At 42.7% G+C, this 61906-nt stretch overlaps 2 protein-coding genes across 4 annotated transcripts in view; both read right to left on the reverse strand.

Annotated features, from left to right (window-relative positions):
- Positions 1 to 8896: 8896 nt before the first annotated feature.
- Positions 8897 to 44782, reverse strand: Tmem87b (transmembrane protein 87B). Of its 2 annotated transcripts, none has more exons than XM_085834261.1 (19): positions 44405 to 44782; positions 39581 to 39641; positions 38417 to 38511; positions 36572 to 36703; positions 34048 to 34098; positions 31958 to 32048; positions 31302 to 31363; positions 30914 to 31097; positions 28281 to 28380; positions 24996 to 25089; positions 21648 to 21721; positions 21110 to 21216; positions 20970 to 21028; positions 19750 to 19853; positions 16744 to 16817; positions 14804 to 14874; positions 12533 to 12585; positions 11197 to 11227; positions 8897 to 10241 (listed from the first exon to the last, which is right to left on the reverse strand). In XM_085834261.1, the coding sequence occupies exons 1-19, from the start codon at positions 44567 to 44569 to the stop codon at positions 10182 to 10184; spliced, it is 1668 nt and encodes a 555-aa protein (XP_085690387.1). In that variant the 5' UTR covers positions 44570 to 44782; the 3' UTR covers positions 8897 to 10181. The 2 variants fall into 2 exon arrangements, with proteins under 2 accessions (XP_085690387.1, XP_085690385.1); XM_085834259.1 differs by lacking the exon at positions 21648 to 21721 and adding an exon at positions 23213 to 23286.
- Positions 44783 to 58467: 13685 nt separating this feature from the next.
- The window catches only part of Mertk (MER proto-oncogene, tyrosine kinase), a 105088-nt gene continuing 101649 nt past the window's right edge, over positions 58468 to 61906 (reverse strand). For both annotated transcript variants that reach the window (XM_021155563.3, XM_021155562.3), the window contains exon 19: positions 58468 to 60297. In XM_021155563.3, coding sequence (XP_021011222.1) covers positions 59784 to 60297 — 514 coding nt within the window. In that variant the 3' untranslated portion in view covers positions 58468 to 59783. The remainder of the gene's footprint in view (positions 60298 to 61906) is intronic.

Genomic DNA, 61906 nt, shown 5'->3' on the forward strand with positions numbered 1-61906 from the left:
GAAGAGGTGGGAAAGCAGAAGCCAGATGAGCTCCAAGTCTTCTCCACCATGCTGGACTCAATCCATGAACCCAAAGAAGCCCTTCTTCCACCCCTGCTCCTCTAGGGGCAAGGACAAATCCAGGTTTTAATGAAAGCAACTGTTCTAGGAACCGAGGATGTAGCACAGTTGGTAGAATCCTTGACTGATGTTAGTGAAACTTGAATTGGATCGTCAGCACTGGAAGCGCTCACCGATAGTAACATTACTTGGGAGGTGAAAGCAAGACTGCAAAGGAAGAAGAAGAAAGTTGAATCTTAATTTTTACTAATAGTCTGTCCGTGTAGATCAGAGACATACTCCTGCGTCATTATTAAAGTACTGGACACCTTTCTCTTTGGACACAGGAGCTCTCATTGGTCTGGGACTTGCCAAATAGGCTAGGCTGGTTGGCCCCAGGATCCTCCTGTCTCTGCCTTACCAACACTGGGATTAGAAGTATACCCCACCAGGGCTTGGCTTTTTACACATGGGTTCTGGGGCTCAATCTCAGGTCCTGATGCTTATAAGGTAAGCATTTTACTCAATGAACCAACTCCTTGACATTTATTTATTTATTCACTTATTTAATCATTTATTTATTTATCTGATAGGCTCTTACTATGATTACAGAAACCCCATCACTCCTGGCTAAGAGAGAAAGATTTGTTTTAGAAGTCTGTGTTGACCACCTGGCTACTGGCAGCAAACAATGATTCCAGGGCTGTTCTGTGGAGCCTTCATGGTCCCTTAGGGTGCCCATATCATGGTTCTCTCCTGATCCATGCATGAGCCAGTCTTGCTGTGGGCACATTCACAGGTCTGCATCTGCCCATGACTCTAAATGTCATCAACCTCTAAGAAGCTATTCCGAAGGTCTCAGGGACAAAGCCTAGCATGCTAGTCTGACCAGGGATAATATGGCGAGAGGAGGGAGGGGATCACTCAGCAGGAGAGCCATGACTTCATCCAATTCCTTCATTATACAAATATTTATCAAGTGCCAACTCCAGGCCTGGCCCTGAGCCAGGTGCTACATTATGCTCACACATTATATCGGTCAGCAAGCCATGCAGTTGTGTATAACATTGAGGACATTGTCTGGCTGTGTACAACATCAGGACAAACCAAAGAAACCACTGACCATACCCTGAGGACCACTTCCAATCTTACAAAACAAATGCCTGTTTAAAAAAGACAAACAAGAACTAGACCTCATTGTGTCATAATTACAGAACAAACATCATTCAGTGTCTGCCAAGGGAAGAGAGGCTTTGAAAACCCACAAATGCCTTTCTACAGTGACGTCTAAATGCACGTGGGGGGGGGGGCGGTAGAGTAGTGGGCTCAGTTGGTGGATGATGTAATTCTTGGAGTCAGACATGGCTGAGCTAAACCTCGCCTGAGTAGGTACCAATAGGGGCTTGTGGCTCTCCACCTCTTTTCATTTCTCATTTATATGAAAATAAAAACGTTTATCAGAGCCAATAAGACATCCTAAATAATAAAGAGCCAGACATGAAGGAGTCAGGATAAATAAGACTAAGGCTGTTTCAAGAAGCTCTAGGAAGCCGGGCGGTGGTGGCACACGCCTTTAATCCCAGCACTTGGGAGGCAGAGGCAGGCGGATTTCTGAGTTTGAGGCCAGCCTGGTCTACAGCGTGAGTTCCAGGACAGCCAGGGCTATACAGAGAAACCCTGTCTCGAAAAACCAAAAAAAAAAAAAAAAAAAAAAAAAAAAGAAGCTCTAGGAAATCATTTTATGTTTACTTAAAGTTATATATAACATATATACGTAGAGTTTACTTGAGGCGATAATATTCCCTTCCTACAAATTAAAAAAAAAATCATAGAGTATGTAACAAAACCCCCAGTGCCTGGTATGGGACACTTACTCCTTTTTGAGCTGTTGGTCAGGAGAATCCACGAGACTCACAAAACAATATAGTTTCTTGCCATTGTCCTTGGTGCCTTCCCCCAAAAGACCCTACTGCTGAAAACACCACACGCCGTGGACAAAGACTTTAAAGAAATGGTGTCGAAACCAACCTGGAACCCTTCCCTCAGGACTAGTCCTCATAGCATTGGCTAGAGCCATGCGTGCTGTCAAGCGGGGAAAGCATCCAATAGTTCTATCCAGCTACAACACACAAACCACAACCACAACCATAAGCCTGACAAGATCAAGGCTTCGCCAGAGCTGAGGGCAGAGCAAGGGGGCCTGGGCAAGCCCAATCACCATCTGCTTCCTCTTCTTACTGACAGTTATTTTTCTGGAGTAAATATCTTTGGGTAGTTTGGCTGTTATAACCCTGGTTAATAGCCTAAGTTTTAAAAAACTTAAAGGCTTTTATTTTAACTTTTTTTTTTTTGTCTTAGTTACGTTTGTATTGTGGGGATAAAACACCATGACCAAGGCAACTTGTCAACCGCAGGCAGAGAGAGGGTGTTGGGAATGACCTGAGGCTTTTGAAACCTCAAAGCTCACTCCAAGAAGATCACAGCTCCTAGTCCTTCCCACACAGTTCCACCAACTGGTTCAAACATATGAGCTGATGAGAGCCATTCTCGTTTAAACACCACAATAAACTTCCAGCCATTTTTATCCTTCCTTTTCTTTCCTGAGCTCACCCCACATTTATCCTAGTATGCAGATCATTTAATATTATTTTGAGAATTCCATATGATACTGTACTTACATCATTTCTATTCTACCTTCCCCCCACTTCCAACTCCTCCTGTGCCCCAACCCTTTTCAAATTTATGATCTCTTCTCTATTACTTTTATGTATATTTATATATACACACAAACACAACCTGCTTGGTCCATTTAGTGTTGCTCATATGTCCATGTGTTTAAGGCTGTTAGGGACTGGATAACCTCTCCAGAGTCCCATCCTTGGAGGAGGCTGATCTCCCTTCTCTCAGTAGCCATTCCTTGCCTGTAGTCCTTTATCTAATGGGAGAATCTTGGGAGAATTTCCCCATCTACATCATCATGTCAACTGGTGGTGTGATTGTGCAGGGCTTGTTTAGGTGATCATATTGTTGAGATGTCATGGGTCATATATAGGAGACACTATAGCAGATGCCCTGGACCTCTGGCTCTTGCAGTCTTTCTGCACCTTCTTTGGCAATGTTCTCTGAGTTTTAGATGTAGGGTTCTGTTGTAGCTGTACAAGTTAAGGCTGGGCACCTTTTTGTTGGGTGTTCTCTGAACTCAGACCGGCTGTGGGTTTCCGAATTGTCTCTATCTACTGCAAAAGGAGCTTCTTCCATGGGAGGTAAGGATCACATTTACCTGTTGGTATTAGGGCGAATACTTAAATGAACCTACAAATTATACCGGGAGTTAAGGAGATGGCTCAGTGGTCAGGAACACTGATTATTCTCCCAGGCAACTCTTATAAGGACAACATTTAATTAGAGCTGGCTTACAGGTTCAGTCCGTTATCATCAAGGCAAGAGCATCCAGGCAGGCATGGTGCCGAAGGAGCTGAGAGTTCTACATCTTCATCTGAAGGCTGCTAGTGAAAGACTGACTTCCAGCTAGGATGAAGGTCTTAAAGCTCACACTTCCAGTGACACACCTACTCCATCAAGGCCATACCTTCTAATAGTGCCACTCCCTGGGCCAAGCATATACAAACCATCACAGGTGTGTTCGGCAATAGGGTCTCATCTTTAAGTTCTGTAAGAGAACAAAGGGCAGTAGCAATGGCCTATATTGTTTTGGGAGTCTTCTAGATTTCCACTAACCAGCAATTTGAAGGGAGAATTCCTAGGCTGGATAGTAAGGGGTTTGCTAGTCTATGGTTTTGGGGGAAGAGAACTGACACTCTAAGTGCCATAACTTCATTCAAACTCTATCATCTACCTGTCTATCTTCTATTATCTATCATCTAATATGTGTAGACACAATGTATTTTTAAGTTAATATAAAACAATGCTTCACTAAGGCTTTCCAAACACCCTTAATGCTATTTATCCTTCCTCCCTGTTCTCCCTTCATATTGGCCTCTCCCACCACTTTCCCTGTCAATTCTCCCTGTACCTCCTTTTCCCATTTCTCTCCCCACACCTATATCCAGCTACCCTGCTCGGTAGAGCTCCTTCCTCCATTACTTTGTGGTACTGGGGATTGTATGTAGGGATTCATGCCTATTCTTAAGCAGATTTTAAAAGTTCAACGTTTAAGTCCATAGCATAGGCCAGGTGTGGTGGTACACACCTTTGATCCTAGCACTCTGGAAGCAGAGGCTGGAGGACACTCTGTGAGTTCAAGGCCGGCCTGGTCTACAGAGTGAGTTCCATTGCAGTCAGGGCTATGTAAAGAGAACCTGTCTACAAAAGTAAATAAACACTTTTTAAATGTAGCATGCTTAATTTCTTTAAGGTCTTTTCCTTCATCTTCAAATTGGCAGAAGGACATTTAGTAAGTAAAAAATGCATTTATTAGTTGGTTAAAGGCAAGGAAAGAATTCTTCAGAGCTGGTGTTTGGCACCATCTGCTGAGTAATTTGGGTATGTTTGCCTGTGTATAAGCTGATTTTGGGGAACTACTGTCAAGATTTTCACCTGAATTCATGCTCAGGACAGCCTTTGGTAGAACTTTGACAGTGAATCCATGGCCATTTGCCTGGGGTAACTTCCTTTCTATATGAGTACATCAGCCTTCAGATGTTTCAGGTGGAACTGGTCTCAGCCAAATCTGTGGCTTCCCCATGGCCCAGTCTCAGATGTGCCCGGCACATCAGCTTCAGCTGTTTTATACAGGCTGCACACCAGGTCCCTTTTGTATTATCTCTACATCTGACTAGCAAGTAAACACAGCTCCCCCTCTTCCCAGGACTCTGAGGACAACCTTCACAGGCAATGCCTGCTCCTATGATACTAGCCTCTTCACTCTGCCAGGAGGGTGACTCTCAGCAAGCTGGTTAATCTCTATGACTCTCATCTTTATTCCAGGGGGAAGTTATAATAATGTGCTTCCTTGAAACTTGGGTGGTACAGCAGTGAACAAAGTCTGGAACCCTGAAAATACTCTCAACCCTCCTAAGTTGTTACCAAAACAGCCCAGGCTTGCCCTCTGTGTTTCCATGTCCCCCCACGACAGCTCCAGGCTGGCTACGAAGCAGTCACATTACACCTGTTTACAGACGATGCACTTTGCGACTGGTGCCCAAGGCCACACTGGCTCTTCATGTTTCTGGTATCATGGGTTTTCTTGGCTGCACTTTTGTTTTGTTTTTGAGATGGGGTCTCAACTATGTCATTCTGGCTAGTTACAACTCTCTATTTAGAACAAGTCGTCTAATAAATAATAAATCTTTAAAATAAAATAAAAAGGGCTGGTGAGATGGCTCAGTGGTTAAGAGCACTGACTGCTCTTCTGAAGGTCCTGAGTTCAAATTCAAGCAACCACATGGTGGCTCATAACCATCTGTAATAGAATCTGATGCCCTCTTCTGGTGTGTCTGAAGACGGCTACAGTATATTTACATATAATAATAAATAAATCTTTAGAACAAGTTGTCCTTAAACTCACTGAGATCCACGTGCCTCTGCCTTAGGAGTGCTGAGATTAAAGACATGCTCCACCACACACCCAGATTTTATTTACACACACACACACACACACTTAAGGTGCTGTCATGTTTTATGTATTTATTTTTAATGTGCTTCCCTTTTAAAGAAAACTGTAGGAAAACAGAGAAGCAGGGACAGAGCTTCAAGTTGCCCATCGTCTACTACCCTAACCAACCTAGTATTAGTTGTGTTCTACAGAGCTAGAACAGTGGTAGGCCCATGACATGTCACTTTCTAGACTAACTGGCAGACAGACTGGTGTGGCCATATGACTATAAGACACTATACTCAGAAGCCAGGTTCCCCATTTCTGGAAGCTGCCAGCCCTTTGGGTGGCTGCAGACGATGTGTCTTGCTTTCACAGATGGAAATAAACCGTGGGGTCCTCAGAGCCATACAGAGGAGGCAGGGCTGCAGAGCAGGCAGGGCTGCTCTTCCTACCTCACCCACCTACAACTGTTGGCAGTTTTGTTTTTCAAGACAGGGTTTCTCTGTGTAGCACTGGCTGTCCTTGAACTCACTCAGCAGACCAGGCTAGACTCAAACTCACAGATATCCCCCTTCCTCTGTATCCAGAATGCTGGAATTAAAGGTATGTGCCACTATGCCTAGCTCAGATAACTTTTTAAAATCTGATTTTTTTTTTTTTTTTGGTTTGGAAATCCGCCTGCCTCTGCCTCCCGAGTGCTGGGATTAAAGGCATGCCTGACTAAAATCTGATTTCTAAAAAGACCTATATACTATATGAATGTTTTGCTTGCACATAGGTGCGTTGCATGCACAGGGTATATAGTGCTCTAAGGGCAGAGGAAAGCATTTGATCCCTTGGGATTAGAGTTAAAGACAGTTGTGAGCTGCCACGTGGGTGCTGGAAAAAACCCAGATCCTCTGCAAGAGTAAGTGCTCTCAACTGCTGGGCATCTTTCCAGACCATGGATATTTTTCTGAAGGGCTGGGCCCTGGCTGTGATCACATGGTAGCTGAACCTCAATGGTAGCCCAGGCTGTGGGCCATTCAACAACTTGCTGTTCAGTCCTGCTTTGCTTCCCATAGGTGCACAGAGTCTCACACGTGCCCCTCTTCAGGCTTCATATATGTTCTTTCCTGGTGTCACAAATTCTTCACTTTAACTCAAAAGCGGCAACCATTGCATAAGAGGTGGACAAGCCACAACTCACTCACTCTTCTTGTCTGGTGTGGCCATTCACTCGCTGTCTCTAGTTTTAGTGTGTGTGTGCAGAAACCTTGCTCTGTATTTTGAAAGATCTTTAAAAACATTGAGAGAGCTGGCATGATCAACAGTCCTAAACATAGTCGGACTTTTCACAAAGACTGAGTCAATGGTGTCACCATGAATGATGCTCTCATTTCATCACTGAGAGCTGACAGACAGACAGACAGACAGACAGACAGACAGACAGACAGACAGACAGAGACACACACAGACACACACTAATACATACAAATACAGTCAGGAAGCCACCATGTTTAGGGTAGCCTCGGTTGTAAATGACATGTTCTGCTGTACCACACTTGAGGCAGGACTTCTTTCTGACTTTGAGCTACATCTCTCCTTTAAAGAACTCCATCTCATGCCACCTCCTGAGTCCACATCCCCTATGGATTTTCATGAGGCAGCACTAACAGATAATCCCAGGAAACAATCTCCAAATGTCAGAAAGCAATTTATTAAAAAACCAAATATTAAGGCACAAAAATACAAATTTTCAAACAAAATTCCTTTAAATTGCTGTGTTCTATAGTCAAAGAAATTTCTTCCAAATTATAATTTAACTTTTTAAAATAGAGAATCTATTTTTAATCTCTAAACTTTCTCCCCAAGGAAATGAATGTTTCCCTAATTCTGAAGAAGCTGCTGAGTACAGTATTGAGTCCCCGCTCTGGAGTACACACTTCCTTAAAACTCTAGTCTTGTCACTTAAATATATTTATATGTTCAGAATTTTATATATTAAACTTCTTTCTGATAGACGTAAGGCTTGGTGTTTTATATTGCTTACTGCATGCTGTCAATCATACAAAGACACAAATATCAGAACGAGAGACAAAACGTAGCATGATCTCTCTCAGCTTCAGTCATATACAGCCAGGGCAATAGCTCCAAACCTTCAAGAGGGTATAAAAATCAACTCTGTATGTATACTTTAAGGTTAATCTTGACGTAGTAGTATAAACATGATGTACCATGATACAGGTGGCACTCTCCACAGGACAGATTAAAAACAAACCCCCAAAAAACAAACAAACAAACAAAAAACAGGAAATGCATGGGAGTATCCTACCAACTCCCAAGCTTACAATTTCCACCTCCTGTTTCTTACTGAAATGTAATAAATACCCCCAAAGGCAGATTTTTAAATATTAACCTAATTCAAAGCACGAAAAAAAGTCTCAAGCAAACTTCATATGCCTCCAAATCTAACATGAACTATATCACAAGAAGTCTTGAATACAACTGGAGCCTGATCCTTAGTGCTCTCAATTAACAGAACCATCCTACAGCATCCTGAACAGAGGCTGAGCTGAGCACCTTGAGGTCCCAATGTGGTCTGCAGACTTGGGGCAGACGGGGAAGGAGGCTGAGGAGCTGCATGGAGGTCCTGGGTGCACCTCCCGTCCTTGTCAGCTACAGTGGCAGCACAGGGACACATGCTGGGGCTAAGAAGGGCCCCAAGAAATACTCACTTTAGGGCACTGAACATTAGCACCTGGCAGTTATCAGTAAATGCAACAGACACCACACACATGCTTGCAAAAACACTTCTAAGGAGGTTAAGATGGAAGTCCACTTTCTCTGGATAGAGAGTCATTTCAGTCTGGAGCTACACTAGAGGCAGCATTATTTGTCTTGCCTGTTTTTTAGAAATCCCACTGAGGTGGTGTCAGAAGCATTTCCCCAGCCATCAACTGCAGACTCACCCTGCTCAATGTGTAGCTCCTGCTGGCTATAAGCAGAAATACTCAAGTGCAGACCTGTGGGTTGAGGGTCAGCTGCTTCATGCTGTGAGGACAGGGTATTAAAAATGTGAAGCAGGCCATGGTAGTGCATGCCTAGAGTCTTAGCAAGGGGTTCGCAAGTCCATCCTCAGCCAGAGCTACACGGTGACACTCTGCAATGCTCCTCCCCCTGCAAGACATCTCCAGTTTTCACAGAACTGGGTTACAAGGTGGACTATGACAAACCTAAAACGGACACGCAACTATAGAAATATGTCACTGCCAACCCTTTTGAAACGAGTACGCAGGAAATAAACTCAGAAAGTAGGCATTTGAAAGAAAACCGTTTGTTTTGTGGTGCCACAGTGAAAAATCATCATAGGCTATGGATAGTGCTCTTCCTTGTCATTTTCATGTTTTCTCAATTATCCCAAGTTATTCTAACTCACAGGGCAGAAGTCCTCCAGAGAGAAGGCATATAAGACCCTGCCTGTCATTACCACATTACATGTCCAACAGCCTGGTATCTTTGGTCACGAACGTGGCAAAACGTTCACATTTTCACTCTACATTCAAGTGCCTTTCAAGTCTAGAACATTCTATATTCAAAAACTATTAGAATAGAAACTTTCAATCATACATTATAAACATAATTGAACAACACGGTGTAAGGTATGGCTGAGAGCTGGTTAAGTACATGTTGATGCATGGTAAGGTTAGATGTCTGTGTATCTCACAAGTCTCCACAAGGCTCACAAGAAACAGTGCATCCGGGCTGGGATAAAGTGCTGTAGGGGAGTCACATGGCCAGGTTCACAGCAGAAGTAGCAGCAGCACGTGTACCTGTGGCCTGCAAGTCTTTGGACGTACCCTCAAGACGTCTCTCTTTGCCCACACGTGTTCCCAAGCTCAGACTCCGTGATGTGTAGTGCATGGTGGTATTTACAAACAAGAGATTTGTGTACACCAATGAAAGGGACAAGATTAAATATATGAGCATGCTCAAGTTCCAATATTGTCACTTCAGTATAAAAAATCAAATAAAATTATCACTACAAAAGATGAACAGCACTGTGTTAGCATTCAGGAGAATCATGTTATCTTGAAGGCGAGGGGAAGGAATGCTCACAGATATTCTTCTCTTTTCTTTTTCTTTTTGGTTTTTGTTTTTTTGAGGCAGGGTCTCACTATGTAGCTCTCTCTGGTTGTCCCAGAACTACGTAGACCAGGCGTGGCTTTGAATTTACAGAGATCCGATTATCAGTGGTGTGCCACCAGCCCAGCTACAGATTCGTTTGTCCAGAGAAAACTGAGACACACAACCTGCCTGCCTGTGCTGCCGCCTAAGAGGCGTCTGAGCACATGTTGTTAACTTCTTAAATTGTTTCCAAATCAGGCAACTTAACGGCAATGAAGCTGACTGTATAAGTTAGTTTTAAAGATGGCTTTCTGAGGGCGGCAGACCCTCCCACTCCTGAATTCTTCATCTGCATACACAGATCCAAGACAACAAAGGGAAACACGTATCATAGTGAAGCTGTCAGTTTTGATGAGAGCCAGGCTTTTCCCATCACCTGACTGTGCTCCTGCACACACTGGACCCACTGGGGCCCTGATCACATTATCTTTTCTGAAGAGAACATTTTTTCAGCTATTTCAGATCTGGTCATAATTTCCTGGAAAAAAAAAATAAGACAGGTGTCAAATGCTGGTGCTAGATCTAGAACCTACAAAAATGTTCTAATCTAACAAGTCACTATTTAATCTTTTTAATAGACCTAAATTTAGGGAAGTATTAGATAAAAACCATGCTACCACTCCCCAGCCCCTGCACCCCACTAATACAGTAGGTCAATTATTAGCAGAGACTGGAAAGGTCAGCTTCCTTCTTCCTAGCAAATGAGTTTAGGTTCTCTGTGAGAGGCAGAACTGTAGCTAACAGGGACCTCATGTGACAAACTTGTCTCATGCTACTGAATCCGTAGTTATTATCAAACCAATGTAAGTGCAGCACTAAGTGGCCTCGCACACATCCCTGCAGGTTACAGATCGTCCACCCACCCTGCTGCCCACAGAGAACATGGCACTACTCCAGAACCACTTCCCTCTCAGCTGTCACTCTACAGCCAACGTGTCTCAGCTGTCACTCTACAGCCAACGTGCTGCGCACCACCTCTGCACGAGCAATGCTTTGTCATCTATCTCTTAGTCCATATACTGCAGGTGTGCCCTACCCTGGGCTACTCTGCAATGTCCAGATGACCCATAATTAACTTTTCCTCCCAAAACCTTTATTTAAATTTCATGCTTAGAAAGTAAAGCTGGAAACCATTCCAATAAGTTATCTACACAGTTTCAAAATCTAAACAACGGACACATAAAGCCTTAAAGAAGACTTTCAAACAAAATCTCATGAAATGCTTCTTCCCGTCATTACACCCAGCAGCTTTGAGCCTGCTTCTTTGCCTGCAGTGAGGCTTTGCCCACAACCCTTCCGACCTCAGCCGGCTCTCTATCTCCTGCCACTTGCTCAACCAGTCATTTCTTCAAAAAGTTATTTTTAGAATTAGCTTCTAAAATACACTGTGAAAATGGAAACAGCTCTAGGAAAATAAGCAACATAAAGTTTACCTCATCTGAGTCCACTAACACTGGGAGAGCTCTGAAACAAGAGACAAGGACAGTGTCACTCATACAGGCCTGAGAGTCAACGAAAACCTACTGGGACAATGGCCAAGAATGGAGCACCCAGGCTCACTAGTGTGAGTTCTCTAGAAGCATCAGATGAGCCACTTAAAATCCTTTAGACTCTACAGTCAGAGCCGTGGGGCAGCAGGGCATCTGGGAGGGCCCAGGGTTTGGGATACCGGCAGTGTTCTACTTTTTGATTACATAAAGGGACTTATTTAAAAACCTCACTGGCATCTACCTAGGATTTGTGTTTTCCAGAATGTGTATTCCTTTAAAAATGTTCAGTCTAAAGTTAACAGAAATATTTTAAAAATCTGAACTTTAAATAGAAACAAGCTAGTACAGGTGCAGTTCTACTGCATATGGGGCAGCTGCCTACAAACTCACAAGTATTCCACACACTCCCACCCCACCCCATTTATTTCTTAACCCTTTGCTACTGGTATCTGAGTGATGATCTGTTATTTAACTAGAAAACTCACATTTTGTGCTCTTATGAAAATGAGGAGAGTACCACGTTATTCAAAGGTAGTATTTCTTTTTTATGGAGAGTATCTGTTTAGAGATGTGTTGGTTTACTGTTTGTGTGAGTAGGTGTGTGTGCCTGGACCACGGGTGTGGAAGTCAGAGGGCTACACAGAAGCTGGTTCCTGCCTTTCACCCCTGTGAGTCCCTGCAATTGAACTCAGGCTGGCAGGCTTGGCAGCGGGCGCCTTTACCTGCTATGGCAGACATAAACACATCTAAATTTCCCAACATTTAGGGATGAATTATAAAGAACCTTGAAGCTAGGGGAAAGATAAAGCAAATACATAAACAAATAAAACTGCCACATAAAACACAGCCCACATAACACACAGGGATGGATATTACAACTGCAGCTTCCTTCTGAAGCCTTCAAAGCCCAGGCTGGTGAGACAGCTCAGTGGTTAAGTATGCCACCAACATGGTGACTTGAAATGGCTGTACAATGGAAAGGCAGAGAAAGGGGTCAAGGCCATGTTCCGCTCTCTAAGAAGTAGTGATTGGATCCTATATCCATCCATTCATATACACATATACATACATATATACACACACACATGAATACTTGTTCATATATACTCACACATGTGCACACACACACATTCAGACATGCACACATGCATGCTCATGCTCACACACACACACACACACACACACACACACACACACACTCACGCACCCGCCCTGAGATACACTGAGTGAAATCCCCTTAAGCCAGAGCCTGAAGTCTAGATTTGAACAGGATATTTACACATCTGTGAACGAAGAGGGGATGTTTTCTTCCACCCACTTCAAATCTTCATCCTGTAGAAATAAATATTTATATTTAGTTTTTGCTACATCTTAGCTGAGAACGTAGTTTCTGGCACCATGTCTGTAAGTTTAAGTACTTACATCAGATGCATAGAGTCTGTTGTTTTATGTGCTCTAGAACCCGGAGTAGGCACCATATACCAAGTGCAATGTTTCATAAATAGACAGAAAATTGCTGATTTTTCTGTTTCTTGGTTTTAGCTAAGAACATAATTGTTCTTTTTCTTTTTGTCCCAAGAAGTCAAAATAAAAATGCAGAATTGATTTGTAAGACCGAAAATAGCAAAGGTTTATTTTGATTTTCTTGCTTCTACCCCTCATTATGCCGACTTTGTAAAAATGATTTGAGTTTATCCTATACTGGGCAATGCTCTAACCTTGCAAAGCACTGAGCAGAGCACCTCCGCTTGTGTTCATATTCCCACAGGAGACAAGAGAGGCAATCAGGCCAGGCAGTGGCAGTGCATGCCTTTCATCACAGCACTCAAGAGGCAGAAGCAGGTGGATCTCTGTGAGTTTGAGGCCAGAAACCCTGGTCTTAAGAAACAAACAAACAAACAAACAAACAAGTAAACCCCCTCCCCCCAAAAAAGCCAATCAGCTGGGGTAGTCAGATGTTTTTCTTTTCTAATAAGAATTGACTTATAGTTATACTTAGAAAAGAGAAATAAGAGAGTAAAATAAATGCAATTTTTCTTCCCTGCATACCTGACTACCTGGTTTGGTCTAATTGCAGCACTAAGCACTCTGCTGACTGAGACAAGACAATTGAGCCCATTTCTGTGAGTGGTTTCCAGGTAGAAATTAGTAATGAAAATTAAGACCTCTAATTTCTGATCAAAAGGCAACCCTTAGTTTAGGAAAGTGGGTAAAAAGTCTCCGATGTGTTTGTGAGTGGTGAACTTTAAATAAACTGATAGATGTCAGCAGAAGGCAAATGCCTAGCAAGCCCGACAGTAAGTATCCCGCAGTGAGAACTCTCCGGGCAAGAAGGAGTTCAGGCCTCACGTCTGCTATCTCCGAGTACTTGCACATGCATGATGAGACAGCACAGGGATGGGAGCCAAGGTGAAACATAAACTTCATTTATAATCCAGACACTTTATGTGAGAGGCCGAGGACAGTTGTACACAGTCTTTGTAAGAGTCAGGTAGATGAAACCAAGCGTCAAAATAGTTTTCCCACTTGTAGTCTCAAGCTGGTGCTCACAAATTGGGGAACTCTGAATTTTCAGATTAGGGTGCTCTCTACCTGCACACTAATACCAGGTGAAAAAAACTAGAGCTTTTAAATTACCATGAAACCACTCAAAGAATACATTTCACAGGCAGCCAAAAATAAAAATAAGGGCAGTGTTGTCATTCAGTACCTGCCCTGGGGACTCCCACACAACATGTCCTTTTTATATAGTGTCATTCCAAGGCAGCAGAGTGTAAGAGTGTGTAAGGCTTCACCCTGCTTAACTACCATCACCATCACTTCTGGCACGGCCTGCACCCATAAGGTGTTCTAAGGCTCATCTCTGAGCCAGGTGTGGCAGTGCAGACCTTTAATCCCAGCACTCAGGAGGCAAAGCAGACAGACTGAAGCAAGTCTGATCTGTATAGTGAGCTCTGGGTTCACCCAACTGGTGGCTCACAACCAGGCATAACTGGTTCCAGAGGTTCCAGGCTCTGACCAGAGGGCACCAGGCACACATGTGGTACACATACATACATATACATAAAAATAAATAAAATAACTTATAAACTCATCCCTGCCCTATACTCTATAGTTTACTCATGCTCTCAAGGGTTTAAGAAGTCTGTTGCTTTGAAAAGTGAATGGGACATACGAAGTCCTTTTCCCAACATGTAACCATCTGTACTGTACCCAAGGAGGCTTCAAAAGAGATGGCTTGGATATGCTTAAAAGCCACCACTGCCTTTCTTTTACCAAGACAAAGCCTCAGTCTGGGATGGACCTGGTAGAGCCCTGGCTAGCCATGCACTCAGATATAGCAGCACTGGGCTGGGGCTGTTGGCCAAGCCCAGTCCGACAGATGAGGACAGACAACAGCAGCACTGCATCATGGCCTCAACTTGCACCTCGGGTGGAAACAGCTGATTTAAAAACACACCTCAGCAAAACCTCCCTTGACAATCAGTGACTCTGGCATGGAAACAGACTCTAAAGTGTTAGACAAAGACTACTAAATACAGATACTCACGAAATTATCAGAAGTAGGTTTAGCTGTTCCATTTGAAACCGTTTTTGAGGCTCTTAGTTTTATTCCCTCAGCTACAATGAGAAACATCAGAGACATATAAAAGATTAGAAAATTATAACTTCACGCTTAATACCCCAATAAGAAAAATGATTATTTTTTAAAAGCAAGTTAGGAGTAGACACTTTGGCCAGAGGAGGAGCTTCATATGCCATTTCAGAAATTAAAAAGAAGCAAAGGAAAAGCTAGTAGGCTTCTGAATTGATATTCAACAATTAACAATTTACGGGTACAGTAGTATTTTGACCCACATAATACACAGTGTGTCAGTGCACAGTAGGGTGATTATGTCACTTCAAAATGATAATTTCTTTGTACTGGAGTTGAAGCTATTTTGAAGACAATGAGCTACTATAGTCACCCTATTGTATAACCACGAGGCCTTGTCCTCTTGTCTAGCTAGAATTCTGTCTCTTTTAAGCAACTGTTGTCTACTATTGTTCCTGCTTTTCTCCTTGCCTCAACCTTTTTTATCTCTGCACCTGAGATCAACAGTTTTGGCTTCTCTCTCTCTATAATATCATGTGGTATCTGCCTTTCTGCCCCTGACCTGAGCAGTGTCCTCCAGGTTTTCAACTTGCTGCTCTAAAATGTACCTGTGGAGGAGCTCAAGCATACATGTGTCCCCCAATTCGATTTACTTCAAAGTTTAAGGATTAAAAAATGTGTGCAACTTACTGTATTTTGAAAATAAAACATCTCTGGGGGCTTGCGATATATCTCAGAGGTAACATTTGCCTAGAATGTGTGAAGCCCTAGATTTCATCACTAGCACTCCAACACACACACATACATACACATCTTGGAAATTTTTTACTTGCTTGACATATAAGCAGCAATGTATGGTTATTATATATGATATGAAATTATTTTCTTCATATATGATGAGAGCTTTTTATTTTTTAGGTATTTAAAAATATGCATATGTGTCTATGTGGTATGAATATGCAGGTCAAACTCCTCTAAAAGAGACTGCACTGTCCATGATTTGAAGTCCATAGAATGTGATATATTCTCTTTAACTGGCTCTCAGTCATGCTGGCTGTACCGTGTATAGTGGTGTGGGGTTGGAGCAGCTCACTGCTATCTTGTATGTCCCGGATTACTGACAACAGTGAGCATTTTCAATGTGCACCCTGTCTGTTCCAGTCCACTGATTACCATGTGCATAACCTTTTGATGGAATTTTTCTTTATCATTCTCTACCTTATTTCTTTTTTTCAGGGGTGTGTCTCACTTAGCCTAGAGTTCACTGTTTCAGGAAGACTGGCTGGCTAGCAAGCGCTACAGACCTGCCTGTTTACACTGCCCTTCTCCCTCCCCACTCTAGCAATGGTGTAACACCTGACTCTTATACAGGTGCTGGGAACCAAACTCAAGTTATGTGCACAGCAAACACTCCTGAGCCACCTCACCAGTGTATGGGTGTGTGTGGTGTGTGTGTGTGTGTGTGTGTGTGTGTGTGTGTGTGTGTGTTAGAGACCAGAGGACAAAAACCTCTGGTGTTGTTCCCTAGGTGGCACCTACCTACAGTAGCCTGGAATCAGCCAAGAAGGCCAGTCTGGCTGGCAAGTGAGCTCCAGTGATCTGTCTTCCCCAGCACGGGGGCTACATAGACATGCTACCATGCCCAGCTTTTTTGTTTGCTTGTTTTTTAAAATACCAATGTTAAAATTGTTCTGGGGACTGAACTCATGTCCTCATGTTTGCAAGGCAAATAAATACTTTAGAGGCTGAGACATCTCTCTAGTTCTCATAGGAAAAAATTTGAAATGTATGTGACCTTGCATCTCAAGTAAAAATTTCTTTCTGTTAAAATATGTACAATAGTCATTAAAAAAAAAAAAAAAACCACCAAAAACCAAAAACCACATATCACGCACTTAAATTTTCAGATGTTACCATGAATTCCTCAACTTCATCATCAGAGTCATCTATCAAGGGCATGAAGGCATACCTAAATAAAACAAAGGAGCCTTTAAACCTGATCACTGTCAGCCACTGCATATAAAAAACAGTATTGTCCAAGTTTCTTATGCACTAAGATAACGAACCCCCTGCCCACCACATTTTAGCATTTTCCCTCATGAGAAGAGGGTGCTAATTTGATTAGTGATATTAAAGGTGATAAGATCAAATACCTTCTCAAAAATACTGTTGATGACAAAATTTATTTCTACACAGTATCCAGTATAGCAAGGAAGAAATTGAAAGGTTTATTTATGAGTGTCACCTGCATATATTTAAGTACACTTCATGCCTGGTGTCTGCAGAGGCCAGAAAAAGGCATCAGATGCCCTAGAACTGAACTTACAGGTGGTTGTGAGCCACTGCATGGGTAGTGAGAGCTAAACTCGCATCGTCTGCAAGAGGGTAAACAGCCAGTGCCCTGAACCACTGAGCTATCTCTCCAGCCCTCAAGGAGAAGAGGTTTATAAGTGAACAAAGAGCATTGTGTTTAGAGGGCTGGTGTTTCATTTCATCATTACCAAATGAGTCTATATTTAAATAAACACATCTTAGAATCCTCTAGACATTTTTGTATTTTAATTATTAAATACAACATATATTAAATAAATCACATGTGAGGCATGTTGAAGAGACAATCTTTCCTAAGGTCTTTTGGGCCATATCTTTCAAAGTAAAGGTCCTTTTTGCACACTAGAAAAGTACCTCCAAAAGAATTCAGAAATCACTATTGATAATAGCAAAAATCTAATAACAAAATGTCTACTATTTTTGAATATACATATATAGGTATACACACACACATATATATGTAGATATATATCCACTCACATTACAAAATACTGAACAGCCTTCGGTTACTGTGATGCATCTATCCACAGTATGAGATAGAAGTAATTTTTCAAAGAAAGGTACAGAACAGTACATGATTATATGACTATTTTATCTTTAGTATTTATTCATTTATTTATTTATTTATTTATTTTTATTTATTTATTTATTTTTTTTTTTGGTTTTTCGAGACAGGGTTTCTCTGTATAGTCCTGGCTGTCCTGGAACTCACTCTGTAGACCAGGCTGGCCTCGAACTCAGAAATCCGCCTGCCTCTGCCTCCCAAGTGCTGAGATTAAAGGCGTGCGCCACCACGCCCGGCTTTAGTATTTATTTTTTTAAAAAGTTCTTTTAAAGACAAGGTCTTGCCATGTATCCCAGGCTGGCCTTTAACTTACACAGACCCACCTGCTTCTGCCTCGTCTGATTAAAGGTATGCCCCAACATGTCCAGTCATTTAAAACATTTTTATCCTATTTCGTAGTGTGTGTACATGTACATGAATGTGCTCGCACAACTGGAGGTCAAAGGGCAACTTTCAGGAGTTGTTTCTCTACTTCCAGCACGTAGGTCCCGGCAGTGAGCTCAGGTCTACAAGTCTGAGGTCGAGACCTTCCCCAGCTGAACTGCTCCTGGCCTACTAGACTACTCATTGAAAACCGAAGGAAACACACGTCCTAGAATGCCCATTTCATTTTCCCTAGAGGGGTACATAAGGAACTCAGTAGTTGACTCCTTGGAGAAGGTGGGCTGGCTACTACAGTCTACAGTACAGCTTTCTGAACTCACATTCAGCCCTGTGATATAAAGCCCTGCTCTCCCTGCCCAGATTTCCTGAAATAAAAAATAGACTGAGCCGGGCAGTGGTGGCACATGCCTTTAATCCCAGCACTTGGGAGGCAAAGGTAGGTGGATTTCCAAGTTCAAGGCCAGCCTGGTCTAGAGTGAGTTCCAGGACAGCCAGGGCTATACAGACAAACCCTGTCTCGGAAAAAAAAAGACTGATTATCTAGAATCTCAAACTGCATACCTGTCTGAGCATCAGGTCAGGCACTCTAGAACTTTCTGACTGAGCATTCTGGATTTCAGATTAAGATACTTAGCTAGTAAAGTCTATGCAAATATTCTAAACTCTGAAGAAAAACTACTAAGCCCAAAGCACTTTTAAGTGTGTGGTAAGAGCACTGCCCCTGCTGCACCAACAGAATAGCACACCGTCCTTGGCTGCTATGCACCATGACTTTTCCACACGTCCTCCCAAGTGCACACTCTTTCCTAGCCTAGTCTGTCAGGTGCTAACTCTATCTTAGAGCTATACTGTAAAGTCCAGCTCTTCAGAGTCCTCATCTACCTCCAGGACTGCTTACTTAATGCTTCTATCTCACAGTCTTCTATCCGTTATGCCGGTTGTCTCACTTGACTACACAACTGCTTAAAAACAAAGTACTTTCTGACAGTCTCTCTCTGTGTGCTCTGTCAGGGTCCCTGCAACTATCAAGGCCAGTAGTTCCCTCACGGCTGTGAGGTGTGAGGTGGAGAATGACTTGGGTCAGGACTACTTTAGCAGGTGCTGGGTCAACACTTTCAGAGTCTGACCTTAAGGTTTATTTTTCTCACATATTTAAGCACAGTAAAACTTTGGGGGAAAAAGTCTCCACATGACAATTATCATAACAAAGCTTTAGGGATGGCTACATCAAAACTCCCCTGCAAAGTAGTAAAGCACCTAGAACTTTTACAATAAGCAGCGTTCAGGATAACTGGCAAAAGACAGATTCAATCGATGGAAGATGCAAAGTACATGGGACCTCTTTCATAAGGGCCTAAGCAATGCTCAGGATTTGGGGGGATTCAAGTGAAGGCTGGCTCCACTAGAATAACAAAAACATCACCAGGCTGTTAGCATCTAGTGCAGCTTCCTGGGTAAATGGGTGTCAGTCATTTTCTTCCTTTGAAGAATAAAAAAAAGTATCGTGTTTACCAATTCTGGATTTCCTAATGTTTTCTGTGAGCTGTGCCTCCTACTGTTTTCAACACCACAGAAAACAACCAGCAAGTGCTTCCAAGGCATATTCCCCCATGTTGGTTACCTCTGATTATTTGCTGATGGCCTCCATAAGAACATTATCACAATAAGGATGAGTGAAAAGAGGAAGCTCCAAAATGCATCGTCAACCCACAGCTCCATCCAGTCCTAGAGTGAGGAGAATCCAAACACAAAACATCAACCTTCTGATAAAGGTGCAAGTGTCCCATCCAAACCGTACTCAGGCAGGCCTGAGACCTCTCCAGCTGGCAAACTTTCCTTGTAAATAAACATGCAATAATTTTCTTCTAAGGAAACCTACATTGTAAGCATTGTTTCTAAAAAGCATGCATATTTCCCTTCACAAAATTTTAGGACCAACAGAAAAGATTTAGGGAAAAAAAATCAAAACTGGGACTTAGAACTTTAAGCAGAAAATATTAAAGAGGGGGAAAAACCAGAAGTTCAGCTTCTTTCCGTCAATTGTCTCTTACACTGCAGCAGCTTTAGGCTTCCAGGCACTTGGTAAGCACGCCTATGGTCTCAAGAACCAGGCTAAGTGAAAACTGTGTTCTTCCAGCTAGAGTAAGCACCAGACATCTCCCCAAAGCCAGTGCTGAGTGCAATATCAAAGCAACACACCAGACTTCGGTATTTAGTCCCACCTAGGGACAAAGCCAGGCTGGGGATATAGCTCCAGTGAGGCAAAGCATACACAAAGAGCTGGGTACTATCTCTAGCACCAACAGGTAAGAAGAAAGAAAAAAAGGCACAAAATTCTCTTTCAAAATATATAAAAAGAAGTTCAGAAAAAAGGATAAAAATTTTGAGAGAAACATGCTCAAATAGTTATTTACTTTTGGTGTTGTGAGACAGGGTCAAACATAGCCCAAGTTTGCCCTGAACTTTAGATCCTCCTGCCTCCTCTACCTCTGAGGTCAGCAATTAAAGGTTTGTACTACTGACAGTTTATGTGACAATGGGGTCAAACCTATGGTTTGTGCATTGAGGCAAGCATTCTACGGAGATCTACCTCCAGCTTCAGAGTTATTTAAAATAGAAAACAAGTTTTGAAAACTCTACAGAAAATAAATTTTTAAAATGCCCAATAAAATTATTTTACAAACTAAACTCATTGAAATTCCATAAAACAGTATAATTAAAAACAACTGCTTAAATAATTAATTTAATTAAATGCTTTAGTTCTGTAATAATTTAATTAACCAATTTAATTATCTAATCAATCATTTAATTAAACCTTAAGACATTTAAGATTTTACTTACTGATTGGCATTTTGCGATCCTGAAGGTCTTTGTTGTCCACACCATAAACACTATAGAAGCTGAAAGACAGAGAAAGTCACCCATGAGAGAAGATACAATACTGAAATGGGCGATTTCTGAAAAAGGTATAGATGGCTTACCCAGCACTGCAAAGATGAGTGTATTTGTAAAATGCCTATACAATGAAAATTTCACTGTGTTCTTTCTTAGCCTTAGAGTCTTCATAGTCTGTGCCAAACTTATAAAAATGTGAAAAACCAGTTAAGGAAAAACATGGGAAACGGCAAAGTATAGTTAAAAGAAAACATAGGATGTTGGGATTAAGGTGTGCATCACCAGGCCTGGCAAGACTAGCTTCTAAAGTAACACAATCCAGCTAATTAGGACCTACTGTGAGATCCTACAAAAATGCAAACACACTGTACCCCTTACACGTATCAAATAAACAAACAAATCTGTTCTTGCTAAATCATCCGAAAGTGTTCTTTAAAAGCTAAGGGATTAAAAACTCAGAAGCAAATTTGAAACTGCCTAAACCTTCACTTACCAGGACACTGTTTAGGTCAAGTTTAAGTCACCTACGGCCACCCCCTGCAGAAGAGAAAGCAGTGACAAAGCGCACAGGCTCCACAAGGTGGAGAGAGCCAGCCCAGCATGCTGCTGCAGTAGGAAAAGGATATCCACCAGCACAAGCCCGAGTCAAGGAGAGAGAGAGGCAGGCTGGCCAGAAGAACAAGATCAGAGTCATTCGCCTGCAGCAAAACAGCAAAAACAATAACCAAGCAGGAGAGGGGGCGGGGTGGGGGCATGGGGAGACATAGAAAGGCCACCAACTCTGAACCTGTAAGTTAGATTCTTACAGGATTAACTGCTTTTGTGTTAGGTTCACTGAAACCAAAGTCAACAATGCCATTATCCAAACCCATCAATTTTATATCTACCCTTGCTTGTATCTATCTGCTTATCATCTGTAACCATTCAGAAAACCCATTTCTCACTGTATAGTTATACTAAAAATGACCAAACAGCAGCTGAGAGCGAACTTTACACACTCAAGTTCAAAGGAAAGGAGTATTGGTCACCCTCAATACCATCCAGAACTATTTTAATTTCTGGGTTTCTTTATGACCACTGAGTAAATTAAACCTTTCGTCTTGCTTTCCTCACATTCCCACCCCAATGTACTGGAAAGTAACAAAGTCCATGCTGTCCAAAGGAGACAGGTCTTCTACAGTTACCACCTGAGTGTTCCCACTAAGTCACTCTGTGGATAGTTAGGAAGAAATCTTTGAAATGTTATCTTTAAGTTCCCATGAGAAAACAGCACATTTTGTTTGTTTATTTATTTTGAGATAGAGTCTCTTTATATAGTCCTGTCTCTGAATTCTCTTTATAGTTCATGTTGGCCTCCAACTCAGAGATCTACATACCTCTGCCTCCCAAGTACTAGGATTAAAGGTGTGCACCACCACAACTGGCTATAAAATTCTTTAGGATGAAGCCTAAAGCTCAATTGCTTAATGCAAGATCTATTCCCTGACTTCTCAAAAGTTCCAAGCACAAATCACTTTGGAAAAGAGGCAGCTTGGGCTCCTTTGTAAATGCACCAAGGCAGAGGTCAGGCCGTCAGGACAGAGAGGCACTGCTAAGGGAGGGGTTGCCTCCATCTCTACTGCAGCTCTGCTGTTCCAGCTCCAGGGGTGTCTATTTCCTGTCCATTCGCCACAGGAAGGCAAGTATCTCTGAGAAGTCACTGCAGAGGCTACACAGGACTCATCCATGCCATTATATCTTCCCTATGGCCTCATCTGCCATGACTCCTCACCACGTTTACACACAATAAACCTAAGCTAGGACATGTGAAGTCTTTACTTTTTCTGCCAGAGTTTTCCTCCTGCCTCTAGTCTCACACCAGCACTCTAAAATGGCGATTTCATCTATGCTGCTTAAATGAAGTTACACACTTGTCTCTTTATCAGGTGTGAACTCTGTAAACATAGAGACAGTACTCTTTTTGTGCCTCACTGTGTGAGGTGCGTACTGAAGTGTACATACTTAATGAATTAACAAAAAAAATAGAGACATTCCTGTCTGGGGAGTTAGCTCTCTCTTGCCTTTAACTAAACTCCTACATTGAGAAAACCATAATGTACAATTATATTTTATTCCACTATTATTATGAATTAAAAGTAATCTGATTTTAATGATACCACCAACTATTTTGGAAGGACATGGTAAAGGATATGAACCACACAAAAATGGAGTCAATAACTGCTAAAACAATGTCAGTCAAAACAACAGCTAAATGTTTAGAACCCTGAAAGATAAAAGTATGGAGAGCCTAAGTTTACACAAGTTTCACTGCAGTATGAAAGTATCATCTGATGAAGAAAAACAGCTTTGCTTTTCATCACCTCCAACTCTGCACTGTTTATACCTTATGGAATGTGTTCAGCACATAGAAATCATCTGTTTTGGGAACAATAAATGTAATTTCTTACCAATTTTATTTTATGTTAGAAATCTAGCAGTGAATCGCTAATCCGCTCTCAGCTCCCGGCAGGTGGTCACAAGGCTCTACACCTGCTCAAGAGCTCTTAATTTTGATGTGCCCTGACTAGCTCAATGGCTGAGCGCTTCCAAACTTCCCTGGGGCTAGCACACACTCCCCTCTGGTATTCTTGGTTTAAAATGCAGAGCTCTTGAGTGGGACGCTCACAAGGATCTTAGAGTGGATTAATGATTCACTGTTACAGAGAAATAAATGCAATGCTCTTCATGCCCCAGTCTCACCCAGACCTATTATCTCAGTCTCCTTTTTTACACCAAACCTAGAACTGGGACTATCAGAAAAACTAGCTCCTGACCTCCCCTAATGGTAAAGGGACATACTCGTGCAAAAAAGGCAGAGTGGAGGTGGGAGACCGTGGGAAGGGAGAAACAAACTATAATTTAGGCACTTGTTTCAAAACAGCCAATATCTAACTGCTGAATATGTAAATTTTAAAATGTGTAATACTGTGTTTATATGTGCAGTAGTATTTTTCCTAGTCTTTTTAGAAAAGATTAATTTCCTATGAATTATATACACACACATATTTGAGATTATAGGAAGGATTCATAATTATGCAAAGGAATAAATATGCTCAGAGAATTAAAGAACAGATTGGAAACACACAGTGCAAATGTATCAAGACAATAGAATAAGGCTTTTTTAATACTATTGGAAAATGTCCTCTTCTAAGAGCCAAACAAAATTATGTGAGGTGAACTTACGTGACAACACACAGATTAACTGCTCTATGCACAATGATCTGACCTTCCCACTGAATTCAAGTACGTTTTGGATAAAATGCAAGATTCTCTGGATCAGACAAATATACTAGCTCCTTAAGCACTCGGCCCTTGATGGAATTGCTAAGAAGAACCCACACTCCTTTCATGGAGTTTTTGGCTTGCTTTGCTTTTTTTTTTCCTTAGAGGTTTTCAGAGATGAAAATACCAACACTTCCTCAGATGACCAAGTGCTGATGCCCACATGATCAGAGTCTTCCCTGAATGCAACCTTCTCCTGGTTCTTCCAGCAGTGGGACTTGCTGACTCCCCAGACAGCAAGTCCAGTCAGAGTGAAGTTAGAGGTGATGAGAGGAGGCCGGCCGCTCATTCCAGTGAAGAGTATATATCTTCCTGCCTACGTAATCCTTTTCTATCCTGCTCATCTGATCTGCTTCCAAGCCCAGGATTAAGGAAGATATGTCTGCATAAACTATGTAAGGGCAGAGACATATGTCCCTGATGAGCAAACACTTGTGCATAGAGCTGCCTCCAAGAGCAACATCAATGGCGCTTTCACCATCAGTCCTTTTAGGAAGCACTCTGCTGGGCTCACCCTTTACCAAGTATGAAAAAAAAGCAGCCTATTCCATCTAAAAAGCTCAGATTTTAAAAACAAAGAAAAATGAAGAGACAAAGTATGACAGTATTCCACAGCAACAAAAGGGGTGAGTGAGTTAATGTGGTTTTTACCCCGATGACTCTCATGACGCCTTCAATGGCTGCAAAGATCAAGTAAAGCAGTCCCAGTCCAATCACCCGGTGCATCACTGTTCCTAAGCGAGGCCTGGAGTAAGCAAGAAGGGGAGGCGGGGAGAGAGCATTCGTAAGCAGAGAGCATCTGAACACAGAATCCAAGGGGTCAATACACCGAGGGCACTATCTGTCACATGGCAGTGCTTGAGTTCTATTTCACAGGACACAATCAGAAGCCAGTCTGCCCTCTAGGACCTGAACCTGTACAGGTGCCAGTGAAGAAACTGTGTGGCTGGCCACAAAGGTGCCAGAGGACTTGAAATTAGTATGGAGGAATGCGGTAGTGAACCTAGGAAGAGTTCTGCCAGAGGTTACAACTTCTATTAACTGTAAAGCACACAAAGCGCCACCTGAGAGACGCCCACTCGCCTTGTGACCGGCACAGAGCAGGATGAACATGAGGGACACCAGCACCCTCTCTATTTTCCTGCCTCTCAGAGCAGGGGTGGTAACATAATTTGGTTTTTAACCTTTAAACTTAAGAGTAATAGTTTTGGCCAGGCATGGTGGCGCACGCCTTTAATCCCAGCACTTGGGAGGCAGAGGCAGGCAGATTTCTGAGTTTGAGGGACAGCCAGGACTACACAGAGAAACCCGGTTTCAAAAAACCAAAAAAAAGAAAAAAAAAGTTTTGAGTCTTATAAATGGTAAGTAGGGGAAAATATATTTTCCTTTACAATTAACAATCTGAATATAGATGAGACCTACAAATCAGAATTGATCGCGCATACATTTTAAAATACTTTAAAAACCCACCTCTCAGAGTAATTAGAAGGAAAAAAAATGGTTTTGAAAACCTATCTAAGAAAATCATGTTAAAACAAAATCTAAGGCAAGGAGCTAAGTATTGGGTGTGGAAAAGGAGATCAGGATGGTGGCCCCCTTCAGGTTCAGGCAAGGAAGGGCTGGGAATGCAGCCCAGGCTGGCCTTGAACTAGAGATCCTTTGAACTCCATGCCCTAAGTGCTAGGATTACAGGTGTCGACAGCCCTAGCTAGGACCTAACAATTCTACTCCACAACATTTTTAAGAAAAACAGAACATGTCTACCAAAAAGCTTGTTTGACAGCAGTGATGGCAGCTTTACCATTATTGTCAAAAACTAGGGGGGGCAGCCAGGCGTGGTGGCGCACGCCTTTAATCCCAGCACTCGGGAGGCAGAGGCAGGTGGATTTCTAAGTTCGAGGCCAGCCTGGTCTACAAAGTGAGTTCCAGGACAGCCAGGGCTACACAGAGAAACCCTGTCTCGAAAAAACAAAAAAAACCAAAAACCTAGGGGGGAAAGCATTTATAGCTAGCAACAACACATTTAGGGAGAGGAGCCACTCTCATTACCTTCAGAACGCTCTATGTAACAGAACCCTCCAGGAAACCCAAGCTGCTGAGAAGCACAGATCCTGCCTACCTTCCTGCCTTTAGAATGGAAAGAACTGGGCAGAGCAAACTGTGAATAAAGAGCCCCTACTAGAAAGCCAACAAAATCACAGGCTGGCTTTCAGCACCATTCAAAGGGAAGTGACTTGGCTAATCTTTACTCTGTAGCATTGTTTGTATGCACCTGTCACATTCAATTAGAAATGACGTTGAATAAAAAACATTTACAAAAGTGACCAGAACTCCAAGACATGTATGAGTTAAATTAGCCAATAATATGTGAGAAATTGGAGTTTAAATAGAAATAAAACTTAGTCCTCATGGGGGCCAGAATCTTCCTTACACCACAGGGAGTGGCAGATCACAATTATGACAGTCATAAAGGAAGATCTGTAATTCAAAGACATAGCTTGGTTTCCATGTTTGCATCTGGGCTTAGATGGCAATTTCCAAATAGTCTCTGCTGCCCTTGTGAATGAAACACCAGATACGGCAAAGTCATCTGGATTCCAGAGTTGACCTAACGCCATCATTCATTTTCACTTCTCCCCTTCATGAAGAGCCTGGAAGCCTGACATCTCGGCCTAGCTGTGCTCTCAAACACAGTGAGACGCAAAAAGAAGGCCTAAGGAATGCAGATCCTTGCAGCCACACTCAGTACCACTCTTCTACCTCTGCTCTTGCCATGGACACTTTAGAGCTCCGAAATTTCTCCTAGTGTTTTACTATTAGCTAACATCAATGTTGCTTCCCCAGTGATCCTAGGTTAACTTGAAAATATCCTGAGACATGCACTACTGTGCAAAGAGACCAGCTGACTTCAAAATGTCCTTCCTCTCACCTCTCCAAAGCTGCCCGTGCCTTGCTGCAGTGGTATGGTTAGAGTCTCAGGTGGGAGGACTACTCTGGGAGTGCATGGCCCCTCCTGGTTCCCCGAGCAGGTCAATTCTACAGCCCACTAATGAATCCTGTAGATGAGAGTGACCCAGATGGTGACTACCTTCACCTACCAGAGGTCACCCACAAAAGAAGGGTAGGTGTTCCTGTGGGATACAGCCCTCCCAAGCACTGAGTTCATCTCTAGGTACATCCCTCCACCCTCAGATTGCTTTATGACAGTAACAGTATCATCACCTGGATGGCTAGGAGCACTGGTCTCCTGCTATTACCATCACTATTACCAGTGGAACCCCTGCAAGTTGGGCCCATCCCATGTTTCTTGCATACCTAGGTACACCTTATTCAATGTGTGGTTCTTATATCAGCCCCTAGCCTCTTGGGCAAGCTTGTTGAAACAGAGAAATCAAGACAGAGGTAAATGGGGTCCTGAGAAGGGAAGATGCAGTGTGGTGTGACCAATCCCCCTGCCTTCACTCTCTCAGTTTCTGGACCTTTTATGGAGCTCTCTTGGTGGATCTCATGTTAGAACAGGGTGTCCAGAACTTCATGGCCTTGTGGTCTGTAGGGCAAAGGAGGATGGAATGTCCATTAGAAAATAAATGGTGGTCTCTAGTTATTACGGTTCCAAACTCTGGGTCTGGATTTGCTGCACCTTTACAGTAAGACATAGACCACTTAAGTTAAGGTGTGGTGGCAATGCTTATAATCTCTGCACTTAGGATGCTCAGGACACCTTGGCTACAGGGATTCAATTCCGAATCTTCATTTGGAGATAATATAAAATGGCTAGTCCATGCAAGCTTTTTTTTAAACCCATGTTCCTGCAGAGTTTTCCCTTGGGGATTCAGGTAGCAACTGACAAGCCCCCAGTTCCACAGAGGTCCTGGTACACATGAGCTGAAGCACTAGACTGGAGAGTCGAGAGCTGTTCATCACAGCAATACTTACTTCACAATGCCATAACCCAAGCTCACAATGATCACAAGCAGGCGAGCCAATGTCCTCTTAACTGCAGATATCAACTCTGCAAATATCAGTAAACCTTGAGCTGAGGAACAAGAAAAGAAAACAACTGATTGTGTGTACTCTTGAAGGCCTTCTAAGACTCTAAAAAAAAAAAATTACTGTACAATGACATCGACACACGCTAAAAAATTACTGTGCATCAACATTGACATCAACTGATATTCCAGGCCTCAGTGAAAGGCAACACTACCTCCTGAAGACTCACCACAGGTGTGATCAGCTAGCTCTACTGGGCAGTTTTCTGATGTCAACCTGAAACCTATCAGAGCTCCCCTCCAGCTACATCCCTCTTCATGTACAGCAAATATCCGAAAGCCCTCTGCAGTTCTCTTTTTTCTAGTACCTTTGTCATTTATTCACTTAAGATGTATACTTACAGTAGTAAAGTACTGGTCTAGAATGCACAAGGCCCTGGGTTCAAACTCTAACCCATAAAAAGAAATGCAAGTATTCATTGTGCTCCTGCTATATATATATGAGACTGTGAGAGGCACCTTGATCTCTAGCTGCGTAGACTTTGGACTCTGACTAGGACATGTAAGCAGACACAACTCAGCGCGGGGAGGGCTGCATGTGACACAGTAACCCTGGGGCTAGGAGAAAGAGCACCTAATACACATCTGGGGGCACGTAATTGTCTGGAAATGAGGATTTACAGACTAAGTGGATATATGTAGAGGAAGAAAAGGGCAAATATAGCCCTTGGAAAGCACAAAAAGAGGGGAAAGTACAGTGTATATGCAGTAGAGTGCAATGTCAGAGTATAAAACAGAGACCAGGAGCACTTGTGGCTCCCGGGACTCTGTTATGGAGTCCAGACTTGATGTTGAAATCTGTCCTTGAATATTTCTGTAAGTCAAGTTTTATCATAACACAGACATGCTTACTTGCTTATTGTTGTCTGTGGCTGTGTTTTACTCAGGGCAGAGCTGAGTCATCAGAGATCATGTGGTGTGCAAAGTCAAAAGTGTTTAGTACATGGGCTTTGTAGGACTTTCAAACATACTGACAGTGACTCAGAGTTTCTTTGCTAACCCCTTTGATGACACCTCAGATGAAGGACTTGGATTCTCTGATGGCCCCAAATGGCATTTCATTTCTTCGTAGATCTCTGGGTTTTGCTATTCTTCAGTCCATACCACCCTTGCTCTCTCTAGGTAAGAGATCCTTCCCAGAACATAAAGGGGATGAGCTACCTTCTCTGACACTCAGCCATGTTTCAACCCTAATGCTTTATCATCTTATACTGCCTCCTCCTGACCCTGACAGTACTTGGGAAGGAGTCCAGGGCCTATGTAAGCGAGGCAATCTATCCACCACTGGGATACACCCCCAGCACTTCGATATCTGACTTAGAGCACATATGCAAACATCTCTGTGCATGTATACACAAGCCCATATTAGCAGGAACAGCTCTACTACGTAGTCCTCCATGTTGGCCTTTGTTTAGTCTTTTGTAGATATGCTTTTTTCAGAAATTTCAAACATTCCTCAACAGAGAGAAATTAGTGTGATAAATTACTATGAATCCACCACTCAGTTTCAATAAATAGCAACATGAGTCCAAAGTGGCATATATATTTCAATTCAGTTTTCTTTCCCTAGAGTTGGCTAGCATCACTATGGCTGTTAATAACTGATGCCAAACTCATTTGTAACTGTACTCAAAAGGACATTTTTACCCCTTTGAAATCTTCAAAGTGTCAGTGGTAAGACCAAGTGCTCACTCCTGTGACCGTTTGTCTCTATCTTCTCCAAGCCAACGCACATATCTGAAACAGCAGCCTAGCCAGCTTCAAGCATCCCACTGTGCAAACCATGGTAGGACCTCCTTTGATCATAGGAAGCTTTTGCAGGGTGAAGAGAAGAGGAGAGCATAGACTACAGATACCACAGACTTACTCTCTGGGGCTCAAGAGCCTTTCTTTTCTTTTTTCCAAGGAGAGAAAAAAAACAAAACTCAGAAAAGTAAAATATTAAAATCACTGGCGACACTTAAGGTACCCTTACCCATATCTTGGTATTGTTTTAATATAGAGAATGGGAATTTTTCTTTTTCCAGAAAGAGAAGTGAAGGGAAAATTAGAAAGAAAAAAAAAAAAAAAGAGGAGAGAGCACATAGCACATGTTCTAGCTCAGATGATCAGGGTCCTACTCTAAACTGTCACTCTGTGCAGTTCACATGCTTATGCACCAGAGGACACAGGTGTCCTGATTTACCGATCTTCACCTTATTCCCCTGAGACAGTCTCTTACTGAACCTGCAGCTTGACTGCTAGCTAGCAAGCTCCATGGACCCCCCACAGAGCTGGAGTTGTAAGTATGTGTGCAGCCACATGTGGCTCTTAAGTGGGTACTGAATGCTTTCTTTCTTAGTAAGTACTTTACATACTGAGCCACCTTCCAAGCCTCCTGACATTCTCTTGTTGGCTTCCGTCCTCTTTACTGGGAACACAGATATTTGCAAACCTATGTACAAAAGAGGTCTTCCTCCAGCTATGCTTACACTAGCTAAAATACACTACACACAACTCATAGAAACAGTCAAAACTTACTTGACAGTCCAGTGCTGTTGATGTTTTGGTATTCACTATAAAAAACTGCCTTTTCAAGCATTCCTAGGAAAATGACAGCTGCAATCCAGAACTGGATTCTTAATATATCTTTCCAGTAACAGGCAGACCACAGCAGCCAGAGTACACCATATAATATGTAAACAATACACATCACCATGTAAAACTGCAGGGAGAGAAACAGTGTTAGCCTCTGACCCTTTTAACTCTAGAAAGCAGACATCTCTTGATTCTCCCACCCTTCATTTCTTAGTCTCTCTGAAAGCAGAAATAGAGGACATGTCAAAGCATTACCTACAAAGCAATTGTTACTACTGAACTCTTAAAATTCTTAAAAATTAATTTGGAAATGAGGAGGAGAAATACTCACAATCATGAGAGGCCAGTCTGATGCAGAGATGTACCCATGAGGACCCACCATAGAAAGAGAAACTAGTGACAGCAGCAACGGGGAAGGGGAGGAAGAAATCCAAGAGTTAATTAATAATCAAGTTTTTAGTAATTTTAAACATAAGCTCATCTCTCCATATCTATTTAAAAAGTGTATTAGCATTAAGATAACCATTAAGTTTTAGGACTTCAAAATAGATGTATAACTAACAAATCTATCCTTGAAGATATGTTTTGGGCTGGTGAGATGGTTCAGTGGGTAAGAGCACCGACTGCTCTTCCAAAGGTACTGAGTTCAAATCCCAGCAACCACATGGTGGCTCACAACCACCCATAATGAGATCTGATGCCCTCTTTTGGTGTGCCTGAAGACAGCTACAGCGAACTTATAATAATAAATAAATCTGTGGGCCGGAACAAGTGGGGTTGGCCAGAGCAAGCAGAGGTCCTAAGTTCAATTCCCAACAATCACATAAAGGCTCACAACCATCTGTACAACTACAGTGTGTACTCATATACATAAAATAAATAAATCTTTTAAAAAAAAAAGAAAGATATGTTTTAAACAGAAATAGATTCACATTAATGAAAAAAAACTATAGAATACAGATATGTATGACTAAAGGTTAACTATACCATTTAAATCCCAGACTGCATCTGTTTTCTCCGTTTTAATAGAAACAACGAAGATATGGAAGCCATCTTTCTGGGTCTTGGCTACAACATCCTATAATAGAGAGAGTAAGCCTTTGTTCTTTGAGACAGATTAGTATATGAGATACAGTTATACAGTTCATAGTTAAACAGTTTTAATAACTGAACAGATAAAACAAAGGGAAGGAATGACAGGCAGTGGAAGGAAGACCTTGCTGCCATTTTCTTTTTTACCCACCCCTCCTCCATACCCAGGAGAGGGGAACAAAGGGGTCTCATCCTGTGTCTTCTACCACTTGTACTGCCACAGGCTCCCCATGCATTCTCATTCTGTGCTGCCTTTAATACTATTATTCAAAATTTTTTTTTCTGGGTTGGTCTTGGTGACACATGCCTTTAATCCCAACACATAGGAGGCAGAGGCAAGTGAACCTCTGTGTGTTCAAGGCTAGCCTGGTCTATATAAAGTTCCAGGCTATATAGGACCATAAAGTAAAATCCTATCTGAAAATATCTGCCAGTGGCAGTGATGCAAGCCTTTAATCCCAGCACTCCATGAGGCCTCTGGGAGGCCAGCCTGGTCTACTCTACAAAGAGAGTTCCAAGACAACCAGGCTACCCAGTGACATCTATCTTGAAAAAGAAATCTAATATTGGAATTCTCATAGTCCCTCTTAATACCACCAAACATTCAATTTTAACTAAATATTGTTTTTTAAAAATTGAGTTGAATGACAAGTGAGATAATGTCAAAAATAAGTCAGACCAGTCAGAGGCTTTGAGTCTGAGCCAGTCTGGGCAGCAGTAATAATACAGTGTCACAAAACAAAATATAACTACCAAGTTGTTCCTGTCTCTACAAGGATGGGTACCTGCACCATCCCCAATAGGCACCAAAATCCATGAATGCTCAAGTCCTTCGTATTGAACACCAAGGCATTTGCATAGTCTGCACATCCTCCTATATGCTTAAAATCACCTCTACATTATTTCTAATACTAATAGACTGTAAATGCTATACAAATAGCTGTTGTATCGGATTGTCTAGGGAGTGGCAAAAAAATGTCTGTGGATGTTCAATACAAAATTACTTTTCTGACTGTTTTTGATCTGCATTTGGTTGTATCTATGGATGTGGTATTCAGGGAAACACAATCTGCAGGTGCTGAGGGCCAACTCACATGGACGAAATGATTCAAGTGTCTTAGGTCACTCTGCCACCAGCTATTCCACTAACAAAGCTGTCCAGTGGGTGCTGGAGAGATGGCTCAGAGATTAAAAGCACTTGATGCTCTTCCAGAGGACCTGGGTTTAGTTCACAGCACGTGGCTTACAACAGCTTGTAACCCCTTCTCCAAGCGATCTGTATGCAATACGCGCACACATTGAAAACAACCCACTAAGAACCTCCCTCAATGATGCTGATGACTCCTCTCCCAATGGCCCTGCCAAGTCAACATGGCACAGTTCACAGCCATGGGCATGCTCTCCTCTCACTCTCTACCCCTCCACATAAGATAGCTTAGTAAAGAGACTGTCCCTGCCTCTGCAGTCAATGTCCCTATTAGATTTCTATTTGGAATAGATGAGGAAAATTGTAAAGTCACTCTGTATAAGCTAAATTTAGGCTCTCGCATGTCCATTTCAGTCCTACACATAATCCCTCCTAACCTTCTGTACTTAGTACTCTGACTTTTGCCTCTCAGTAATTCCCCCAAATGCTACAATCTCCCTTTCCTGTGCTGCGCTGCTTCTCACTATACAGCCGTGGAGATTGAAGGAGCCCACTGCTATGCTGTCTTGTGCACTGAGAACTGACATTTCAAAACAAAACCACAACAAAAAAACAAAACAAAAAACAACTGCAGAGCTAGTATTCAGAGAGATTTTTAAACAAAAGCAGAAATAATACCTGTAATATAGAGAGAAACAAAAAAAAATATATTGTTTTAAATAGTTCCTTTTTTTCCTTTCCCAATTTTAGTCACTATCATTCTCCAAGTAAACATCAAATTGATTTTCCAAGTCTTACTATAATCTGTGCTTACTGGACTTGGAGACAAAGGGCTTACCGTTGATCCTTCCTGGCTTGAAATGTTTCTGATACCTGTTAGTTCTTTATTCTGGAAAAGAGTAAAACAATTGAATTCTGTATTACTACATTTCCATGGAGAAAAGTAGCTTTTAATAATTAAGATAAGGGGCTGGAGAGACGGCTCAGTGTTTAGAAACACTGACTGCTCTTCCAGAGGTCCTGAGTTCAACTCCTAGCAACCGCATGGTGGTTCACAACCATCTGTAATGGGATCTGATGACCTCTCCTGGTGTGTCTGAAGAGACAGACAGTATACTCACATACATAAAATAAAATGTCTTAAAAACAAAACAAACCAGCACTCGGGAGGCAGAGGCAGGCGGATTTCTGAGTTCGAGGCCAGCCTGGTCTACAAAGTGAGTGCCAGGACAGCCAGGGCTACACAGAGAAACCCTGTCTCGAAAAACCAAAAAAAAAAAAAAAAAAACAAAACCAAACCCATCTTTAAAAATAATAACTAGCCAGGCGTGGTGGCGCACGCCTTTAATCCCAGCACTCGGGAGGCAGAGGCAGGTGGATTTCTGAGTTCGAGGCCAGCCTGGTCTACAAAGTGAGTTCCAGGACAGCCAGGGCTATACAGAGAAACCCTGTCTCAAAAAACCAAAAAATAAATAAATAAATAATAATAATAACTAAGATAAAAGCATTAGCAGAAAATAGGTTTAAAGTTGAGTATCAACCGGGTGTGGTGGTGCACGCCTTTAATCCCAGGACTTGGGAGGCAGAGGCAGGTGGATTTCTGAGTTCGAGGCCAGCCAGGACTGTAGAATTCACTGGTCTACAAAGTGAGTTCCAGGACAGCCAGGGCTACTGAGAAACCCTGTCTCGAAAAACCAAAAAAAAAAAAAAGTTGAGTATCAGAGACCAGGTCTCACTGTACTCTGAACATGAGTTAACAGGGCTCTTAGAACACGCTTCCTTATAGTGTGGCTAATGCTGGAGAGTGGGTGCTGGTGGAGAAAGTGTAGAAAATAAACAGGGCGTTGGGTGCTAAAATTCTGGACTTGGTCAAAGCCTGCAGTTTCTGAAAACCACTGAGGCACATATGTGTAATTTTCTCTGTGTGTGTTATGCTTCCATATACATTTTTAAAAACTTCTATATTTTACTAAAGATTTTCATTTTAAAATTTTCAGGAAAAAGATAATTACAATGATTCATAACTTCCCTATCCATGTGACTTGGTTAGGACTTCTATTGGTGTGATAAACGCCATGACTAGAAGCAGCCGGGGAGTAAAGAGTTTGATTTTTACAACTCTCAAAATCCCTATCACTAAGGGAAGTCAGGGCAGGGATGCAGAGGCAAGACGGAAGTTGAAGCCATGGAGGGAAAACTGCTTACTGGCTTGCTTTTCGGCTTGCTCAGCCTGCATTCTTTTTTTTTTAAAGATTTATTTATTTTATTTTATGTATAATAAGTACACTGTAGCTGTACAGATGGTTGTGAGCCATAATGTGGTTGCTGGGAATCGAACTCAGGACCTCTGCTTGCTCTGGCCCCGCTCACTTGGGCCCAAAGATTTATTTATTATATGTAAGTACACTGTAGTTATCTTTAGACACACCAGAAGAGGGCGTCAGATCTCATTACAGATGGTTGTGAGCCACCATGTGGTTGCTGAAATTTGAACTCAGGACCTTCAGAAGAGCAGACAGTGTTCTCACCTGCTGAGCCATCTCTCTAGCCCTCAGCCTGCATTCTTATACAAACCACCACCACCTGCCCAGTGGTCCTATGCCACTGTTCCCATGGAGAACTGGGCCCTCCCACATTAATTATTATAAAGAAAATGCCACATAGACTTGCCAAAGGCAGTACAGTGGAGGTATTTTCTCAGCTGAAGTTCCTCTTCCTAGATAATTCTAGCCTGGGTCAAGCTGACTCTCTACCCAGCCAGGATATCAGATATGACTGTTTTACTAACATGTATAAACACCACTTTCTGGAAGAAAGAACATGCATACGAGACGGAGTGTTTAGGTTGTTAATGCCTGTGAAAGGCCAGACCTGTGGTAAGGGCAACAGATCATTGCCTTCACAACCTAGAGGTTAGCTCATTTGACAGGATGCTGGGAGCAAAAACCCGAGAATGGTGGGGAAAATGAGAGATAAAATCGGAAAGAGCAATCATAAAAACCTCTTATTAAGCTGAAAAGAGAAAAAAAACCAGAGGCATGATGGTGCACACCTTCAACCCCAGCCGTCTGGAGGCAGAAGGAGGTGTATCTCTGAGTTTAAAGACAGCCTTTCTACATAGAGCTCTAGGTCAGTCAGGACTACATAATGAGGCTGTCTCTGGGGAGAAAAAAAGAAAAGAATAAAAAGCAACAGGATACCAAGTTATTTCTTATATCCTAATGCACATATACAAAAACTAAAACCAAGACAAGCATTTCCCTTTCTGAAAATACTGACAAAACATTATTCAAGTTTGGTTGATTATTCACTACAAATAAACTGATTTTAACATAATTGATTTTAACCAGGCAGATACTCACATTTAATGACGGAAATGCCTGTGAGTCACTGCTGCAATCCAAGTTTTCACTTTTTGTTGTCCAACAGTCAATGTTTTTGAAGTAAGCACAGACATCTCGATCAGCATGAAGGTCATGTCTTTGGGACAGCTCCTATTCAAGGTAACATTCTAAGTTATAATTTACTCCTACATCTTTTTTCCTAGGTGATTAAAATAAAACTTCATATCTAAAGAATACCAAGAATTAATTCAGTTCGGAATATTTGAAAATATGCAGTAAAATGAGATACCAAAGAGAAAAAAATATTCACTGTGATTCTAAGTATAATCGAGGTGACTATACCAGTGTAGCTGTTTCAGTGTGTTCACACACACGATCTGTACAAGTATGATCTTACTGTGAGGAAAGAGATTAAGATACTACTGCAGGTGAGCATGGCGGTGTATAATGTTAGTCCCAGAGCTTAAAGCACAAGAAATGGCTGCTGTTCAAGACCAGCCTGGGACATGAAGAGACTCTGTACTAAAAAAAAAAAACAATAGCTGGGGATAGTGGCTCTTTCTTTTAATCCCAGCACTTGGGAGGCAGAGGCAAGTGGATCTCTGTAAGTTTGAGACCAGCCTGGTCTATAGAGACAGTTCCAGGACAGCTAAGGCTACACAGAAAACCTATCTTGAAAAAACAAAAACATGAAAACAACAACAACAAATTAAGTCATAAGTCTATAAAACAAAGGAAAATTAATGTGTTCATACTATTGGCTAGAATTATAGAAAAGATAGAATAGGGCAGCTCATTCAAAAAGGAAAATGCTAAGAAATATAAAAGGAAACTGAAAATAGTAAAATCATCATTTGGCAGTTATTATAATAACAATTGACTCATAAAGCAAGATTCATAAAAGGCTGCTAAATTAAATGAATAAATATTTGATGAAAAAAACAGGACATTTACATAACCCTAAAAATACTGTTCCACGCACCAACAAAACACAGTTAACTCATCAGTGGAGAGATCGACAAATACATCCTTTATCAACTGTTTAAGTTAACCTCACCAAAGACAACTCAATATTGTGTGGAATGCCTGCTAGCCGTACCTACTTGGAATCTGATCATGAAGCAGCAGAGATAGTCAGACTGAGGGACCTTTGCTCTAAATGAAAAGTCAGTACTAATAAAATGGAAAGGATAAAATACTCAGGGTAGAAGTCAAGCATGTAACAGAGAAGCTTCCTAAGCAATCGTGAGACTCCTCAAAGAGCTCCTTGCCAGAGGCCATAAGGAGGGAGCCTCTCACATCCATTCTCCGCACAGACTCTTTCTTCCTCAGATGTCTCCACTCTTCCCTCCTTGGAGACTGACTTGAACTCATGAAGTCTACTCATCCTCGTAAGGTTCTGGGTTCCCAGCTGCTCAGTTTGAATGATGTGAAATCTCAATTTCCTTCTCTTCTCTTTTCTTTTCTTTTTTTTTCTCTGAGACAGGGTTTCTCTGTGTATCCCTGGCTGTCCTGGAACTCAGAAATCCACCTGCCTCTGCCTTCCAAGTGCTGGGATTAAAGGTGTGTGCCACCACGGCCATGCTCAATTTCCTTCTCAAATGAAGGTGACTTAGCAAAGCTCTTTACCAGTGTCTCCCACAAGCCTGATTTAAACATTACTAACTTTTTAAAAAGATCCCTCACAAGGAGATTACAAAGTTTAAGCACACACTTTCATTTATTGTCTAAGTTCTAAAATCAACTTAGAGCATTTCTAAAACCATAAGCTCCACTTCTAGCCTACTCAGCTGGTGCTATTAAGTCTTTGTATTTATAATTTTCCTTCACAGCTTTGTACACACGAAGACTTGTTTCACTTACCTCCTCCAGATCAGGGTAATCATTGTGACAGGTATGATACTTCAAATGCCACTCTATGGTAAACTTCACAGGTCCAGAACAACTGAACGACTTCACTAATCAGACAAAGAGTTTTATTGTACATTAATTACAGTCTAGTATAAACTTGAGGCTTTAAGAATGCTGTCTGAAACTGGCTGTTTTAATAGTAACATGAGTAAAACATTACCTAATTTCTCTAAATCACTGCAAAATGAGATACATTCATTAAATTTTAACAGCTACCCAGGACTTCCTACAATATTATTCAAATATAAGTCCAATGTTGGAATCAACTAAGCATCCTGGCTTGTTAAGCTGCGGCGGCTTTTACTCACTCACACATCCAAAACACACTGAATGAATCCTCTGCTGTGTACCATGAAAGGACACAGTAGATAACAAGAACAGTTCCTCTTTATGAACTAAATTGTTGTGGGGAGTCCACAACTGGGCGCTTTTAGAAGTCTAAGAGAACAGGGCGTCAAGGGGCACTGGGCACCTGACATGATCTAGGGCTAAGGCATGTTACCTAAAAAAAAAGCAGTAGCTAGTCAAGTGAAGAGGAGAGTAGAGATGCAAGGAAGCCTGTCTAAGTGTGAGCCGGACCAAGGAGGACTGCCTAGATACAGTTAAACAGACCAAGCAGTCTGACCTTTAGTTTGAACACCGTAAAGCACCACCAAATGCTTTAAGTTCTAGGAGGGATGATTAAGCCTGAAAGGGGTTAGGTACAGTCAGAGAAAGCTCTTGTTGGAGTGTCTTATGCCACTACAGCTGGCTTCCCCAGAGCAAGAGGTCAGGGAAGGGGCGGAGAAGCCACACTTTCTTTCTGTAACAGTCTCAGATGTTTAAGGGCATCTCTATAGAGCGAACGTGGTGGATGATGAGTACCAGAAGGCAAGGATCACTGAGTAGCATTGTAAAGGATGGTAATCCAAACCAAGCCCACAGATAAGGCTGACAGAATTTTAGAAAACAAAACAAAACAAAACAATTTTTGCAAATAACTAAGTCTTGAATGAAACAAAATTCTAAAATGTTAGAACCAGTTTTTTAAAAAAAAATTAGCTTAATGTATCTTACATTTGTTTAAATTAATATATCTATTTATAATATATCAAAATTGAATATTAACATACTTACCAGAAAACTTGATCTCAGTAGAGTTAAACATAGTTTTCCTGAATACCAAAGGTCCTGATTTCTAAGGTGAAAAATATAGGAAAATCTTAATTAAAACTTTCTCTATTTTTTTAAACATAGTTTTATCTTCTAAATACAGCACTCTAGTCCTTATGATACTATCTGAGCAGATGATTTTATTGTAAAGCCCCATATTTAGTCTTTGAGTCAAGACATTTTAAAACATAAAAATGGGGCTAGAGAGATGGCTGGGTGGTTAAGAATGCCTACTGCCCTTGTAGAGAACCTGAGTCCAGTTCCCAGTGCCCATAGCCTAGAACTCCAGCTCTAGACGATATCCACTTCTGACCTCCTCAAGTGCCTGCATTCACGTACACATTCTTTCCTACCCTGTACAAAATTAAAAATAAAAATCTTTAAAATATAAACTTGATCACATCTCTGGCTTAAAAATGTATCACTGTGTCTATTCACTAGTTGATGTAAGGGTCAGTAGTGGCCCTGCTTTTAAGGATCATGAATTCAAGGCTAGTCTGGGTCACACAGTGAACTTTGTCTGGAATACAAAGACCTCCTAAAGTCTCAGCTGGGGCTTGGTGATACACAAGACAGAAGGGGTTTGACCATTACGGTTAGTGCTGCTTGGCCATAACACAAACTGCACATTCCAAGCTGTTCTCTTGGTATCACAGTGAAAGTACTTCCAATAAATAACATCTCTCCCCAGAATGACTTTGGTTTTTGTTTGTTTGTTTTGTTTTGTTTTCCTTTTTTTAATTAGGTATTTTCTTCATTTACATTTCCAATGCTATCCCAAAAGTCCCCCATGCCCTCACCCCCACTCTTCTCTCCCCCTCCCCCCGCCCCACTTCTTGGCCCTGGTGTTCCCCTGTACTTAGGCATATAAAGTTTGCAAGACCAATCTCTTTCCACTGATGGCCGGCTGGGCCATCTTCTGATACATACGCAGCTAGAGACCAGAATGACTGTTTACCACTCTACTTACAGCAGTCTAAAATCCAGGAGACCCCACACAGTCACAGCCTGCTCACCTCCCAGCAATGCTTCACATCTGCAAAACTCCTGCTGCTAGGACCTTAGCAGGCAATGTGAAAGCTGCAAACACCTCTCTTGCTTTTCCTCCGCCTACCTAGCTTCCCCTTACCTCAAGAACCAGCTCAAAATCTCCTTCCTTGGCTGGGAGTATGTCGCTTCCTACAGAGTCTGTTTAGCACACTACAGGCCCTGGGTGTGCTCCCCAGTGACCCCAAACCTCCTCTATGCAGTCTTTAGCAGCCACTGCAGTTCACAACACTAACTATGATTGAAGTCAGTTCTTCCCAAGAATAAAATCCTGCAGGAAGGAACCAAGCTAAGTGAAAGAGCAGCTAGGAATTACAGAGCACCAACAGGACAGGCCACTCTTTCCCCTTCCCAGCAGTTTCTGAAATATAAAATCAGCAGCTCAGGTCCCTCCTCTGATCTCCATATGCATACACCCATGGATGTGCTCAATGGGCACACTACATACACTAACTGCAGTAGCAGGCACACTCCTCTCTGCTCCCACCAAGTCTTACACTGAAGCCTTCAGTCAGCCAAGCTTCCCTTCCATCCCGAGCTCCAGCACATGCCTAGTTACTGCACATCTTCCCACGCGTAGCTCTCTCCACACCTACCAACATGGCTGTACTGCAGCCCCTCAACATTCTGCTTTGACCTCAATGGTAGAACTGGTTCTTCTGCCTCCAGACCTGAGCCTTCAATCTATCCTTAGATGGCAGCCAGAATAATTAGCAGTTCTGCCAAAACCCCTGTAATGGCGCTCTGCTGTTTGTACCTAAAACTAACTACTGATGATCACAGAGTATACTCAAACCCAAAAGCCATGATAAGCATTATAATAAAAAATAATAAAAATCAAAATCAAAAATTCTGAGTTAGGTGACATAATGAACATTTTGCTTCCAGCTTCTCTTAAAAGGAGACTTGGCAATTTTGTGCCTAGGAACCATAGTGCTTCCTTACCTGAAGCCAAATGGCAGGAGCTGTAAAAGAGCTAGCTTCAAAGTTTCCTTCCTGAGGAAGAGGGAAGCCTAAAGCTTAAGAAGCTTACATGGCTGACAAGGGTCTTCCTGAAGTTACAAACCAAGACAACAATTGCTGTGGTGGAGTAGCTGCCTACAAGCTGTTGGCAGAACATCAGGGGCATAGCTTTTGGTTCTTACCCATGCCAGGGACACCCTGTTCTTAAAAGTCACCCCAATGTACTCACTGGTTCACTGAGCTGGACTTCCATGGACTTTCATCTGTCTCTGAGCTATTAGAAATGGTCTCAGAGAGAAAGTCACGTAACAGGTACCAAGATGAAGAGAGACATGCTGTCCAAGCTCAGCTCACTTCTGACATGATCTGTCTCAGCCTCAAAGTCCTAGAGTTTAAGGCTGAAGTCTAGTGGGAGAGGCCTATGGTCCCCCACCTTCCAGAACCTCATTCAACAAACACACCAAGATGTCCCCACACTGCTACTGTCCCACTCCTTACAAAGAAAATACCGCCGGGCGTGGTGGCCCACGCCTTTAATCCCAGCACTCCGGAGGCAGAGGCAGGCGGATTTCTGGGTTCAAGGCCAGCCTGGTCTACAAAGTGAGCTCCAGGACAGCCAGGGCTACACAGAGAAACCCTGTCCTGAAAAACCAAAAAAAAAAAAAAAAAAAAAAAAAAGAAAAGAAAATACCTATTAATCTTTTCAGACTAGCTATACATCTCCACAGATCAGAGTCAGGCCAGCTCCATCAGCACTTGAATAATAATATCCCAAGCGTGCTATATGGTATATATAAGTACCTACTCATAAATATATTATCCCCGATATTGTGTGACCTCCTTGAGAGAAAGGACTTTACCTAAAATTCATCTTTGGAGGAATGATCAATCTAGCAAATGGCATATGGAGATGCTCAAACTATTTGTTAATTTTTATAGCTAAAAGAACCTTTTTTTTTCCTCCTGATGAATTCATAACATAAATGAAAGCCTTTTTTTTTTTTTTTTTTTTTTTTTTTGACAGGGTTTCTCTGTGTAGCCCTGGCTGTCCTGGAACTCATTCTGTAGTCCAGGCTGGCCTCGAACTCAGAAATCCACCTGCCTCTGCCTCCCAAGCGCTGGGATTAAAGGCATGCGCCACCACTGCCCGGCATAAATGAAAGTCTTATTCTCCATGTTCTAAAAGACAAATTCTGATAACTTATTCTAAGAAAAAAATAATCAGCCTGCTTTTTGCAAAGCTGACACTACTGGCTTGAGCTACACAGGAAATAAACTCAGTCTGACCAAAGCATAAGGACAGTCAAAAAACACACTTCTCTGCTTGTCAAAAGAACCTGCCATTCTTCCCAGTGGGATTCTTACTATCTGAAGTTTGCTTGACAAACATCTTTTGATACTGGCTCAGGCAAAGTAACAGTTTTTATGGAGCTGATTCACAATGCTCTTATTTTGAGTTTGGAAACCGGCTTAACTGCATTCACTACAAAAGCAGCAGGAAACCATAAAGTGTGCTTCAACAAACATTGCTTTTTATTGATGAGAAATCCAGCCATAGAGATGGGCAGGTCCTATTGTGGTAAGTCTACAAAGACAAGTCTCATTCTCTCTGTTCTAAAAGATACATTTCTGACAACTTGATATAAGAAAAAAAAAAAAAAAATCACCCTGCTTTTAGCAAAAAAAAAAAAAAAAAAAAAAAAAAAAAAAGGCTGCTGACACTACCAGCCTGAGCTACACAGGAAATAAACTCAGCCTGAACAAAGCATATGACAGCTCAAAAAAAAAAAAAAAAAAAAAAAAACCAGGGCATCTACTCAGAAGAATCTCAAACGCAATGAATACACTGAGCCAGGCCACAGAAAGAAGGCTACACTTGAGCCTCTGCAGTTTTGTGTTTGGAAGTATGTGCACCTTCTGATACTACTTTTGGTTGAAGGAATATAAATATGTCACCTTTAGAACTTAGACGCTGTTCCACACACCCCAAGCAGATCTGGGCGAGTCATCTGACTCTGGACTCAAGACAAGGCCGCTTCCCGATATCCTGTCTCTTTTGCAAGACTTTGCACAATTTGGTCTCTGCATTCTTCCCACATCATCTCTTAACCATACAGGGCGTCAAGTTCTCTAACGGCCTGCCCAGTTAAGGAAGTTTTCATCCACCAGACTCACCCTTTAAACACTCTTAAGCAAACACCCTGTCCCACATACGCGCGCAGAAGTCATGAACTGTAACAAGAGTACTAGGGAATATACAGAAACTCAAGAAAAAAAGAGAGGCGAGGTGACTTTATGCACGGCTGTAGAGCACATTCAATGTATGCTCTAACAGAAAGGCTAGACAAACCTTGTGGCCTTGAGGATGTGGCCCCAGTAGCAGTGACCTAGCCGAAGTATTCGGTCCCAGCGATGCCGCTGGGAATGCAGAGTTTTGGGGCTCTGAACTGAATAAACAAAAGCAAGATCTAGAGACACCGTGTCAGGACAGTGAGAGGCGGGTGGAGAGCTCGCGAGCAGCAAGAACATTTGGAAAGGGAAGCCGTCCTAAGCACAGTGGGACCGCTCTTCCCAGAAGCCTAGGCAGAGGAGGGGGACGCTCCCTTCCCAGAGCCCACTCTAGACAAAAGGCTCAAGAAGCGTGTCAGAGGGCCCACCGCTGGCCCCACAGAGCCCTAGTGAATGTGCCCAAGGCCAGACTGGTCCGCAGGCGGAGCTATCCAGCCAGGGCCCTGGAGCCTAAGAAGCGCCACGCCTCAGTCCCTACAGAGCACTTACGTCATTGACCGTCCTCGTCCAAAGCCCGAGCTCCGGGACTGCGTCCACAGCCGCCGGGACCCAGCACAGGAGACACAGGGCAACGCGCAGCAGCTGGGCCCCGGCGGGCCGGCGGCAGAGGAGGCCGGGAAGGAGGCCAGCCTCAGACCGACAGGCCGCAGCCATCTTGACGCGGAAGCCGCACCTGCGCTCCCGGAACCCGGCCACGCCCCGGGGCCGCACCTGGCGCAGCTCCGCCCCTGAAGGGGCGGGCCCACGAGGGGAACGTGAGCGCGGGCGGGAGTGCGGAGGGGGTCTTGGGCTGAAGCGGGTAGGCGCTGTTAGAGGAAGTAGACTCAAACCTGGAGCAGGGCTTCAGGGCCAGGCCTGGAAGAAACCGAGAAAGTGTGGAGGGAAGAGAAGAGAGAGAAAAACCCGCCCACAGAGGGGGCGGGACCGGAGGGGCGGGGCTGGGGAGGTGGGGTCGGGAGTGGAGGCGGGGCTGAGAAGGTGGGGTCAGGAGTGGAGGCGGGGCCAAGACCTTAATTGGGGCGGGACGCGGGGCGTGGTAGGGAGGCGGGGCCTTCCCGGGAGAAGGGAAGGCGGAACCGAAGTGTGGAGGCGGGACTACAACAAGATTGAAAGGGCCGAACCTGGGCGGAACTAGAAGCCGGTTTAAGGGGAAGGTTGAGTGTAGGAAGATGGAGGCGGGGAAAAGGACAGGGAGAGGAGGGGGAGGAAAAAGAGGCAGAGCCTTAAGGAAAACTAGAAAGGAAAGACCTGGCTGCAACACAGTTGAAAGGTCAGCTTGCAGAGCAGGGCCCCGAGGATAATGGGGCACTCTAATTACAAGTTTGCAGAAATGAAGATCCTAGTACTTGGGAGGTGGAGGTAGGAGGATCGTGGGAATTCAAAGACAGCCTATAGTCACATAGCAAACGTGAGACCAGCGTGAGCTGCACAAACTTGTCTAAAAGCAAAACAAAATACTTGTCAACTAAGGGGGGGAAATTGTTTCGAGAGCAATAGTCAGGTCTCACCAGTAGGTGGCACTAGGAAATTGATGTTTTATATGAATTTGAATCTTTCCTGAAGGTGTTTTTAGTCCGGATTAGATTCAATGGGAGTTGCTGTTTATACCTCTAATATACTTATTTTAAAATAGTTAACTATTTTTCAAGCACATTTAAGTTCACAGTAAAATCGAGAGGAATGGATTTCTAGAAAGTTCTAATATCGCCCTGGTCACCAGCTTCCTCTGCTAGCAACATTCCACACTACAAGGAGTACTTTTAATAGAGCCCATTAAACCAGTAATCAATTCAGAACAGTATCTTACGGCTCATTAAGAATCTCACAGAGGTATCGATCTCCGAGTAATAGACTAAACAGGGATTTTACCTTATTGAAGAGCAAATGGAATATTGAGATGGTCCTGAGGTGAAAGGCACTTGCTGCCAAAGCTGACTACCCACAAGGTCCCAGAAACAGACTCTGGAGTGTTGTTCTTTAACTCCCAAATACTTCCCACTCAATACATAAGTAAAATGTAATTAACATTTTAAAGGAGTAATCACTTTTGTTAATTAGATGCTTCTTACTCTAGGGTAATTTCATTTCCAAGGAAGAGTGGCACTAACATTGCTTCCTTGAGTTAGTTAGGCTGTATTTGTTATCTCCTCCATCCACAACACTCGGCCAGGGGCCAGGGTAAGATCAATCAAACCTAACACAGCAAAGGGCCATCAGCAGGGAGTGAATGTAGTATTTGCCCAATATACCCTGACCCTGGTTCAATCAGCACCATAGAAAGAGCTAATGGAACAGGGGACACTGGTCACATCCTGGGATGTAGATATAAAAGAGACTGGAGACCCTGGCTGCTCCTGCAGAGGACTCGGGTTCCATTCCCAGTCCCATGTGGCAACTCACAACCTTCTGCTCCAGTCCCAGGGCATTTGTTACCCTCTTCTGGTCTCACTGCTCCACAACACATACAGGCCAAATGCTCATACACATAAATACATAAATCTAAAACATATTTTTAATTTAAAAAGCCTATAGCTTTTTTTTTAATCCTTATATTTTAGAGATTTCTTTAATTTAGATGCTTCTAGAAGCAGTCTCTGGAGTAAGACTCCAGTTCATCAGGAAAGGATCATAAATGGCAATAGGTTAGCGTTCTGGGGAGGATACTATGCCCTTGAAATTCATGTGGTAAGTAAGGTTCTAATCTCCAGCTCATCAAATGTGAATAGAGAAAGAGATAGAGTGAGATAAGATCTTCAGGGTGGGCCCTTATCGGGAAGGATTGGTATCTCTATCCAAGAGCTTCAGACACATTCATAGCCTGGGGAGGACATTGTAGACCTGAGGAGCTGCGACAAGCCCTCAATAGAGGCAATCGGAGGAATCTGTGTCAACAACTTAATCTTGGACTTCCTGACCCCACAACCCCGAGGAGCTCCACGTTGCGCTCTAAGCCTCCCGGGTTCAGTTCCTTTGTTTTGCCAATTGTAACAAATCAGCCCAGACAGTGAGTAAATGTGACTGTGAGTGGAATGTGGACAATAGAGACAACGTAATTATCCAATTATCCAGTCAGCCACCGCGGTGGCAAGTGACCTGTAATCTCAGAGAGACTTCGGAAAAGCATGTGAGCAATGTCCCCAAGTCACCTCACCAGGAAGCTGCGTTGTTTGCATGGATGGTTCCCAGCTTATGGTAGTTAGCCTCACAGTTTTCAGCTTTATGGTATTGCAAACTGAACACCCAGCACGGACGGTTCTTAATTTTGATCTTGCCCTGGCTGGAGATGCGTGATGTGGTGCTTTCTGGTGGTCCTGGGCACCCTAAAGTCAGCAAGCAAAGTGGAAGCTCTGCCGTGTCCTGTGACACCAAGCTGACTGCTTTGACAACTGATGCGCCAAAATGCTGCTTTCTCCTTTACTGAGACAGGGTCTCACTATATACCCCAATTCTTGAACTCACAACCCTGCTGTTTCCACCTCCTATGTGCTAAAAACCACAGGACTGCATCACTATACCTGCCCCCCCCACACACACTTTATAGTGGAAACAGTTTCATTTACTGGCAATAGAATAAAATGAAAAAGATTGCCACTGCATACACATACACAGTGTTGTGATTGTATTCACCCTGTTACCCACTGTTGTCTCCTTCCTTTCCCTCTAAACTTCATTTTCTTCCCAACTAATTCTCTCAGATTGGTCCCTTCAACATCCATTATGAATAGAGCAGATGTCCATATGTCCATGATGCCCTAGCCCTTCCTGAGGATTTGTAGACTGTTAGTGCGTTCTCTCTCTCTCTCTCTCTCTCTCCCCCCCCCCTTCCCTCCCTTCCTTCTTCCTTTCCTCCCCCTCCCTCCCCCCCCCCCCACTGTCCTGGAACTTGCTCTGTAAACCAGACTGGCCTCCACAGATATCCACCTGTCTCTGCCTCCCAGGTGCTGAGATTAAAGTTGTGCACCAACATTCCCATATTGCCTCATAATTGGCTCTCATGGGATAGCACGTATGTGCCACTGTGCCCAGCTAGTGTGACGTGTTTGAATAGCTTCCCACTCCAGTTTCAAGTTACAGATATGCATGTTTGACTTGAAACGCTTTCTACTTATGATGACTGTATCAAAACATAACCTCCTCAAGAGTCAAGGAGCAGAGGTTCTTACTCTGTTCAGCCTGGGAGCATGGCTAGCCCTGGGAGGGCAGGTTAAGTCCCACGAGCAGGGCAGAATAGCTTTTCCAAAGTTTGAAGTAAGGAAAGAAATACAGAGCATGGCAGCTGGAAGTCAGCTCAGACATACAGGATGGAAAGGCCAGGAAGACCTCCACAAGGACCCCTGAAGAAACTCACACTACAACTCTAGCAGATGAACTCACATGGTGCTTGGGATCTGTTTGGGAGTGGGCAAGGATAAAATAAGATGAGCTATAAATTAACTTTTAAGTTTATTGTTATTGTTGTTATTTTATTTTTATGGATATAGGTGTTTCTCTTGCAGACATGTCTGCACTGTGTGCCCAGAGGCCAGGGAAGGGCATCAGATTCCTTGGAACCGGAGTTACAGCTGTCATGAGCCTCCATATGGGTACTAGGAACGGAACCTGGGACCTCTAGAAGAGCAGCCAGTGTTTCTAAATACTGAACTGTCTCTCCAAGCCTGAATTGATGGTTTCCTTTCCTTTTCTAAAGCCTGGAGATGGATATATGAGCAGTCGCGCAACTCTTCTGCCTATTTATATACGTTTAGCTCTTCAATAGTAATAAGGTTACATTGGAGACTTTTGCTGGATGTAATAATAGGATCTAAGTTTACACTCCTATGTAAAACAATTAACCAGACTAAATGTATGAAACCATAGGTTTTAAGATACTGGACGTTGGGTGATAAAAGACAGTTTTTCCAAAGGAATAGGAAGTAGTGGAATACACACACCACACCACACATACACACACACCATATATAACACACACCACACACAGACACCACACACATCACATATAACATACAACACAGACACACACCACACCACACCACACACACACCATATATAACACACAACACACACAAAGACACCACACACACCACATATAACATACAGTACAGACACACACCACACACATGCATCACATCACATACACACAATGGGGAGGGAGAGTAGGCAGTGGGTTGGGAGTGGAGATTAAGCCCTCTGGTTCCTCCTATGATTTTTAGGCTGTGAAACACTAAGGAAGAATCCAGACAGAAGTGGAAGGCTCTGAGAAGACTGAGCAGGGAGTTCAGTGTGACCGAAGACCCTGGAATATGCAGGAGGAGACAGGGGAAAGAGAGAGTGGTACAGAGAAAGACTTTCTGAAATCCGCAGGAGCCTCCTTGAATCTTTAGCAGAGACACTGAGTACTGCTTCTGGAGAAATTACCACTGTCCTCATCCTTCAGAATTCTGATCAGGCCAAACAAACAAGCCAAACCAATCAAACAACCAACCGAACAAAAGAACAATGGATGTTCATTTCCCCTGATATTTGCATATAACCAACACACCTCCTCCTGAACAGTTTTGCCTATCTTACACTTAAAAAGATTACATTTATCTGCTACTTAGGTTTTTTGTGAAAGGAGTGTGCACACGAGGAGAGGCAGCAATCAGGGGTCAGTTCCCTCCTCCTACCCTGTGGATCACTGGGACTAAGCTCAGATAGTGAGGTTTGGCAGCCAGGGCCTGTACCCTCTGACCCATCAGGCCTGCCTTAGAGGTCTTTAACCTCTAGTGTGTTGTAAATACTATGTAAATAGTTGTTGGGAAGAAAGAACTAAGGGGTGTGGTTCTGTAGAGAGCCTGTCCTGCACACTTACTTTGTTTCCTTTCCTGAAGCCGAAGGAAATTTCTATCATATTATCTATATCTAGTTTTGTGAGACTTTTTTATTTTTTTGGAAATGAGGGTTATTTTTACAATTTTTCCATGTCTAATGAGACAATCACATGATTTTTTTTCTTTATGTTATAACATGATTTAATTAACTTTTATAGACTAATTGAGATTAAAGTCCATACTTTTTTTTAAAGATTTATTTATTTTATATATGTGAGTACACTGTCACTGTCTTCAGACACACCAGAAGAGAGCATCAGATCTCATTACAGATGGCTGTAAGCCACCATGTGGTTGCTGGGAATTGAACTCAGGGCCTCTGGAAGAGCAGTCAGTGCTCTTTACCGCTGAGCCATCTCTCCAGCCCCCAAGTCCATACCTTTTTATTTTGGTACAATACATACAGGATAAAGATACCATTTTAGCTGTTTTCAAGGACCTATTCAATAACATGGACGGCATTCATGATTTTGTGCAGCCACCGCCACGGTTCACCTGCAGATTCTTCTCCTCTTTGCCAGATGAAATTCTGCACCCATTTAACACTGACTTTGTATTTCTCCATCCCAGTCACCATTTTCTCATCTGCCTCTCTGAGTCTGACTACTCTAGAAACCTCGAGTCCATGGGGTTATACAGTATTTATCCTTTGTAGATAACACGTGTCAAATTTTCCTTCCTTTTAAAGAGTGAATCATGCTTTGTAGTACCAATATATCTCATGTTATTTATCCGTGCATCTGGTTTTTGTTCTGTTTGGTTTTGTTTTTTTGAGATAGGGTTTCTTCGTGTAGCCCTGGCTGTTCTGGAACTCACTCTGTAGACCAGGCTGGCCTTGAACTCACAGAGATCCACCAGCCTCTGCCTCCCAAGTGCTAGGATTAAAGGCATGTGCCACCACCTCCCGTATCCATGCATCTATTGATAGACACACACACACACACATTTTTCTTCTTTCTACTTTTGGCTTTTGTGAATGCCAATGCTATGGACATTTGTGTACATGTTTTTATTTCATTGCTTTTATTTTAAACTTTATTTTAAAAAAATTACACACACACACACATACACAAACACACATCATATACCAAAATGAACTGCTCAAAGACTATACAACTCAATGAACTTCTGTGAAGTTAAAATAGCCTGCAGTTCATGCTCCTCCCACCTCTGTGTCCAGAAGTGCTGAGATTACTGGACCCAGCTCCTAGCACTGCTGGTGCCTGACTTTTAGGTTATCTGGGGTCAAGTGTTTGCTTGAGCTGGTATTCACTTTTGTTTCTCTAACGACTGATGATGCTGGGCCTCTTTTGCTTATCAGCTGTTTGCACAGATTGAGAGAAATTTGAATTCAAGTTCTTTGCTTGGCGTAAAGCTGAGTTATTTGTACTCTTATTGTAGAGTTGTAAGAGTTCTTTATATATTCAGGATTCATATCCTTTTTCATTTAGCCTGACAATCTGTGGATTTATTTTGTGGGTTCGTTTTGCTTTTTTTGGTTTTGTTTTGAGACAGAGTCTCATAACCGAGACTGACTGCAGATTCAGTAAGTAGCTGAGGCTGGTCTCGAACTTTTGATCCTCTTGCTTCCACTTCTGGTGCTGGGATAGTAGGCATGTACCACCAACCTGGTTTATTTGGATCTGGGGATTGAACCCAGGGCTTTGTACATGCTAGACAGTAACTCTGCCAACTGAGCCACATTCCCAATCCAGTTTCTATGTTTTGAGGAGAATATTTTAGTCTGGTCACAATTAGTGAACTACCCATCATTTGAAGAAAGAAAGAAAGAAAGAAAGAAAGAAAGAAAGAAAGAAAGAAAGAAAGGAGGGAGGGAGGGAGGGAGGGAGGGAGGGAGGGAGAGAGAGAGAGAGAGAGAGAGAGAGGGAGAGAGAGAGAGAGAGAGAGAGAGAAAGATAGAAAGACAGACAGAGGTAAACACAGAGCTAACTTGAAGACTTTCTGAATTTGGAAAATGCATTCAGTATGCCACAAACAGATCCATCAGCAAACTGTGGAACTCACATCAAGTCAAGGATTTAAGTACATCACCCTAGCAAGCACCGTCTCAGGGCTGAGCTATGCTGCACCAGTGTCACCTTGTAGGATGCCAGGCCTAAAAGTAAAGGCAAATATAAGTTTTGGTTTAAGACATCAGTCCCACACTGCAGGAAAAAAATACCATAAAAACATGATATACAGAATTAATCCATGAAAGCCATAAATCCTATAGCAATAATTTCCATCTTTGATAGAAGGGCACATTGAAATCCAGATTTTCTATAATAATGTGATGAGAAATATTCAGCAAAAAAATAAAAAAACAACAAGAAGGAAGGAAGGAAGGAAGGAAGGAAGGAAGGAAAGAAAGAAAGAAAGAAAGAAAGAAAGAAAGAAAGAAAGAAAGAAAGAAGCCGGGTGTGGTGGCGCACACCTTTAATCCCAGCACTTGGGAGGCAGAGGCAGGCAGATTTCTGAGTTCAAGGCCAGCCTGGTCTACAAAGTGAGTTCCAGGACAGCCAGGGCTATACAGAGAAACCTTGTCTTGAAAAACCAAACCAAAGAGAGAGAGAGAGAGAGAGAGAGAGAGAGAGAGAGAGAGAGAGAGAGAGAGAGAGAGAAATATAGAGAAATATTCAGCCAAAATACAAAACACAAAAGTAATTGATATTATTCTACACAGGAGGAAAAGGCAGTCAGTAGAAACTGTCCCTACAGAGGTCTAACTAGCAATTATCAGATAAATGCTTTATTATAAGCAGGCATGTATTTGTTTTTTTAAAGATTTTATTTATTTATTTTTTTTTATATATATGACGAGTACACTGTAGCTGTCTTCAGAGATACCAGAAGAAGGCATCAGATCCCATTACAGATGGTTGTGAGCCACCATGTGGTTGCTGGGATTTGAACTCAGGACCTCTGGAAGAGCAGCCAATGCTTTTAACTGCTGAGCCATCTCTCCAGCCCCTGTATTTGTAAATAATTTCAGAGAAAGAAAATGACTTTTAAGTTTAAATTTATTTATTTATTTATTTATTTATTTATTTATTTATCTATTCTTTTATTAGTGTTTTAACACAAGATCTCACTAGGTAGCCCTGTCTATCCTGGAACTTTTATGTAGAGTAGGCTAGCTTTGAACCTGAAGCAATCTTGTCTCTGCCTTCCCAATGCTGGGATTCTAGGTATGTGCCACCACACCTACCTACATTTCTAATGGAGAATATCAACAAAGAAATAGAATTCATGCTGGGCGTGGTGGCACAGGTCTTTAATCCCAGCACTCAGGAGGTAGAGGCCGGTCTGGTCTACAAAAAGAGTTCCAGGACAGCCAGGGCTATACAGAGAAACCCTGTCTCGAAAAACAAAAAAACACCAAAAATACAAAAACAAATACAAAACAAAACAGACAGACTTTAGAAAAGAAGAGGAAAGAAGCAAGTCTTTGGGCGTGTAGTACCAATGTCCTCTGTGTCCCTGACCCAGGTTGGAAGAAAGGAACTGGTAAAATAGGTTTCAGTCAACAGACAAACAAACATATGGATGTTGCAGAGTGGGAGAAGTCCACAGACTGGAATGAGAACCTCATCATAAGGTCATGGAGACTGCATAGTCCATAGAACACACCCTATGTGAGCTTCAAGACCTCATTTTGGATTCCTGGAGCCTGTAAAAACAAACAAGCCAGCAGCCAGGCCTATGGTGTGCCTGCAGTCCCCATGCTGGGGCAGCGGAAGCAGCTCCTTGGGGCTCACCAGCCAGCCAGTCTAGTCAGCTAAAGACCCTGTCTCAAAAACTAAAGTGGAGAGTGATTAAGAAAGACACGCAGTATTGCATACTTGCATACACATACAGATGCACCTTTATACACATATATACACACACAGCCTAACATCAGAAGGAAGCTCAGTACAGCTACCATTTGAAGTACAGAATGAATGAGAGCTAGAGAGACATCTGGGCCCAGGAGGGAGAAACTGAACCTTAAAAGAGGAGTCAGCAAATGCAGGGGTGGGCAGCAGCCACCCGCCTCCAACCTGCTCAGACTGCTGGTGCTGTGAGGCTCTGTGGCTCCTTTCCTTCTGAGGCACACAGGGCAGGACCTTAGTGCTTGCTTTGGGGGAAGTTTATCTGATTCTAGTTCAAAGGTTTCTGACCACTTTGCTGTGACCTCTGATAGATACAACAAACCATGCAAAGTAGAGCACTCTGTAGGAAGTGACTGTAAGAGACTGTACATTACCTTCTGTAGGAAGTGACTGTAAGAGACTGCACATTACCTTCTGTAGGAAGTGACTGTAAGAGACTGCACATTACCTTCTGTAGGAAGTGACTGTGAGAGACTGTACATTACCTTCTGTAGGAAGTGACTGTAAGAGACTGTACATTACCTTCTGTAGGAAGTGACTGTGAGAGACTGTACATTACCTTCTGTAGGAAGTGACTGTAAGAGACTGTACATTACCTTCTGTAGGAAGTGACTGTAAGAGACTGTACATTACCTTCTGTAGGAAGTGACTGTAAGAGACTGTACATTACCTTCTGTAGGAAGTGACTGTAAGAGACTGCACATTACCTTCTGTAGGAAGTGACTGTGAGAGACTGCACATTACCTTCTGTAGGAAGTGACTGTGAGAGACTGTACATTACCTTCTGTAGGAAGTGACTGTGAGAGACTGTACATTACCTTCTGTAGGAAGTGACTGTGAGAGACTGTACATTACCTTCTGTAGGAAGTGACTGTGAGAGACTGCACATTACCTTCTGTAGGAAGTGACTGTGAGAGACTGTACATTACCTTCTGTAGGAAGTGACTGTGAGAGACTGTACATTACCTTCTGTAGGAAGTGACTGTAAGAGACTGTACATTACCTTCTGTAGGAAGTGACTGTAAGAGACTGTACATTACCTTCGCTGGCTACTGGACAGTGAGGTCAGGACGGTCATTGTCTGTAAGATCCCGACCTCAGAGCTGGGCTCCCTCCTCTGTATGTGTGAATAGATGAGTTCCCTGTACATGCTCATTAACACTGCCTGGAAACACTTCCTTGGATAGATTTATCTATAATTGTACTCTCTGAACAAAACAACTAAAAAATCATATATTTAAGGAGTAGAAAGGTTAATTCTTTTTTTTTTTTTTTTTGGTTTTTCGAGATAGGGTTTCTCTGTGTAGCCCTGGCTGTCCTGGAACTCACTCTGTAGACCAGGCTGGCCTCGAACTCAGAAATTCACCTGCCTCTGTCTCCCAAGTGCTGGGATTAAAGGTGTGCATCACCATGCCCGGCTGAAAGGTTAATTCTTAAATTTAAGAATAATTCTTAAACTTACTTAAAATAATCCTTGAATTTCTTTGAAATATTTATATGTAGAACTCATATGACTTCTGCATGTTTTTTGCACTTTATACAACAGGATTTCATCTTAATAATATTTACATAATAAATACAATTTTAACCACTACGTTCTTCGTCAACAACAGGGTCTTAGGTAACTCCGGCTGGACTCAAACTCTAAACAGCCAAGGATGATCTTGAACCACTGATCCTCTGTCTCCACTTCAAGGGTCTGACGGCAGGTGTGTGCACCTTGCTCATCTTATACAGTGTTGGAGATGGAAGATCCCCTTGTGTATCCTAGGCAACCACACTACCAACTGAGCGTCACCTCCAGTCCCTCAAATCCCATTTTAACAAAATATGCTGTACATTAAAGCGTTGTAAAGTAGTGGAGTGTGTGGGTTAAGATTTCTAGAATAATCGCATTTAAGTAGGTAAAATAAGTAATTGGACAAGCCCTATGTTAAACAGAACAGTAGTTCTGCAGCCTTTTTTATTGAAAAGAGAGGAAATGAAGTCGAAATGGAGGAGTACTGGACGTTAGTGACATGTTCACGAAAGACTTCCTGACTTCCCATTTATCCTCTGAAGTCAGCAAAGGTCTTTGGAGAAGTAGAAGCTGCTGTTGAGCAAGTTCACCGTGAGGCTGTTTTTCCACCGAGTCAGCAGAAATCCTGACTTGCTTAAGCCGTTGATGCAGACATTACAGCTTGTAGACTTTGTGGATGAGGACAGCCAGGATGGGCTCGATTCTAAGAACATGGATAGTGCTTGAGCCATTTCCTGTGGGGAATTTCTATTTGGTCTAGTGGACTTACAGGCAGAGGGGTAGGGGGAGACAGGATTGCTCACATTCTTTTTTTTTTGGTTTGGTTTTTGTTTGTTTGTTTGTTTGTTTGTTTTCGAAACAGGGTTTCTCTGTATAGCCCTGGCTGTCCTGGAACTCACTTTGTAGACCAGGCTGGCCTCAAACTGACTTGCCCCTATGCACGGAATCACCATCCCATTGGGAGTGCATGTGGCCACGTCCTGTCTGGAAGACAGCATTTCACAACAGCCACCTACCCCAACCCCACAGCTCTTGCATTTCTCTACCCCCTCTTCTAGGATGTTCCCTGAGGCTTGAAGTAGCTGATATCAATGTCCCACATAGGACTGAGCACCCAACAGTTATTCTCAGCTCTTTGGCCGTTCCAAGCCACTGTGCTGACAGCTGCCCAGTGCAAAAAGAAGTTCTGTGAGCCAGGTTAAGCATAGAGCCCAAGTATAAGTGTTTAGGAGGCAACATGACCATATGTCAGGGGAGACATTTCTGATATGACAAATGTTGGTGGTCTGCACTACGTAGGGAATTAAACCTCAAATTAGACAGAACTTCAAGCAAGTTTGCAAGGATAACATTCTTTCAAAGAGTCTGTCTCATCCCCTTCGTATGAAGGGCGATATAACAGAAGATACTGGTGTCTTGACCAAGAATAGCTTCCATCCAACCCTTACTTCTGGGTCTGTACTTTATTTTTTCCTCAAAGTCCCTTACATCTCTCATTAAGAAAGGGAAGAGCCGGGCGTGGTGGTGCACGCCTTTAATCCCAGCACTCGGGAGGCAGAGGCAGGCGGATTTCTGAGTTCGAGGCCAGCCTGGTCTACAAAGTGAGTTCCAGCACAGCCAGGGATATACAGAGAAACCCTGTCTCGAAAAAAAACCAAAACAACAAACAAACAAACAAACAAACAAAAATTATAAAAAAAAAAAGAGAAAGGGAAGAAAGAGCTAGAACAAGTAAAGAAAAGAAAGGAAGGAAGAAGAAAAGAAGGAGAGGAAGAAGAGGAGGAGGAAGAGGAGGAGAGGAAGAAGAAAGAAAAGATTCCCCCCTCACACTACACCCCCACCGCCAGGCAGGTCTCACCCAGCAGCCTGTGGTGTGTCTCTGGTGTTTGTTTATTCCCTTCCTCTCGGTGGCGTTCAGCTCTGTTCCAAGCTAACAGAACACAATGACCTGACTAGTTTCTTCCCGTTTCCTCTCTCAGGCTTTTTACTTTGAAAGCAGACTTGAGCGTATACACAGAGAACGAGAAAGGCTCTTTACAGTAAATGCAAAAGACAGTATGGGAGTTTGGGAGAGTTAGTTGTCTACATTTTCAAGTGTTCAAGGCTATGGCTGAGAACACCATCCATTGTGGTGAAGGGGAAAGTGTGATGACAAGCTTCAATGCCGGTTAGATACAAGTTAATAACAAGCTGACTCAGAAAATGCTGTTACATAGAAATAAGAAATTTAGCTAAAGGTTTCTGCCTTGATTGCCCCACCTACATCCTGTGAGTGACAGGGGGCTTACTAATGGGCTAAGCCTGCACGATTAAGAAAAATAAAAGAAAGAGAGTTGTACTTCTAATTCCATCACAACTTAGGTTTGCTGAAGCGGTGTCTTGTAATGTGAAACTTACTAGCGTGGACTCTAAACCATGTGGTTACTCAAACGTTCTAAATTCTGGCTCTTACAGTCTCTAGACACGGGTCAGGAGCAGGTTATGAAGTCTTTCCAAGCATTGGCTTCCTGGCGTAGACATGAGGATGACACCGGCACCCATAGTATAAGACACACAGTAAAGGGAGCAGATATATACAGGGCTGGAAACAAGGCAAGTGATCAATATGTGGTGGCTGAGCTGGGAACTGAGATGGCAGAACTCTACAGCTTATGCCCTGGGCCTGCCCCGCCTACCTCCTGTGAGTGACAGCTCTGCAGAGGAACTAGGACTCACTGCTCAAAGGCTTCCACATCTTCTCAGGGCCTATATAATCTTGACTCCTTTATTATTGTTATTTTTCATTCATTAACTCTTTTCAAGTTGTTTACGTATCCACTAACTTATTGTGCATGTTTGTCCACGTGGTGGTCAGAGGACATCTTTGTTGGTTCCCTCTTTCCACCATGTCAGTCCTGGGGATCAAACTCAGGTCACTGGGCTTAGTCACAAGTACCTTTACCAGCTGAGCTATCTTGCCAGCCATTCCTCTATGGACTCCTGGGATTGTTTTTCCATGTCCCTCAATGCAATGGTAAGAATGGGCAGAGGAACTGTGGGAGGGCCAGCCATTAAGGAAACTCCTTTACAAAGAAAGAAAGGTATCAGGGCTGCTGGTGACAGCTCTCTCCCCAAATCTGAAGCATGTGGAACACACCCTTCCTCATTTGCATTTTATTAGGAAGTCATCTCAGCTGATCAGTTGTAAAACCTGGGACATTAAGTAAATCATTTTTCCCACACACATGATGCATGGATGGAGACATGCCAGGCTTCTCGTGAAGGTCAAAAAACGAAGGCAAACCTGCCATCTCACTTAACAAACACTTTTACATTTAATTCTGTGGAAAAGAAAACAACTTTAAAAAAGCAACATTGATTCTGTACAAATGTTAACACTGAGGGATACATTTTGAGTCCTGCAAGGTCAGTGAAATAAGTCATCTTTTATTAAAATATAATCTCCTTGGCTCTTTCCACCATATACATTATATTCTCTCTTTAATAAATATATTATGTATTTTATTTATATTTTTCTTGTGAATGCATGTTCATGCATGTGCTGGTGTGTGTGTGTGTGTGTGTGTGTATACAGAGAACAGCATCAAATATCACTCCTCAGGTGCTGGAACTCACCTGGGTAGCTGGCCAGTGAACCTCAGAAATCCACCTGAGACCACCTCCCCAGCACTGAGATCACAAGTGTATGCTACCACATTCAAAGTTGTGTTATGTAGGCTCTGGGGATCAAACTCATATCCTGGCACTTACAAGTCAAGGACTTTACCAACTAAGCTATCTCACCTAGCCTCTGTATTTTTATTCTGTCCTGCTTTGGGGTCTTGGGATGAAATGCAGGACAGTCCACAGGTTAAGCACAGAGTTGCTGAGCCACACGCCTAGCCTTGCTATTGGTTTACTTATTTTTAGATTTATTTTGATTCATATGACTGCACGAGAGTATGCCTCGTGTGTGCAGATGCCCTCAGAGGCCAGAAGAGAATATCAGTCTTCTAGAATTGGAGTTACAGGTGGTTGTGAGCCTTCTGATTTAGTTGCAGGCAACTGTATAAAAGAAATCTCTATAAAAAGTTGTCTCTCAAGACCTTGGTTATGTATTTATTTGCAAAACTGACTTGACAGCTTTCACCTGGTGCTGTCCGGCCATGAACTCTACTTGGTAAGGAAAACAAGTAGCAAAACCTCAGGTATAATCAGTGTGGTAGTTTGCATCAGAATGGCCCCAATATGCTCATACATTTGAATGTTTGGTCTCCGGTTGGTGGAATTGTTTGGGAAGGATTAAGAGGTATGGCCTTGTTGAAGGACTTTTGTCACTGGGTGCAGGCTTTGAGGTTTCAAAAGATAGGTGCCATTTCCCAGAGTGCTCTCTGTCTCCTGCTTGCTCTTAAAGATATAAGCACTCAGCTGTTCCTGCCACCATAACTTCCTTCTGCAATCATGGACTCTAACCCCCTGAAACGTAAACCTAGTTAAACACTTTCTCTTGAAGATTGCCTTGGTCATGATGTTTCATCAGAGCAATAACAAAGTATCTAAGACCCTAAGACCACCGATCCCAGGAAGCTGTAATTGCTTGGTTCTGTCATGCTTCCTCTCAGCTGGTCTCACATCAGAACTTCAGAGTCTTCCAAGGAGTCATCTGCAAATAAAAGTTCGTCTGGTGATGGGCTCCCCAAGGGTAGCGTACTATGGTGAGACCAGGAGATGCCATTTTTGGTGAGTCTGTCCTCCGGTAAGACACTATCCTTTTCAGGTGTGACTGCAGCAAAAGGAGTGGAGGACACATCTTCCCATTCCTCATTGCCCCCATTCAAGATGTATCTTTCCTCATGAAGGTTGTTCTCGTGAACTTCTGCCGTGACCACGCTGACGGCAGCGCCTGGTGTACAAGAGGCAATGATGGAGTCAGGATCAATGTTCATGTCTAGCCCCGTGAGTGAGGGCCCATTGGCTATGCCCTCGCAGCTCTCTAGCAACTGGGTATTGATGTAGATGATGGATTCTTTGTCCTGCGCATCAGGCAAACTCTCAGAGAGCTTTTCCAGCTGCAGCCTCAACACAGAGAAGGTGGGTCGGTCCAAGGGATCAGCACTCCAGCAAGAGTACATGATGTCATACCTGATGATAAGACACAAGTGAGCATTACCTGTCACAGACCCAAAACCTGTATGCAGCCACCCCTTCCGCCTTAATTAATGTTTAATGTCACTCCATTTTAATCAGCATTTCCTTCACCTTTTATGGAAATGAATGAGTTTTGGTGGGGGTGGGTGGGAAGAAAGGGTCTAATAGTTATTCAACTTTTAAAATGTTTCATGAGTTGTATAAGTGTGTGTGTGTGTGTGTGTGTGTGTGTGTGTGTGTGGTAATATGTACTTGTACATGTGTATACAGAGGCTTGGGTGGGCATCTGATATACTGTTCTATTCCTGCCCATTTTATTCCTTTGAGACAGGGTCTCTCACTGAACCAGGGACTTGCTGTTTTGGCTAGACTGACTGGCCAAGAAACCCAGGAATCCTCACATCTCTGCCCATAAGAGCACTGAGGTTAGAGGTACATCACTGCCATGCCAACCTTTTTACATGGGTGCTGGGGACTGAATTTTGGTTGTTATGCTTGCTCAGCAAATGCTCTTACCTACTAAGCCATCTTGGCAGCCTCTGGTCAAAAAAAAAATTCTGTTGCTAAAAATAGAAGATGCATCTGGCAATTTTATCTACTTTTGCAAATAAAACGGATTTAAAGGATTTAAAGTTCTTTTCTTATATAGGCTTGGCAATCAAACCAGTCATCTTGTAAATAAAGTTTTATTAGAACACAGCTATGCCTATTTGCTGTCTGTGCTTTTGCTATACTTGTAACACTGAGTGGTTGCTACAAAGGGCCCTCAAAGCCATAGGCTCATCTATGTGAATGCTTAGTCTGCAGTTGGTGAAACTGTTTGAGAAGGACTAGGAGGTGTGGCCTTGATAGAGGAGGTTTCAGAATCCACACCCTTTTCAGGCTTTCTCTCTCTGATTTATGCTTGTGCACAGTTATATACTCATCTCTGAAACTGTAAACAAGCCCCCAATTAAATGCTTTCTTTCATAAGTTGTTTTGGTCATAGTGGCTCTGTACAATAGAACAGTTACTAAGACACTTACCAAACAAGTTTGCTAACCTTTGTCTACCATTAAACTGAGTTGTTACCAAGAGCACTGAGTTATTTGGACCAGTGAACTAAGTAAGGGGGACCCAGAGCTAGAGTGGGACATGAAGGGTGACTGAGTGGTAAGTACTGTGTATCGCTCCCTTCCCAGCTTCCCAACAGTTCCGTGTAAATTATAGTCCATGCCCTGGCCTTACCTGGAGCATAGGGATGAGGTGAGGGTTGGGCAAGCCCAATACACAAGCGCTCCTCAGGTGTTTCTGCTGAGTTCTACAGGGGTATGTGCCTCTCTTCTGGGCAACTCCATCCCCAATATATAGTATCACTAAGGACTACAATTAAGGGCCATGGGAAGGAAATGACAACAGGAAATTGCTGGGCTGAGAAGGATTCACACCAGCATTTCATTTTGAGCCTTCCCTGCTTTGGGAAATTGATATTAATATCACTGGATAAGAAAACTAAGGTGAGGGGCTGGAGAGATGACTCAGTGGTTAAGAACACTGGCTGTTCTCCCAGAGGTGCTGAGTTCAACTGCTAGCCCTAAAATAGCAGCTCACAACTAATTCTGTA

The sequence above is a fragment of the Mus caroli genome, unplaced genomic scaffold (assembly GCF_978045245.1).
Source record: "Mus caroli unplaced genomic scaffold, Mus_caroli_1 scaffold_2, whole genome shotgun sequence".
NCBI lineage: Eukaryota > Metazoa > Chordata > Mammalia > Rodentia > Muridae > Mus > Mus caroli.

Excerpts from the sequence above, each read along its gene's own strand:
- Tmem87b (XM_085834261.1), bottom strand. The coding sequence starts at position 44,569 with ATGGCTGCGGCCTGTCGGTCTGAGGCTGGCCTCCTTCCCGGCCTCCTC. Across the intron at positions 36,704-38,416 it reads ATTACCCTGATCTGGAGGAG|GAGCTGTCCCAAAGACATGA; the intron begins GTAAGTGAAACA and ends TACCTTGAATAG. Across the intron at positions 11,228-12,532 it reads CCCTCTTCGTTCACAGATGT|AGCTCTCCCAGTGTTAGTGG; the intron begins GTAAATATCCTG and ends CTCTTGTTTCAG.